This window comes from Salvia hispanica, chromosome 1 (genome assembly GCF_029641045.1).
Source record: "Salvia hispanica isolate PSC_SH4W2 chromosome 1, Shi_PSC_v1, whole genome shotgun sequence".
Lineage (NCBI taxonomy): Eukaryota > Viridiplantae > Streptophyta > Magnoliopsida > Lamiales > Lamiaceae > Salvia > Salvia hispanica.
The window spans coordinates 29,268,999-29,339,303 of record NC_142692.1 but is presented as its reverse complement, the minus strand read 5'-3'; the positions used below and the strand labels follow the sequence as shown (position 1 = coordinate 29,339,303).

The 70,305-nt window shown below is 35.0% G+C and overlaps 8 protein-coding genes, 1 non-coding gene and 1 pseudogene across 13 annotated transcripts; 4 read left to right on the top strand and 6 right to left on the bottom strand.

Annotated features, from left to right (window-relative positions):
- Positions 1-3,445: 3,445 nt before the first annotated feature.
- Positions 3,446-9,000, bottom strand: LOC125220925 (conserved oligomeric Golgi complex subunit 7-like; annotated as a pseudogene).
- A 1,548-nt stretch (positions 9,001-10,548) lies between these two features.
- LOC148933565 (SKP1-like protein 21) lies at positions 10,549-15,444 on the bottom strand. Of its 2 annotated transcripts, XM_089062843.1 has the most exons (10): positions 15,285-15,444; positions 13,987-14,078; positions 13,260-13,481; positions 12,926-13,117; positions 12,727-12,837; positions 12,427-12,505; positions 11,990-12,111; positions 11,645-11,829; positions 11,292-11,419; positions 10,549-11,035 (listed from the first exon to the last, which is right to left on the bottom strand). In XM_089062843.1, the coding sequence occupies exons 2-10, from the start codon at positions 14,020-14,022 to the stop codon at positions 10,995-10,997; spliced, it is 1,116 nt and encodes a 371-aa protein (XP_088918969.1). In that variant the 5' UTR covers positions 14,023-14,078; positions 15,285-15,444; the 3' UTR covers positions 10,549-10,994. The 2 variants fall into 2 exon arrangements, with proteins under 2 accessions (XP_088918969.1, XP_088918970.1); XM_089062844.1 differs by lacking the exon at positions 13,987-14,078 and having other exon boundaries at positions 15,285-15,435.
- A 9,779-nt stretch (positions 15,445-25,223) lies between these two features.
- On the top strand, positions 25,224-28,160 carry LOC125222465 (putative glycerol-3-phosphate acyltransferase 8). Its single transcript, XM_048125101.1, has 2 exons — positions 25,224-25,984; positions 27,153-28,160. The coding sequence occupies exons 1-2, from the start codon at positions 25,352-25,354 to the stop codon at positions 28,017-28,019; spliced, it is 1,500 nt and encodes a 499-aa protein (XP_047981058.1). The 5' UTR covers positions 25,224-25,351; the 3' UTR covers positions 28,020-28,160.
- A 4,188-nt stretch (positions 28,161-32,348) lies between these two features.
- Positions 32,349-33,379, top strand: LOC125223756 (SKP1-like protein 7). The gene is made up of 2 exons (XM_048127043.2): positions 32,349-32,751; positions 33,091-33,379. Exons 1-2 carry the CDS (start codon positions 32,464-32,466, stop codon positions 33,223-33,225), a joined length of 423 nt encoding a protein of 140 aa, XP_047983000.1. The 5' UTR covers positions 32,349-32,463; the 3' UTR covers positions 33,226-33,379.
- Positions 33,380-33,692: 313 nt separating this feature from the next.
- On the top strand, positions 33,693-38,770 carry LOC125223459 (ascorbate transporter, chloroplastic-like). The gene is made up of 11 exons (XM_048126621.2): positions 33,693-33,959; positions 34,552-35,150; positions 35,345-35,452; positions 35,833-35,988; positions 36,628-36,843; positions 37,223-37,432; positions 37,612-37,749; positions 37,850-37,951; positions 38,033-38,098; positions 38,192-38,276; positions 38,356-38,770. The coding sequence occupies exons 1-11, from the start codon at positions 33,905-33,907 to the stop codon at positions 38,451-38,453; spliced, it is 1,833 nt and encodes a 610-aa protein (XP_047982578.1). The 5' UTR covers positions 33,693-33,904; the 3' UTR covers positions 38,454-38,770.
- A 1,004-nt stretch (positions 38,771-39,774) lies between these two features.
- On the top strand, positions 39,775-39,860 carry TRNAY-GUA (transfer RNA tyrosine (anticodon GUA)). The gene is given in 2 exon segments: positions 39,775-39,811; positions 39,825-39,860. It is a non-coding gene; the product is annotated as a tRNA-Tyr (tRNA).
- A 394-nt stretch (positions 39,861-40,254) lies between these two features.
- LOC125222305 (ubiquitin-conjugating enzyme E2 4-like) lies at positions 40,255-42,842 on the bottom strand. Its single transcript, XM_048124833.2, has 6 exons — positions 42,665-42,842; positions 42,465-42,544; positions 41,889-42,003; positions 41,748-41,800; positions 41,533-41,661; positions 40,255-40,621 (listed from the first exon to the last, which is right to left on the bottom strand). The coding sequence occupies exons 1-6, from the start codon at positions 42,706-42,708 to the stop codon at positions 40,491-40,493; spliced, it is 552 nt and encodes a 183-aa protein (XP_047980790.1). The 5' UTR covers positions 42,709-42,842; the 3' UTR covers positions 40,255-40,490.
- Positions 42,843-45,953: 3,111 nt separating this feature from the next.
- LOC125222306 (putative E3 ubiquitin-protein ligase RHB1A) lies at positions 45,954-48,750 on the bottom strand. Of its 2 annotated transcripts, none has more exons than XM_048124836.2 (5): positions 48,567-48,750; positions 47,916-48,036; positions 46,924-47,248; positions 46,727-46,836; positions 45,954-46,547 (listed from the first exon to the last, which is right to left on the bottom strand). In XM_048124836.2, exons 2-5 carry the CDS (start codon positions 47,976-47,978, stop codon positions 46,503-46,505), a joined length of 543 nt encoding a protein of 180 aa, XP_047980793.1. In that variant the 5' UTR covers positions 47,979-48,036; positions 48,567-48,750; the 3' UTR covers positions 45,954-46,502. The 2 variants fall into 2 exon arrangements, with proteins under 2 accessions (XP_047980793.1, XP_047980792.1); XM_048124835.2 differs by having other exon boundaries at positions 47,916-48,069; positions 48,567-48,748.
- A 3,667-nt stretch (positions 48,751-52,417) lies between these two features.
- LOC125223807 (ferric reduction oxidase 2-like) lies at positions 52,418-55,949 on the bottom strand. The gene is made up of 8 exons (XM_048127100.2): positions 55,679-55,949; positions 55,362-55,464; positions 55,095-55,286; positions 54,788-55,022; positions 54,378-54,705; positions 53,906-54,149; positions 53,141-53,835; positions 52,418-52,808 (listed from the first exon to the last, which is right to left on the bottom strand). Exons 1-8 carry the CDS (start codon positions 55,836-55,838, stop codon positions 52,669-52,671), a joined length of 2,097 nt encoding a protein of 698 aa, XP_047983057.1. The 5' UTR covers positions 55,839-55,949; the 3' UTR covers positions 52,418-52,668.
- A 9,782-nt stretch (positions 55,950-65,731) lies between these two features.
- On the bottom strand, positions 65,732-69,816 carry LOC125223681 (DNA double-strand break repair protein). Of its 3 annotated transcripts, none has more exons than XM_089063282.1 (7): positions 69,691-69,816; positions 69,363-69,481; positions 69,007-69,078; positions 68,502-68,535; positions 66,591-68,331; positions 66,136-66,339; positions 65,732-66,026 (listed from the first exon to the last, which is right to left on the bottom strand). In XM_089063282.1, the coding sequence occupies exons 2-6, from the start codon at positions 69,470-69,472 to the stop codon at positions 66,278-66,280; spliced, it is 2,019 nt and encodes a 672-aa protein (XP_088919408.1). In that variant the 5' UTR covers positions 69,473-69,481; positions 69,691-69,816; the 3' UTR covers positions 65,732-66,026; positions 66,136-66,277. The 3 variants fall into 3 exon arrangements, with proteins under 3 accessions (XP_088919408.1, XP_088919409.1, XP_088919410.1); XM_089063283.1 differs by lacking the exon at positions 69,691-69,816 and having other exon boundaries at positions 66,591-68,155; positions 68,245-68,331; positions 69,363-69,393; XM_089063284.1 differs by lacking the exons at positions 69,363-69,481; positions 69,691-69,816 and having other exon boundaries at positions 66,591-68,155.
- Positions 69,817-70,305: the final 489 nt, after the last annotated feature.

Genomic DNA, 70,305 nt, shown 5'->3' with positions numbered 1-70,305 from the left:
TATTTTATCTTATGAATTTGAATAGATTTAATTCTATTAAGACAAATCCTAGATGGATTAAAATAAGAATTAATACAAGTTATCCTTATCTTTTGGATTTATATCCTAGATAGATTAGGATGTTAATGATATATAAGAAAATCCTTATTTAATTGGATTTAGATAAATTTGTTTATCTAAGAAATCCAAAGTTATGTTTAATATATTCATGATGTCTATTCTAAATAGAATTAAGATTTGTATAAATTTTGGTTGATTGGATTTTATTTATCTTGAGGATTATGATGGAAATGTTTCTATCTAGTAATATCCTAATACGATTTAAATAATGATGATCCTAGATCAACGTTATCTTGAATTGTAGGATTTGATTTTATCGAAATAAAATCTTGAATAATCCTAAATGAATTTAGATAGTTAACTCTATCTTGATAAATCCTAAATAAATTTGGATAATTATTATCAAATATAAAACTTAATTATTTAATTGATTCTCCCTTGACTAGATTAAATAATTGTTGATAATTATCCGGTGTGTTTAAATGCCATGCATTAAATGGATTTATCTGTTTATTTTTGGTGTTTATCTATTTTAAGTGGATTATCTGTTTTATCTGCTTATGTGATAATTATGCAAAAACCATACAAAATATCTAAGTGATGATTACAACAAGTGCGTTGTATACGGTCTCCATCGGTTGGTCTGCCAAATTTTGTGAAGCTGATTTTCTAATATTATCGCCACCTACAGAGTAGGGACGATAATCCTACGAAAACAGCAAGTTCATAAGGCCGGACTTCTCACATAATAAATAGAATGAACTAGAAAGTGGTTCCCAATATTATTGCCACCTGCAGAGTGGGGACAATAATCCTAAGGAACTGCGAGTTTCAGGGTTCAATCAGAATTTATGAGATAGCTTGGTTTTGTTGACAACACATGAACATTGTTATGGGAGTGTGTAGTAGAAATAAAATTCTGTAATGCTAAATCGGATGGTCGTGCTTAGGCAGCATTAGACGTATCAACCTCCAGATGAGGAAGCAATTGATGCGTCGGTGTTGTGACCAGTAAAATTTTAATGCGTATTAACCTCCAGAGGAGGATACAATTTATTAATTTTGCAGTTATAAGATACATAATTGTTTTGTGGTTATTTGTGATTATGTATTGAGCATGAGTATGTGATAATAAGTTTATTTGCCAAATCTTCAGTATGTCATTTAATATTTGTCTGCGATCCTTAAAGAAAGAAAACTCGAATGCCTAAATTATGTAGACCGGAAACGAAAATGGATAAGATTCACATCGCTGAAAGCTTGGAGTTTATACTCAATGATTCATGTCCTCCATTTCCTCGACATAATTCCACGAAGAATGTTCGAGAATGCATTATGCATGTACTTGACAAGCTCTTTGAGGAATAAGGTCAAGCTATTTTCCTTTAAGTAGCTCGACAAGTCTTGGTTAATGACGATGAAAGATGGATATCAATAGAATCTGTCAAGATGATTCGATTGGAATATCCTAGAGTGACAGAATGTTTTGAGGATCTTTTGATCACTCAAATAGTTTCTAACACAAGTCATCGCCTAAAGTAACAAGAAATGACTATAAGAAGGTTTAACTGAAAAGTAGAAAATCTTCAGAATAATAGTCGTTGTGTTACTATTAGAGGAAAGTAACATTCATAAAGGCTGCATTTTTCTTAAGTCCTAGTTCATTTGAACAAAAGACTAGATATGGAAATGGGAGAGCCTGGATTGTCATCGAAGTTTGTTTAAAGCGAGAAAAGATGCTTTGTGAGTTGGATTGACCTATTTTATAGAAGGACAATGACTTACATGACAATGCAACTTTTAAGCAAGAGATCTTGATCCAGTTAGGTTTTTGTTGCAGTGGGAGCTATTAATACTCAATTATTGTTTTATGGTTGATGCTTAAGGCATCATAGTATTAAAATAATATAAGTGCGACAAGGTTGAGTATTCAAAAACACATCAACTTCTTAATCATTGAATGATAAAGTATTTATGGCTCTTAGCCTTAAGGCCAAGAAAATACTTAGAAATTGTTCGAACTGATCTAGACTATCAAGATTTTAACATTTCGTTAAATAGCTTGAGAGTTGAGAAAGTCTATTTGATGCACTATGAGATAGAATCATTTGATTTTTCAAGAGATTCAGAATACTTATAGAAGTGCAACATAGAAAGACTAGCAAGTCTCAATGGTTTACATCATAAGGAGACGAGCAAAGGGTTATGATCAGTAGTGGGAGTCTAATCTCCATTAACGAATCCAAGCATTCATCTAATGAATGTGATAGTTATGTAAGAAGGAATCAAAGTCTTTCTAAGACAAGTTTGATTAAGAGATGAGTTGTACTCATTAAAATCTTATCATTGATGGGATAAACATTAAAGAAACTACCAACATCAGTACCTTCTACAAAACACGAGTTGTGGACTAGAGCGTCTCTAGTCTAGCACATCTCAAGGTGTAATGTTGTTCCAACACATGTTGGAAAAGTGTCCAAGAAATTGGAGTTGGGTACTGAGGCATGTTTTAAGGTTTTTCCCAAATGATGTAAGGTTATAAGTTCTGTAATCTTCAAAGATATAATTCTTGTATGAAGATCAAGAGATGAACTACAAGCCTAACAGCGTGATAACTCTCAAAATAAAGAGAGAGATATCGGATTTTCCACATTACCAAAAAGTCATACCATTAGAAACTTTTGCACTAATAAAATCAACTTCAGTACCTAAGATTGTAAGAACCATATCGTAGTGGGAGCGTTCCACTGGAACACAACAAGTTCATGGGTCTAAGAGTGTCGTAAGACTCAGTCTTAGATTAACTTGAACATAATCCCTTTAACTACAATGTAGTATTGGTTAATTTGGATAATCATCTTTGAAAAGGTGATAGATTCCATATTACAATCTAAGATAGACAACATGTTTTACAAGACTTGCAATACTACCTACAGGCTGTGTCAGTCAGTGGGAGCAAGTATCTTTGCAAGTGTAAATGTGGATCTCAAATGGCTAGACAATGACAATGGGTTATGCCCAAAGAGAATAGTCTTCTCGCTATCGTTGTGCCAGGATTTATTCGATCATATTGTCTATTAGAACTAACATAAATTAGAATGTATGTATTATGATTGTCAAAACAGCCTTCTATAAATAGAAGTCTTGAGGAAATCATCTACTAGAACATTCTAATGGATATATAATTAAGGGCAAGAAACGCATGATTGGAAGCTTATAAAGACCTTCGTGGTCTTAGGAATATTGGCATTTTTACAAAACAAAAACAAATATTGGCATTTTTACAATCTCATTTTCCATTTTTCCAGTACACTACAATACGAATATTTGTATAGGATTTGGGAGGGAGATGAGTTCATCGCTGAAGCGAGCTGGGAGATAGGCCCTAATCAAGCCTGACTCCTCGCATCTTACGCACAAGGTTAGCTGTGGGAAGATCTAGCTGATTTCCTGAATCCGATTTGACAACATCCTTGAGCTGATCCCTTGGTGCTGAGAAGCATGTGTGAAACGGGGCAAGAACTTGTGGTGTTGGCATCGATAGAGCTGACAGCACGTTGCTCAAGTACTCGATATCCACTGCTAGCTGCTGAGCTCCTCGATCTGTTATCTTCTGGATCTCGCGCAGCTGCTCTATATAAAGAGCACTAGCTCCCTCACCAACCTACATGTTCACATGATCGGGTTCAACATTGGAGTATAAAGTAAATTAGTGAGCTTAGTTACCTTGAACATCCATTCAGTTGCGAAAAACTGTGCCTCCTCAGCATTGGAGTCACTGTTGGAAATTCCCTCGGCAAGGGGCTCTAGCTGTTGGGGCAGAGTAAGAAGGTATTCACCCACGTTGTTCACGTATGACTGAGGATAGGCGCTAAAGCTTGGAACAGGGTAAGCGCTTGCCTCTTCAACAGAAGACCATATCGGTAGATTAGACAAACCATTGAAGTGTTGTCTCACTTTTAGTATGAGTACATCGTATACTAGCTCATTAACTGCCTCTGAAAAGGCTGCTACTCTTTGAGAAGCCAGTGGAAGAGCGTGGAATCGGGGATCTTTTGACTGCAAGAACCAAGAGAAACTCGTTAAGACTCGTGAGCCCAGGATGTATCAGTCATTAAGTAATTAGATCAAATGATTTATGATCAGTTTCTGTTGGAAAATATAATATAGGGTGGCACCAAAAAGTTGTTTCCCTTGAATCTTACGAATAAGGGAATAATGTATGTACCTGCTCTAAGAGGCTAAATAGTTTTCGAGCTTTTTCAATAACATCAACAAGCCATAGAGCTGCAACATCCAAGGAAGCTTTTCCTGTTGTTGAAGAGCCCCCAATTCCATCATTGTCATCCAAATGTGATTGGTTATGGTCAAGATTTGAACCATACACGGAGAAAGACAGATTAGTGCTCAGTCGAGTAAGTGTGGACTTCAATGAAGCTTCAAAAACTGAAATTCGGCTTGTGACGCAATCTGCAACGGTGAGAATCTGCAAAGCACCCTGAACAAAAGACCATTCCTCCTCATTGGAACTAAAATCAATTTTACGTGCATGCAAAGCTGCATATTTCCTATCAGATCCAGTTTCTTTCTTTCCTACAATGTTATCCGCGGCTACATCCACCCCACACACTGCTCTTAGTGCTTTCAGGTTACCCTGAAGGATGGTGATATACTGTAATGTTACATCGTCTAGGGCTAGGATTAGTCATCTAACTCAGAACCACCAGTAAAATTAATGCATCTTTCGGTGGAAGCTTCAAGAAGTAGAATGACTTGTGGGATGGACTCTTCCATTCTTCTCACTGTTTCACTGAGTTCGACTCCCTGGACACCAATAATGCGAGTACTAACTCCCCTAAGATCAAGTTCAACAATGCCCCAAGACAGCACACCTCGCTCCATTTGCCCATACCTACATGAGAAATTATAGGAGTTAATTATAATAAAGAAATCGATTGTTTAGTGTCCATCACACATAACAAGAAGCATCCTCCACACACAACAATACCCAGAATAAAAAATAAATAAAATCAAGAACCTCTACCGAAAAAGAGTTTCCACTATATGAAATTGTCTTCTTAACTCAAAACAAATACCAAATCACACCAAGGAACAGAGGTGTGGAAAAACAGTTCTAATACTATCCCATCATAAATGTGTGAAGAATGCGGAGTAATTACAATAAGAAAAAATAAGACTACCTTTGTTTGAAGGCTTCATATTGCAAGTAGACCGCCTTCAGTGTCTCCAACAACACATGCTGATTTGAATCTGAAAATACAAGTAGAATATTCCTGGCAAAACTCCTAGTTAAATTGTGTAGTTGATGTGGATCCATGTATTTTATGATCCATTTCCCAAGGATTACCCATTTAATGATGCTTGATCTAACTATTTTTGTGAGATTGATTTTCAATTTATCAACACAAGACAAAAGATAATAAAGATCCAACCAACAAAAATTGAATCTATCAATATCTACAAGATATGGATAAACATAATTAAAATTTATCTTAGTCTATCTAAGATTTATTCACATAGAATTAAATCTATATAAATCCATAAGACAATAAAATTAATTATTATCCAAATTTATCTAGGATTTATCTAGATATAATTAAATATATCTAAATCCATAAAATAAGGCTAAAATCCAAATATAATTAATTAATTTATCTAGTCTATGTAGGATTTATTCAGAATCAAATCTATATAAATCCATAAGACAAATAAAATTAATTATTACTATCCCAATTTATCTAGGATTTATCTAGATAGAATTTAAACTATCTAAATCCATAAAATAAGGATAAAAATACCTTTAATCCATAATTTAATTAAAAAATTAAATTTTAAATAATCCACTTTGATATATTCAAATATTATTCTAAACAATATCTTGAATTAATTTTAAAATAAGACCCTAACTAATTTCAAAATTTTCTCCAAATTAGTTCCTAGGATTAGGAATATCCTAACTAATTTGAAAATTTTGACACAGTCAAACGAGTGCGGAAGCGCCGCTGACGGGCTCCCACTCAGTCTGCCACCTGGGCTGCTTGGCAAACTGCCCAGCCTGACGTTGCTGCATTTGCTGTTCCGTAGTCTCCGACGCTGCTGCTGCGTCGTCGGCGATCGCCGGCACTGCACTGCGGGATACCGACGCTGTTGTCTTTGCATCGTCGCACCCGCTGCTGCCCGATCGCCACTATTGCGCATCCAACAACGCCACCGCGCTGCTGCCCCGTGACTTCATATTCACGCCGCCAAAGATTGTTGTAACAAAGTAGCGTGAAAAACGGACACTCACCGCGAGCTCGAATTGATTCAGCACAATCAAGATTTTGCATTCATGTAATCAATGATTACATATAAAATTGATTCACGTACACGGAACAATTGGAATCAACAAACAAAGTAATCATTACACATGACTGCACACATATATGATTAATAAATCATACACGTAATCAATTCATATATGATTATACAGATTCCGCGAATACTAACAAGAATCAATTGATTCTTGAACAGGTAAAAGTTACTCGATAGAGAAATCAACACTTAATTCACGTAATTTGATAAAACCAACGCTTATGAAAATGACTGATGATCCGTGACATAAACTTCTCTCGACGAGGAGCCTAGCCGTTCTTCATTTTAGGGTTTCATTCCAAAAACAAATAAAACCCAAACCAAACAAAGAAACTCATGCATTCAAGCAATTCACATAACATCAAATTAATCCACATAATCAGAGCCAATAATTGGCTCTGATACCAATTGCTGAGGATTGGTGCCCCTTGCACAGCAGAAGACATGCATACACAAATAAATCAGATCTACAGATCTATTTGACCGATTATGGGATTAATTATCTACATGTTAAACAAATCAAATTGCATTCAAGAACACAAATAAATCATGTTTAAGGAATTAAAACTCTAATTCATGATTTCCTACGGTTTAGAATTACCGATCTGATTCTCCAAAGAATCGTCGCGCCTTCTCCACGAGATGATCTTCGTACTCAACCATAAATCTTCTAATCTGTATCCCGAACTCAGATTATGACCTTTGGGTGGGCAAAGCTTGTCAGAATCGAAAAGGGCAAGATTAGAAAGAAGACAGAATATCAGTTTTGTCAAAAACCGATTGTTCGTCCACTCCCAGAGGGGAGCACGAAAATTAATGATTAAAATTCAATTAAGTCTCCTTTCTAATCTCCTTTTATATTGAGTTATGGTGGGCCAGATTAGGGATCCATGGAGGTTGGACTTGGGCCAAACCTGTTGGACTTTTACTAATTAAATTGAGCCCCAATTTAATATAAGTCCAAAGGAATATTATTATCAGCCACTACAGTAAAATAATATTGATTGCCCGTCCAATCCCAAATTACGAGTAATTCGGGCTTTGCCTCTTTAATTTATTATTTCCCGTGTTTAAGATATAAGTATCCATTAATTAATTTAAGTTTGCTATTTGACTTTAATTAATTAATATCTTTTTCCAAGAGTTGTCTAGTTCAAAATCTTTATTTATTATTCTGGAATAAATTCCAACAGGCCGGGTTTCTGAATAATAAAACATTTTTCGAACACCTCTTGAAAATATTATCAAACTGGACTCACCCAGCACACGATTCATTGCAATAACAATACTAGCACCTCTAGACATTGATCACCACTACCCAAGATATCAGGATTCTTGGATTGCGAAAAATCCGCACCATTTGATAAATCAAAGTAGTGCATAATCAATATCGTATGCTCAATGTTATGTCAACAATGATTAAGAAATAACAATCACCGAGACTTCGTCTTTCGGTAAATAGCAAGAAAGACTTATCTCAACTGTTAGATCCTTCAATGTTATACCACACCAGTGTCGTTTATTTCCTAAGATAAGGAAATATGCGGACTGACACTGCAACCTTTCACGATAGGTGTCAAAGCCTATCTAGGTTGTGAAATTCTATTTCTCTTCTACAAAGAACCGACTGCGTCGCCTTCTGTGAACGCCGTTCACGACCAGTCTACTATGTAGAAGAATTAGACTTATTTGCTTCTTATACATTTAAATGTTTGAGAAACATCTTATAAATGCACAAGCAAACATCAATGCGATAAAATTACTTCTTCTCGCTTTGGGTTAAAAGTGGATTGTAAAATTTATTGTATACAAGCAATTCTATCCGTGCAACATGCTCGAAATATGCTTTTCAGTATACCAATCCTAACACAGCCTACCTAGCAAACAATTTAAGGCATAACATTAACTACTCCGATTGACACAAAACGTCACACTAAGTAACTAGTACTTGAGAACATATTAGCAAACAATTCCAGGCATAAAATTAACTATTCCTATTACTCCTTATGCACTGGACTCATGTGTAATCATTCTAAATCAGTAAACAAAATACTCTGATTTTACGAATTCATACTTAAATGGCACCTTCAACTAACTCCGTATCTCTGATTATCAGTATGTTACTAGTTCCAAACTAATTATTATAAGCCTGCATTAACTCCGTAACCTTTTTCATTTGAGTGAAACAAATTTCGCATTCATCCGAATACATTTCATGTCTAATTCTGAATTTCAGGATGAGAAACATTATTTCCAGCGACATTGTTGTGATGCGAGACAGAAAGCAGAGCACCTTCTTGAGCGAGATGAGAATGGTGGCGACGGATGAGCGGAGGGAGAGCGCGTCGTCACGGAGGCGGATGACGTCGCGGGAGGCACGGGGGACGCGGAGGAGCGCGGCGGAGCTCTGTTCTTCGAGAGAGGCGGCGATCTCCTCTGACACCATCTCTCGAGATCGACGAGATGCTTCTCGACGGGATCCTGCGGGTGGCGCTGCTGTACGGCGCCGTTTATCCATTTCTTAGGATCGAATTTCTCCTCTGAGAAGGAGCTCAGATCCACCATCATCTTGCCGGTTTGCTGTTTTTCTCATACAGATTAAATCATCAAATCGTGGCTTCCAATCCGATTTCCCAAACCATTTCGTTGCTAAATCGCGTTTCCGACGTCTAAACCGCGATTCTATTTCAAAGAAATTTGCAGTATCGTATAGGGATAAAATGCAAACTTATATATTGTACAAACTCAAAACTACTCAACACAATTTCAACACAATATCAACACAGTGTAAAATTTTAAGATTTTAATGTCAACACAGTATCAACACAACATCAATCATTAACTACCGTTGAAATTCTGTTGACATTTTTTCGTTGATGTTTTTTTGCGATCGGTTGACATTTTTCAATAGTCCAGATCATAGTTTTGAGTTTGTACAATATTTAGAGTTTTCATTTAATCGCATCCCCGCCCATATAATTATTAGTACTACTTCCATGTTCCATCCCACCCCCCCTATCCGTATAATTATTCGGAAAAGTTGTAGGTGATCTAAGTTGCTTCCAAAACACTAATAACTTTTGAAATGGTAAGGAGTTAATATACAATCAGTAACTAAGAGAGAAATTAAAAACTTCAAATATTATTAATAAAAAATAAATCACATCTAAAAAAATAGCATAATTTTAAGAGATACTAGTATATCAAAATAAAAGTAATTGCCTAATTGTTATTTGTGGATTCGTGGCGGTCGCTATAGGGTAATATACTATTTATTTTTTAGATTGTTCCATTAAAAATGAAATATTTCCTAAAATAGAAATAATATATTTACTCTTCTATTTTACTTTAATTTTTCTGGATTAACTCACAAAACAACACTACATAAAATCACATGCCGAAAATCAAATATTTCATATTTAATGGAACGAGTCATGTTCCAAAAATACAGTTACTTTGATTTATTTTTTTCAACTTATAGCAAAAAAAAGTGAAACATACACTTATTTGACCTGATCTCCGTCGTTCCTTGGATTATTTGAATGTCAGAAGTGAAGCAGCATATAAAGTTTTATAGGCAGTAGAATCCTTGATGCCTTACAACTTTGTTATTGGTTCTTTCTTGTAGGTAGCTCGTGGTGTTTGAAGTGTAGAAGATGTTATCCGATGCTACTCAAAATTCCCTTAATCAGGCGGATTTGGTGATATTTTCATACCGGTACTACTAGTGACTCTTTCACTAAGGGTTGATTCGTTTTAACAAACATCTTTAAAGCTCATTCGTATCTCTAATCTTGTAATACCTCGAGCCTATAGGGGCGAGGGCCCGTGATGCACAACAGGACCTGCAAGTAACTACCCGGCATCTCTCCTTTCCAGTCTCGTGTTATAATTCATCTGACATGCACAAAACAATTTCGTATTGGCAAACAAGAGAGTTAATCTTCTGTTACCAGTTACAGGCACTGTCCACGCATTCAGCTCAACAGGACAAGCAATTACAATCTCAACATTATTAATACAATTCCTCTAGGCATCCGGAATGTGTACATGTTCTCCCAGATGAGGACATCACTGTTCAATCATATCTTAAAGCTTATAATGCAAACTATATAAGCAGGAAAAGACAGAGAGGCCTCGACCATTAACCTCGAAAATCTTCAAGATTACATAAATCTCGTGATATTTACAACTAACTCCCAAACCCCAACTGCCGGCTATAAATTCCCCAGCTGTATCCAGAAGACAAAACAAGAAAGAAAGAAAGAAAGAAAAAAAAGAGAAGGGATTGTTCTAGTCTCATGATCTACTAGTATTCCTATTTTCCTAGGCACCCCTCCAAACTGAATTAAAGAGAAAGGGAGATTACAAGATGGTTTGGCTTGTGTTTCTCATCTATACTCATATAACTTCCCTTATTGTGTTGCTCAACTTGGATCATCAAAATTGAATATCTAATGTCAAAAATAATACCAATGACCATGGAATTTTGAGTGTTAATCCAAACCAGCTCATGCCCACGAACAAAAGGGCCATTTCCTCCGCAGCAATAAACTTATTCAAGTTGATGGGTTTCCATGATTGAGGCGCTGATCTACACCTGTGGAGCAAAGTAATTATTTCATGCAGTCACAAGACATCGCACCAAAATCAATTTTGACTCTTGAACAACATGCTTCAGTAATGAATGAAAGCAAATGGAAAATTAAGGGCCATACTAAATTGTCAAATTCAGAGAAGTGAATCAGCAGGAACGGTACATGTCATCAAAGGGTTGAAATGTTGCATGGAAAATGCCAAGAATCTATTTACAAATATAAAAATAAAAAAGAACTAGAACAAAGAAGAAGACTCACTCGTGAACACCCTCATTGAACAATTTCCATTAGGCAACTGCAGCGGTTTTCCCTGACTCAGAAACAGAATATCTTGGATTCTATCAGGCCAATCTGGGTTTAATCGTCTGGCAAAGTCTTCCACTTCCCTATCAATCAGACAAGTACAGTGACAGAACATTATAATCCTTTGAACAGGTCTACCAAAGAGAAAATTACACACCCAGTTAATGTAAAAATAGTTTTACATATATCCAATAATGAACGAACAGAACAAGGCAAGTTGATGAACATTGCAGCCAACATGATTCTAATTTAAAGGGATAAAACTGTATACTATTATAATGAGGCTAGTCAAATAGCATCACGCTCACCTATCAATTTCTTCTTTCAAAGCAGGATCAATGTCATCATCTAAATCGCAACAATCAAACTCATCTTCTACAGGTGCAATTCTGTCATCACCAATATCAAGCAGCTCTGTGGCATTACAAAGATTGTGCAGAAGACTGTCATGTAATGCTGGATTGCTACAGTACGAATCAACACCATCGGTTTCCTGCAGTAATAGATGATGTTAATTCAAACACCAAAGGCATTCAAGCATGCTCCGTAGCACAGGTGAATGAGAACATAGAATATTTATAATCATTAAATTCCCATATGAGATCAGTATTTTCATAAAGCCGAATAGTATATTACAGAAAACAGTTCTTTACCTTATTATTGTGGATACCGTTTCTTCCAGAAGTACCGGTACAGTTTGAAGGAGCAGTTTTGTGATTTTCTTTTCTTTTCCGATTCTTCTTTTTGTGTTTAGAAGATGTGCTCACCTTGGAATCTGCAAACTAACCATGTATCAAATGTTCCTCAAATGATAAAAGGAGGGGAGGTAGACAGAGGTCTAAAAAATAAATAAAAAAAAAAGTAAACTCCTTTGCTAAGTGTATTGAATTTGAGCCAAATAAGTTGGGTCATTATTATTTCTGTATCAATAACATTGATAGAATATATCACAGATAACTCATCATCAAGAGAGTTAGCATCAAGGAAAAACTTTTCAAAGCTTTTCTACACCTATAAACTTCTAAGCATCTATTTCAACATTCACTGAGACGAGCGGATGAGGAATAATGAAATATAACAAACAAAATACCTTCATTGGCTCCATTGATAAATGACATGAGATCATCCACCGAACGGTCATCCACTTGATCCTCTTCGACTTCAATATTCTATACAATCCATTGAAAGGTAAAGTCTGAGTCTTAACTGGGTCGTACCATGTAATATAGTGGACATTTCCAAGAAGTTCACTCAATATAGTACAGATAGCTATAATCCCAACTAGCACACACCGCAAACTTTTACAGTGAGTCATAACCATTTTCAAGCAGCTATTGTATTTAAACATTGGACACCACAAATCAGTACAGGAAACAATTTCCCGGATCACCTTTAGTCTCTCCCTTTCTTTTAATTCTTTCCTCTTTCTAGCATACAGTCGATTCAAAAGCCGAATCCTTGGATCATCCATGGTATTTTTAATGGGCTCCAACTTTTCTTCCTGTTTCAGCAACAAAAACACAGTTATATTAGGAATAAAAGAAGTAGGTTATGTAAAAGTTTCAAGAACTTTTGCAACAAAAGAAAACCTCTGTGAGATCATCAGGCAGATGAAATATCTCTCGTATTTCTTCCGGAGACTTTCCTTCAATCACCCGTGCAAGTGCACGACTAGTAAGATCAACAAGGGGCTTAAGTTGCAGGCTATCAGCAGCAGATGTCAATTCACAAAGTCTTTTGGTACCCAAGCGTACAAACTTTTCATCAAAGGACTTCCTCTCCTGCATAAATGTAGAAAGATTATATTATATATCATCCATCAAATTCCTCAGAGACTTGAATGCCTAAGCCTAACAGACTTTTTCCCCCAATATATAAGTCAATAGCATTAACAGAATTCAAACACCAGCAATCTTTAATAACCTTGTTAGAGCGCCCCAGTACTTGATGGAACCGGCAATAGTCAAGAATTAGGCTTAACATAGGAGGATTCACTCGTGGAGGAAGGGAGATTGGATGATTCTTGGAAGATCCCATGCCTGAATGTATTTCACGACATATGAATGGACAAAACATGGCAATTTCTTGCTCAACTTGCTGTATTGAATCATCAGCAGTTTGAAGCCATACATAAGCCTTCAGAATCTAACAATAAAAGCAGTACATCAATATAAAAACAAGCACTATTTGAAAAAAAATATAGAACATCAAATCCGTAAAATAGAGCATATAGATGCAAGGATCTCAGTTGTTAAGAAAAATAAAATACAAGACCAGCGCACACTGTTGAATAATAGTAGTAAATCACAAGTGTTATAATTTTGAACTTTCATGGTCTCATCTGAAAACAGACAGTGGATGATAAGAGTCGGGTATTCTGACTAAGTTTTTACTTTCCTATTAAAAAGCATGTTTGGGCAAATTAATTTTCTTAATTTTAGCCCAGAGGGATCCTTCACAAGCTCCAATGGTGGATCAGGTTATATTCCTCTTTCTATTAAGGTATAAAATGGAATGGGTGGAAACAGTTGGCTTCTAAAAGTCAAGGGGATACTTGCACATATAAACAGGCAAGACAGTGGGAACCATACATCACAATACAAGATAACGTCATGACGTCGAGGTCCAGAAGCAGTAACGCAGAGCATACCTCAGGCTTAATAATTTCACTATCAGCTTCTATCATTATATTGGAGTTTGAGACAAGCAGGGAGTCAGAGAAAGCAGTTTCGCAAGTATTATCTGCAACCAAGAATATAGTACAGAAATTGTGAAAATGTCCCAACAATCAACATAAAACAGACGGAACGACACAGTAACCCAGAACTCATATGACCACAATATCATGGAAAATATTTATAGATTGTAAGAAAACGAAAATAACATGCCTAACTTGAGCTTAGGTCTTTGGCTATTTATTAATATAACATTTTTTCCAATGAAGGTAAAAAAAGCCTGTCTAAGATAATGGATAAACACCCAAAATATATAAATCAAAACAAAATAAGAAGAAGTTCAGTGGTAACAATTTGTCTTATACTACAAGCATTATATAATCCTCTTTCTCAAAAATTAAAATTAAAAAAAAAAAAAAAAAAAAAAAACCCTCTGCCGGAACTCATGTATTGATTGAACATATGCTCAAGCTCTCTGGTCTCTTCCCAACAATCAGGACTTATAATCGACAGCACAAGCCACAAAGGACTTCTGCTATCAGCACATTGTCCAGAAGAAGTCAACTATTAACATTTTCTTCATTGTCTGGAATAATTAATTCACTCCTGTGCAATTATTTAAGGAAGGCTGAGTTGAAGAAAAGGTCAAATAATAGGAGTACTACGTATTTATTTATCATACGCCCTAAATAAACACCAAAAAGGGACAAGTCTATAAGTCCTCACTATCAGAATCATTCTAGCCCTTGGGAATTCGTATTCCAGCTTACAATCCTAAAAATGACGCCCCATGGTCCACAACAGGCCAAGCTTAGTGGAAATTATGTTCATATTCCCTAAATGCACTCTAAAAAACAAACAGTTTCCCAAAATTTCCCTGCAATATTTCTTAAGCTGACTAGAGTACATACTAAAGCATGAATTCTCAATAACCAGCAAGCTTCGGATTCGGACACACAGCAGTCACATACTATAAGAGTGTCAATTCAAATACTAATCATTCAACAGAAATGAAAAACAACCAAAACCGACCTAAAATCATGAAATAAAGATCCGGAAAGCCCTAATCCCCAATCACACTCAAAACCCGTCCACTCAACTCATGAATCAAAACAATTTCGTAGCAAAATCAACGCAGCGAGAAATTGAATGAACAAAAGAACTTGAAATCACATCACTAAACAGCAAATCAATTCAACACGACAAACGAACCCACTTAGGCCGTCAAGTATAATCGAGCTTAACAACAAATTAGAATAAGCAAGACACGAACTTTATCTTGCTGCACGAAGGGAGGAAGATTTTCGCACTTGCAATGAAGTATTCAGGCTGAATGGGGCTTTGAATATGGAAATGGCGGTTGCCGGAAAAGGGCTGTAAATTAGATGTGATGCAAGAGAGAAGGAGAATAGATATGGACGAAATAATGAATTAGAAAAAGATTAGGTTTTAAAATATGAACTGTCCCACATAGAAATGGACACGGGTCATGGATTCGCTTCATCTTGTGTGGTAACTGGTAACATAATTTAATTTAGAGTAAAGTCAATTTTGGTTCTAAACCTATGGCCGAAATACCAATTTGGTCTAAACTATTCACTTTTTGAAAAACAGGTCCTAAAAAATTAAATTCTTGTCATAGTGGTCCTTTGATTCCGTCAAAAACTGACGGTCAACTCTTGATTAGTGATATTTTGATTGTATTAGTGGATTTTAATTAGTACAAACCATCTCTTTTTCTCCTTCTCGTTCATCTCAAGAACCCTAATCTTCTCTGCAAGAACACGCTACCTCAACTCCCATAATTCTCTTCCAATTCACTATTGAAAATCCTATGAAGAAATCGCCCAGCAAAACCACCCTTCAAACCATTTTCTGACTCCCACGAGTCTCGATTGCTGAGTTAACAATCATTTTCTGACGATGGTAGAAGAAGCCCGGTCTGGAGGAGCCGCTCGACGGTGAGCTGCGAATCTTCATGGAAGCAGCAGCTCCACACCGGCTAATCGTCACGAAGAGAGAGAGAGCTTGGAAGTGGTATGCTGATTGCACAGGGGCATGACCGAGAGGGTGTAGTGGTGAGCAGGGAAACGAACGAGAAAGACAAGGGAAAGCCGTAACGGAAAGAGAGAAAGTAAGGGAGGCAGATCTGGAACAGTGTGAGGGCGACGGAAAGGCGTCATCACACGTTGGCTATGACGGAGGAAAAGAGCAGGCAGGGACTGACAGAGGCGGCCGCTGGAATTGAGACAGAAAATAGAGTGAATTGGTTGGGATTGAGGAGATAGAGAGGATAAGCGTGAGAAAGGGAACCGGCGGCGCCGCAACGGTAGCGGCGGAGGGGTTGAATTTCACCGGGGAGAGAATTTTATCGAAGGAGAAGGAGAAAGAGATAGGAGTCGTGAATTTAGAGTTTGTCTCTGACTTTTAGAGACGGAGTCGAAAAGAGAGAGGCTTAAGCACCATGCCCGCGAAGACAGCGGCGAGCGCTGGAAATCCGTTTCCGAAAGGGGCGTACCCTGGTTATGCCGGCGATTTGCTGGTGGAGACAGATTTTTTGACAAAGAAGGTGAATAGTTTTTTAACTTTTTAAATTTTTAATTTTATTTTTTTACTTAATTATAGATTAATATTCTAATTAGGTCTAAATGTGGTTAATTAGTATTGATCGTTAATTTTTTAACGGAATCGTTAAAAATGACTACTTTGACAATATTTTTATTTGTTATGGACCTGTTTTTCAAAAAGTGAACGTTTTGGATTAAATTGATATTTTGGTCATATGTTTAGGACCATAATTGACCTCTACTCTTTAATTTAATGAAATGTTTGATTTGCACTCTTCAACTAGTACTACAATTGGGTATTCTTAAGTGTTGGTACGACAATAAAAATAGAAACTGCAAGAGAGATTGTGATATGCAAGAAAGTATGAGTACTATAAGCTAGAGATGCAAACAATGATTATTTTTAAAATTTATATACAAATATTATAACATATTTACTTCTTTAGCATTATCAAATTTCACAAAATAACTACTCTATCTGTGCCATTAAATGTGAAACGTTTGTTTTTCCACACATCTTTTAGAAAAAAAAAATAAATAGCTAGAATGGAAAAAAAATAAAGTAAAAAAGCGAATAATGTAAAGGAGACTCTCCTCTATATTATTGTGTCTCTTACTTAATTTTTTAAACACTTTAGTTATTTAGTATTATAATTTTTCCAAAACATATACGCAAAAGCAAACGTTGCATATTTAATAGGACAGAGGGATTATTCCATAATTGTTCAAATATTTCGAAAGAATAAAAAATTACAAAGTAAAATGGTTCAATTTAATAGGGCAATTAGTAGTGTCAAATGATGATATGATGTCAAATGATGATATGAGAGTAATACATAAAAAGACTGACTATATAAGAAATATATCAAGGGAAGTCGAACATGCACAACAAATAGAGTGATTGAGGACAACACCAACTCAGCTAGATACTAGTAAGACATTAATATTTTATGATTGTTTTCTTCGATTGTTGGGGACTATGACCCTCCTTGGCCTCTACGTGGATTCGCCACTAAATAAATTATTATTTATTGTTCAATCTTGTGTTATCGCTATTTTTGTGTATTATTTATACTAGTATCATCCCCGTGCATTGCACGACTCATTGAAATTTCTTCACATAAAATAGGAAATGTCAATTTACTTAAATAAATGACATGATAAAGATAAAATTATACACAATTTATAAATCACAATTAAAATTTTATAGATTTTATAGATCACATTAATTAAAAAAAAAACAAAAGAGCTTCCCATATTGTCTGGTTGATTATTTTACAAAATGTTGAAAATAAAATATTGTATTTATATTTGAATTTTATAGAGTTTATAGATCACATTAATTAAAAACAAAAGAGCTTCCCATAATGTCTTGTTGATTATTTTAAAAAATGTTGAAAATAAAATATTGTATTTATATTTGAATTGGTCATCAATCTCATTAATTACTAATCAATTAACATTCAATAATTCTATTAATTGAGTATCGATTAACAATATTGTTAATCATCTATTACTAAAAAATAATGGATTAGGATGCAACCAAAAAAATGAAATTTTCAATAAAAAAATGGATTTCCAAAATCGCATATGTTCATGCATCTCTACCCACCGGATCTTCTTCGTTCATCATCTCCAACACTTTCATCGTTATGTGTCGACCCCATCTTTTCAATTAATAAAAACACAAACAAAAAATATTAGTAACAAAATATAATCGCACAAAAAGAGTGTGCAAAGTAAACAAATTGTTTTTTTTTCAGAAAATCCAATAATGCAATAGAAGGAAGTAAACAAATTGATTTTTCCAGAAAATCCAATGAAGCAATAAAATGTAGCAAGTACAAGCAAACAAAGACAAGAATATATTTATAGCCATGGATTTAAATTGTATCCATTTATTCTTTATTTGTAACGGCTTTAATGTTAAATAGTGCAACGAATAATAATTGTTAAGGAAAATAAAAAATAATTAGTAATTAAATAGAATTAATATCATTAAATCTTAAAATTTTATAACATTGATTCATGATTCATGATTCACTATTTAAGCATGCATGATGATCTATAATAAAATTTATTACTACATGTTTATTAGCAGTTTGGTAATTTGATTGGTCCAAAATGGAAGATAATCTAATTATTTTGCTACACTAATATGCGGTTACTATATTTTGTGGCCATGAAATCTATTCATACAATAAAAGAGAGAGATGCAAAATTAAGATGATTTAATAATTTCTTTACATAAAAAATTATGGTAATTTATAGGGGAACCATTTCTCCACATAATTTTTTGGCAAAAAAATCGATTGAAAATAATAATAAGTAAAAAAAAAAGAATTATTATAGCTAAGACATAATAAAACAAAACTAACAAAAAATAAACTAAAATTAAATAAAGTTTAAATATGAACTAACATAACGGAAAACACAGATCAATCTTCAAATAGGATTTCAAAGTGCTATACTTTCTTTCCACAACCTCCGATTCGTTTCTTTCACATCGTTGCCTTTCACTCTCTCTCACATGAGTAATCTCCACCGCCTCCTTGACTCTGTCTTTATTGACTGAGTTATGCTAGATTGTAGGTTTCCGAAGAAGGTGAATTCCTTGGTTTCAATTTTCTTCTTCTAATAATATCACAATATGAATAAAAGTAAATAAACGTCTCGTACCAAATTCCTTACAAAATGTTATTTCAAAAGATTATTAATAAAACACAATTCTTCATAAACATGGCAGTTACAAATTAATGTATAATTCAATTCTTAATAAGGCAACGGTATAAAGCTTATAATTAAATATTCCATGGCTTAATTATAGAGGCCCTATATCATTCATATTTAAATTTTGGTTGTCCCTTTCTTAAAGTATATATATTCGAATTTAACCCTAGAATTTATAAATATTCAAATTAAGGCCAAAACTCACATTTTATATATGTATAGATAGATAGATTGGATATTGAGCTTAGATGGATTTATTTGACGTAATATGAGTGACATTGTTTTTTTATCTGTATAATAATCTTGGTATTATAGTATGGAGTATATATATAAAGGGGATGGATCCTCTGCTGTGTTAAAAAACACAGCAGAGGGTGTTGTGCTTAAAACGCACAACAATGACTATGAAACGCAGCAAGTCTAATAAACTCAATTAATTATTTAATTTACTGTGGGCCGGCCCATATACTGATATACAGCCTTATGTAAATTAGATATACAACATGTACACGTACTCCATGCCTACTATATACATTCTCCTTTTTTTGTTAATATATTTCTTTTATTTTGCATATTAAAATACTTATAAATCGTAACTATCATGTAGTAAATATTTGTTTTTATATATGAAGTACAAAAAATATTATGAAATTAAATATTTTATTTGTACATAGTATATTACTTCTTTCGTCCCGCCAAAATATACATTCTTTCTTTTTTAGTCCTATCCACAAGAATATGTATTTTTTAATTTTAGATTTTTTTTTCTTTAATAAAGTGAGACTCATTATTCACTGATAATTCTATATTTATTTTTTTTCTCTACCACTTTCTTACCTTTTCAATTTTGTTTTAAAATTTGTGCCGAACTAAATCGTATATTCTTTGGGGACGGGGGAGTATTATATTTGTAAATTGTAACTATGATGATAAATATTTGTATAACTCAATTTATATATATATTATTCATTTATATTGATTCACAAATTTTAAATTTTATTTGGAGATGTTCATATTTGATACTTCCTCCATCCATGATTAATTGACACTAATTTATTTTGTCATCCAACCACAATTAATTGATATCCCTACTTTTTACTATTTTTGGTAATGGACTTCACATTCCACTAACTTATCACATTCACATTTTATCGTAAAATTAATAATATAAAAGTAAGACTCACATTTTACTAATCTTTCCAATCCATTTTTCATTATATTTTTAAAAATTCGTGTCAAATCAAACAAGCTCAATTAATCATAGACACAGTAAGATATTTCATACTCCTATTAAAAAAAATGAAATACGCAAAAATTTATATGATAGTTACAATTTATAAGTATTTTAATATACATATAATATTTGATTTTATAATATTTTAGTATTAAAATAAACGAAAATATGCACCATAAAATAATATTTTACGTTACTATAATATAGCATGGATTGCGTGTACATGTGTATCTACTTTACATATATATATATCAGTATATGGGCCAGCCCACAGTAAATTAAATAATTAATTGAGTTTATTAGACTTGCTGCGTTTCATAATCATTGTTGTGCGTTTTAAGCACAACACCCTCTGCTGTGTTTCTTAACACAGCAGAGAGGAAATTGGAAAGTGAAACTATAAGTAATCGAGGGAATAAGATTACCATCTAGTTGTCACAAATATTCAATTAACGTGGATGATAAGATGAAAACAGGAAGGTCGAGGGAATAAGATTACCATCTAGTCATTTTTTTTGTCTCGCTCAAAGTTATTTAACTTATTTTCAAGGATATTAGTAGTTATCACTTTTTAGACATCATAAAGACATCATTAAATATCTTATTTATTCTTTTTCCTCTGTCGGTTAATAAATGTATCATTTCACTTTTACTTTTTTAGTAAGTGGCCGCACATTCCATTTACTCATCATCCACCTACATTTTATTATAAACCAATATATAAATGTAGGATTCACATTCCATTAATTTTTTTTCTTATTTTCTTTCATAAGGTAAAACAATTTTTTAAAATCTATCGATCAAAATTGGGACATTTATTGGCGTACGGAGAAAGTAATATAGGAGTACGATTCTTTGCTTTCTCGCTTTTAACTTGGTGTTTTATCGAATGCAATTTGTTTTGGTTGGATTAACTTAGTGCACTATATTAGGCCTCAATTTAATTTAATAATCATTATTCATATCATTGTTGGGCTTACACGAGTGACGATGACGATGCTCACATACAAATATATATGTAATGCATCATGTCCCAATAGCCCATTTCATTTTATCTATTAAGTCAGCCATATGACCAAGTAATTAATAATAATGTATATTATGTTGCCAATAGCCTACAATTTCGTTATGTCCATCTCAATTAATTTATACTAATAAACTTTTTACTAGACACACATACAAAATATATTTCGATTTCAACATATTAAATTCGTAGCTTGCGACTTGTGATGTGGAACCGAATTTTTCTGTATATCCACATTATCTATGATAGTCACCTTACCAACTGAAATTAGATTAAAGTAGGTGCAATATTAATGTTTATGAAACTACAATAAGCCTCTATTCAATTAATGCTATCTCAAACTTGGTTGGAGAATGGTTGGATATTAGTCATAACTCAACCTCATCTTTCACATGTAAAAAAACATCCAAACTTCAAATACATATTTTGGGTACTTAATTAAACAGATAAACTGTCAACTTCATGTAGAAATACATTAGCAATTTATTTTTCTCTAGTAGATATTGTTAATTTGTCGTTAGTATAGAGTAACAGAACATTAACAACACAACGCTATTTATTTTTGAGAAAATATTTATAAATGCATCACTAAAAAAAATACTCTATTACCATGGTACACAAAAATTGTGCAAAAAAAGAAATTCTTTGTGTGGTACATATGCATCTATATATCCATTCATGCATTAAATTAGTAGGGTAGGTTCAATGGAGATGGATCAATCCATTTTATTCAATTTTATTTAGGTGACAATTGACACTGTCTAGTTATTGGAGATTTCACAAAAGGACTACTGTTTTAGGCCAATAATGTGACACCATAATTTAATTTTACTATTACGAGTGATTTATGTAACTAAATATCATAGCAATTGTATACTAGCCTACTAGTCATACCTAGAGCAAGGGATATAATTATATTCTCAAAATTTTTAATAGCATTGTAAAATTGTTGATCATTTACTATTATCAATCAAATCCATCTTTGACTTTAATTCAAAAGTATAATATCTACAATCCATATATCATCAAATATTCATACTTCATAGTCTATTAATCCACTAATTCCTACAATAAAAAGTGGTTTGAAAGAGACGAGAGGGAATTAGACAAAGGGTGAGAGAGGAAAAGAAGGAAACCGTGGTAAAGAAAGTCATTGTTGGGCTATGTTGTTTGACGGTGGACAATCGACGACAATGTCACAACAAATGCTTTGACGCGATGTGTTATATAATTATTTGTTGCCCTTTCAAATAAAAATTCTGGATAATCACTATTGCATAATCATAAAATTTATTTAACTTAAATTTTAATTAAATTACAGACCGGTACCATTTTCACAATTGATTGTTTAAAAAAAAAGTTTTGATACGTATTGAATGGATAAAGAGGGGTTGATGAAGTTAGGCTTTACTCTTTGGTGGGGCACCTAAATGCGCGAATTAGCGCATGATTAATTGGCAAAACACGTTAATAACCCCAAAATAGTTGAGCTGATCATGTAGGTTGAGTGCGGCAAGAGAAAGAAAATTTGTGACTTTTACCATTAAAATATATTTGAAAAATGTTTTTTCTATATTAAAAAATAGGTTTCTTGTAGACCATGGATTTCTTGTATGACCCTCCCATATTTTTTTGGTATCTTTAATTTTATGGGTTATGCAAAGGATATTATAAAATATGCTCTAAAAGGGTCCTAATATACTGGACTAGGGATCACATACTGACATAATTGAAAGATGTGTGCTTGGTATGCAGCGGCACAACTCCCCCAAGTGCTAGGTACCATTAACTTTTAATGTATGTACTAGAAATGAAATTTTTTTCATGTAACACAGAGAAAAAAAATAATTGTTGACTTGCATTTTCATGAAATTTATTGCATTTTGTAGTTTCATCAATCACTACAAAATAAACCGTGTTTACCAATCTTCAACGAATTAGTAGTATGTGCTAGTAGGTGCCAACTATCAAATTTAAGGTGAATTGTTGAATCCAAAGAAAGGGCTAGTATCTCGTTGATGACATCTATCTAACGTGGTGGTGTTTGTGAATTCGATCATATGTCATAATTTTTATTTATACTATTATTTTCAAAATTTAATTATTTATAATTGAGGGAACATCTTTTTAGGTTCACGAACTTTGCCAAAGTATCATTTTAGGTCCGTGAACTTTGAAAATATCATTTTAGGTCCGTGAACTACAAGTTAATATCATTTGAGGTGTTTTGAACTTTTTCCGGACGAAAATGCCCTTAAGGCCTTCAAATGACAATTTGGACAATTCTTTCGCTACTCATCTTGCGTCAAAGACCTAGAGTTCAACAATTTTTTTTCTAATTTAATTCAGTTACCGTCCAAATTGAATTTAAATATAATTAAAATATGCCATAAAAAATATGTGTTAGTTTTTCAACTATTAGATGACTAATTATTTAATGATAGTGAATAGGGACTTGATATTTTATTTTATTTTTTCAATCTAAACTGCATTTTAATAACTTGCTATAGGTGATGAGTGAATTCTATTTAGTTTATTTGTTTTGAAATTAGATAGCTATTAATTTGGATTGTCATTCGGAGATGAATTTTAAAATGGAGATCAATTAAAATTTAAATTGAATTTAAATATAAAAATTTGCCGTTAAAAATTGTTGGATTCTATGTCTCTGACGCAAGATGATTGGCGAAAGAATTGTCCGAATTGACCTTTGAAGGTCTTAAGGGCATTTTCGTCCCAAAAAAATTCAAAAGACCTCAAATGATATTAACCCATAGTTGATGGACCTAAAATGATATTTTCAAAATTTACGGACCTAAAATGATACTTTGACAAAGTTCGTGGACTTATAAAGATGTTCCCTCTTTATAATTTTATAAATTTCACAATTTAAATAAATATACTGGATTGAAAGATTTATAGAAAAAAATTTAAAATTATGGGATTAGGTATAGTATGATTGTTATGATAATTGTTGTTATGCTAAATTTTTGTCTTTGTTTATGATTGGTCTAAATAACTAATTATGTTTTAATTAAAAATGATCTTAGAGGAGGTGGAGGGGTACAGACATAAAATGTGGTTGTAAATATATAAATTTTGGCCACCAAACATTGCAGCGCTTTCTAAAAGTAATGAATTAAGAGAGCTTTAGTCCAATCAACTGAATTGTACTTAATGTAGGACTATTTCAAGCATATAATAACAACTTTTAAAAACTTTGTTGATCTAAATTTCAATATACTATTGCATCAAAAAATATCAATAAACAAACTCAAAACATCTTCTATAGGGGGGTGAAATTAATATCCCTCCGTCCCATTTTATGAGTCTCGGTTTATTATTTTTGGGCGTCCCACTTTAGGAGTCTGGGTTGGAATATTTCATAATTGTTAATAGGCCCCACATTCCACTCAACTTTTTTTCACTCACATTTTATTATAAAATTAATATATAAAAGTAGGACCCACATTTCATTATTTTTTTTCACAACTTTTCTTTGTATTTCTTAAAACTCGTGCTGAACTCAACCAGGACTTCTAAAGTGGGACGGATAGAATATCAGTAATCACAATCTAACGTACATCGACCGATAGGAGGGCACATATGTGATTTCAGAGCGCCAGCCTCATTTAAAACGCAACTTCCCTCCCCAGAAATTCACATCAACACACACACTCACTCATTAATATACATGCATTTGCATACATAGCAATAGCACATTCTCAATTTCTCAACACACAAACACACAGTCACACACACAGAGATTTTGATAGAGAGAGAGAATGGCAGAAACCGCCGCCGCCGCGGCGCGCTTCCCGTCGATCGAGAAATGCGACCTCTCCGGCGCCAATCGCCAATCGATCGCGGCGGATCTCGACGGAACCCTCCTGATCTCCCGCTCCTCCTTCCCTTACTTCATGCTGGTGGCGATCGAGGCCGGCAGCCTCCTCCGCGGCCTGATCCTCCTCCTCGCCTTCCCGATCATCGCCGTCGCCTACGTCTTCGTTTCGGAAGCCCTCGCCATCCAGATGCTGATCTACATCTCCTTCTCCGGGCTCAAGGTGCGCGACATCGAGCTGGCCGCGCGGGCCGTGCTGCCGAGGTTCTACGCCACAGACGTGAGGCCGGAGAGCTACGCCGTGTTCGAGAAGTGCCAGAGGAAAGTGATAATCACGGCGAATCCGACGATCATGGTGGAGCCGTTCGTGAAGGACTTTTTGGGCGGAGATAAGGTGATCGGGACGGAGATTGAGGTGGATCCGAAGACGCGGAAGGCGACTGGATTCGTGAAGAAACCGGGGGTTTTGGTCGGGAAATTGAAGAAATTGGGGGTGCTGAGGGAGTTCGGAGAGGAGAAGCCGGATATCGGAATCGGAGATCGGGAGTCTGACCACGATTTCATGTCCATTTGCAAGGTTTGTATCGTATCTATCCTTTTCCTCTGCTTTTTTTGCTCTAATTTTGAGTGAATACTTGAGAGTGCGTTCTTAATGTTTTTTGGTTATTGCGGTTGATTTTCTGTGTAATTATCTTATTAGTTAAACAATATTTTGGATTGATCTAAAAAAAACTGCATAGCTAAGATCTTAGTTGATACAGGCAACAAAGGACCGAAAATCACCAACGATTTTGATAGAATTCAATAACTATAGTACACAGCCCTAAGAATAAATTTCATAGGTCAAATATCATACTACTATATTCTGAAATAATGTTGGTGAACGACCTCATCCGTATGTGGCTATTGATTTTGGTGGGGCCAAAAAGTATGCCTCGTCAAATATTATATGAGGATCGAAGATATAAAATTTGGTAAATTAGGAGAAAATTAGTGTTTATTAAATTAGATATCAATGGTTCGCTAGATAGTGCTTAAGATAAATATTTCTTGATTGGGCCATACATGATTTTTTGATCCGTGGCAATCTCTTTTCTACACCGTCATCTACTTATCCAATTCTTCAATATGATTCTTTGGTTTCAGCGAGCATTAAATTTTACATAAGTTCTCATATAATAATCCAATAATGACAAATAAGTAGGTGGGAGTTTGTGGCTTTAGAAAAAATATTAATTTTTTCGTCAATAATCATTAATTTTTTATTTTATTTTATCTAATTTATTCACATTCAACTAATAATATTTCTTTCTTTTATTTATTAATTTTACGTTAAGATTTATTGCCACACTATCAACAGTCCAATACTATTAGTAGCTGAGGGAGGGAATACTTTTTACTCGTAAATACAGAATAATTTCACACAACTAATTAGATTTGAGTAGTCTAATAAATGTAGTGGTTGAGAATGTAGCAATGTGAGTTGGACTTTGAGACCTAAAAGAGGGGGCCACAGCATTAAAACTCTACAGACTGTCAATAACCCAAAGTTTTAACAAGGCATGTGTGTAACTTTATTACTTGGAGCTGCCTAATTTAATGCGAGTAATATTTTGTCAACTGCAAGCAAATGGACAGTTGGAGTCAGTTGTGACAAATATACTCTTCTGCACCTCCAATTAAATTTGTGTAAAGTCAAATTTAAGAAAATGTACAAGTTATGATAATATGGTTATGGTGAACAGGAAGGGTACATGGTGCACCCGAGCAAAACAGCGAAGCCGTTGCCGGTGGAACAGCTGAAAAGCCGGCTGATCTTCCACGACGGCCGTCTCGTGGAGCGACCGACGCCCCTGAACGCGCTGGTGACCTACATTTGGCTGCCATTCGGGTTCGCCCTCTCCCTCGTTCGTGTCTACTTCAACCTACCACTCCCGGAGCGCATCGTGCGCTACACCTACCCAATGCTGGGGATCAACCTAGTGATCAAGGGCAACCCGCCGCCCGCGAGCTCCCCGGGGAACCTGTACGTGTGCAACCACCGCACGGCCCTGGACCCCATCGTGATCGCGATCGCGCTGGGGCGCAAGGTGTCGTGCGTGACCTACAGCGTGAGCAAGCTGTCGAGGCTGCTGTCCCCTATCCCGGCAGTGGCCCTGACGCGGGACCGGGAGGCGGACGCGGCGATGATCAAGGCGCTGCTGGAGAAGGGGGACTTGGTGGTGTGCCCCGAGGGGACGACGTGCAGGGAGCCGTACCTGCTGCGGTTCAGCGCGCTGTTCGCGGAGCTGAGCGACCGGGTGGTGCCGGTGGCGGTGAACCTGAAGCAGAACATGTTCCACGGGACGACGGTGAGGGGGGTCAAGTTCTGGGACGCGTACTTCTACTTCATGAACCCGAGGCCGACGTACGAGGTGACGTTCCTGGAGAGGCTGCCGGAGGAGATGACGTGCAAGGCCGGGGGGAAGTCGTCGATTGAGGTGGCGAACCATGTGCAGAGGATATTGGCGGATGCACTGGGGTTTGAGTGTACCCAGCTGACTAGGAAGGATAAGTATTTGCTGCTTGGTGGGAATGATGGCAAGGTGGAGTCTATGTATGCCAAGAAATGATCATATGGATGCTTCAGCTCGATGATGTTGTTGCATGCCTTGCTATTTTAGATATCCATCTTTTACTTTACTATTCTCTGTAAACTGCTGCAACTTCATATTATTCACATTATCTAATAATATTACCTCGCCATAACTATATATAGGTTTGATGTGTTGTGTTTGGGATAAATTTGTTTTTTAACCTATATTGTTTCTGTCTACCATCCAAAGTTCATAACTAGGAGTCTAGGAGTATTATATCGATCCTGTTGGTTGAACTTCATACATGAAATGTTGTTTCTCCATAAATAATTGCACTGGAATTTGAGTTTCTACTCAATTTCAAAAACAGAAGACTACTAGTACTGTACACAACACAAACTCAAATTAATTGTACTCCCTCCGTGACATCTTTGTTGAGACATTTCTTTTCAACACGAAGAATAAGAAATGAGTGTTAAAGGTAAGTGAAGAGATAATAAAATATCGTAGAAAAGAGAATAAAGTAAAATGAAGAAAAAAAAGAGTAAAATAGAAAAGAGAATAATTTTTGAAAAAACAGAACGACTCAACTATCCTATATAGTTGAAAACGGAAAATTTTACAGAGAGAGACCAACATTTTTAAAAATACTACCACTATTGGACTTTCGAAAATTCTATGAAGTGCTAAAGTCATGTGATCTGATTCTCATTTTGCTATTTATCGAATCAAAGTGTTATACCACACCTAATATAAATAACTATCCAAGACATAAATAGCTTGGATTTACATTGGCAATCGATTTGATAGATAGTATTAGAGCATTTCCAAGGGGAGAAGGTATATAGAAAATGTATATTATGTATTTACCTTCTTAAAAAGTGAAATATATTCTTCTAAAAAGTAAATTATTTTTTAAAAATAAAATAATAGTACAAAATGCATTAAAAAATATAAAGTGTTGATACCTTCTCAAATACTTTTCCCCTTGGAGAAGGGTTTTCATGAAAAGAAGACAAATATGGTAATGGAGAGGTAAAGATACCTCTAGGGCTGTCAAATCGGGTACCCGTGGATACCCGATCCGAAAATTTCGGGTACCCGATCCCAATTTTCCCAAAAAACGATATCCGATACCCGATCCGAAACTGAAATCGGATACCCGGATACCCGACTCGGGTATCCAGTCCCGAAAAATCGGGTATCCAGTCCCAATTTCTGAATTTTTTTAATAATTGAAAAGTACAATGTACTGCTCTATTTTATACAAAGCTGAACTATTAGAGCATCCGCAATGGTGCTTAGGCCAGCCATAGGCCAGTCATAGGCCAGCCATTCTCTCATCTGCCACGTCAGCAACACTAAAAAAACCACCTGCCACGTCAGATTTAGGCCAGCCATAGGCCAGCCGCAATAAAAATAATTCAAAATATACTACATTTACGGAATTAAAATTGCGATATACGGAATTAAATTTACGACACATATACGGGAAAAATAATCCATTCCATTAAAAAAAAGTACAAAGATTTAAAAAAAAAAGTACATGATTTTTTTTAAAAAAAAAGGGCTTCAACACCCGAGCCCCGCCACTCTCTACTCCTCATCGCCGTCGCCGTCGTCCTCCTCGTCGCCGCCGCCGTCTCCGCCACCGCTGCCGCCACCCGTGGTATCTGAGCCCACGTCGGAACCCCCCAGCCGTGACCTCGCGATCTCTAAATCAGCACGCATGCTCTCGAGCATCTCGTAAAGAAACCTCTTCTCCGTGGGGTCAGTGGCGTTCTTCCACTCTCGGAAGACCTGTAACATCTGAGCCCGCGTTTGGTTACGCGAATGGAGAGTGTACTCGAGTGGGGCGGCTGGGAGGGCGGAGGACTGGACCTCGCGGGGCGATAGGGGGGATCCGCCCCTCGCAGCCCGCTGCGCCCGCTTCTGTCCAACCGGGCGGGGGCGACCAGTAAATGAAGGAGGGGATGGAAACTCCTCAGCATCCGGGGGGAGGTCGTGGGATCCGCCGCTGTAGTCGCCGCTATATTTAAGTCGCTGCTTCTTCGGCCACCCAACGTCGCACCCCGCCCGGAACTTCTCCGAGTCCTTCAGCAACAAGAAGCACTCCCAGAAGGTGAACTCCTTATACTTCCTCTCCAAGGGGAACTGACTCGCGGCTATCCTCTGGGCGTCGTCCTCAGTCTGCCCACTTCTGAGCTGACGGAGGGCGTTGGCGTACAAATTCGCAAAACGGCCCACCGCGGCCCTGGTGCGCTCCCACCCCTTCCGGACCTCCTCGTTGCTGAAGTCCTTTGCGGGCAGTGTTATAGGCAGCCCTGATCTTCGCCCACATGTTGACAACCCGCTGGTTGTTCGCATCCAGTGGATCGTCGCACACCTCCAACCACCCCTTGGCCACCGCAGCGTACTCATCCTCCGTCCACTTCCTCCGGCCAGTGGCAGTGGGCTGCGATGACTCGCCGACCGCCTTGCCCTTCCCCTTCCCCCTCGTCTTCTTCCTCGGCGCGGCCGGCGTCGCTCGAACGGGAGTATCATCGTCCCCGAGATCGATCCTCATATCATGCAATGACAGAAGGTCATCGCCAGAGAACTGCGTCTCCACCGGGGTCGACGTGTGAGACGAAGCCGTCAAAAAATCAAGCGAGGGCCGATATACCGCGTCCCCTCCCGGTGACCCCTGCACCCCCCCCCCCCCCCCCCGGGCATCCCAGGATGCATACCGTGCGGCATCCCCCCCTGCCACATCATCCCCATCATCTGCTGCAGCATCATCTGCTGCTGCATCTGGGGCATACCCCCCCACCCGGGCGCTGACTACCCGCCGCTCCCCTGCCCGCCGCCCGGCATCCCCCACGACATACCCCCCGGCATACCCCCTGGTTCCCCCCCGGCGCACCAGCCATCATCCCCATCATCTGATTCCAAGAGATGTTAAATCCCGGGCCCATCTGCCCCCATCCAGATCCCACGGGTACTGTGGGAGTCTGAGAGCCGCTCGTCGCCGGACTGGACTCGTTGTTGTGATCCATCACTCGATGATGCTCTTGAACAGAAAGTTAGAGAGAGAGAAAACTCGTTAAAACAAGTGGTGCAAATGAAAATGAAACGAAAATCGCGTTTATATATGATTTAAAAAAAAAAAAAAATCGAAAATCGGCGCTGGCCGATCGCTGGCCGATCGGGCCTCCACAATGGCGGCTAGCCGATCGGCTAGCGTTTCGGCCAGCGACGAGCGATCGGCGAGCCCATGCCGATCCGCTCGCCGATTTTGCGCTGACCGACTGCAATGGTTCGGCTAGCCGATCGGCCAGCGCGACGAATCGGCTAGCCGGTCGCTAGCCGACCATTGCGGATGCTCTTATATGGAGTAGTATTTTACGTGCTAATGATCCTATTTGGAAATGCATAAAATGCATAAAAAACAATGTACTGTACCTAATCTATGAATACTGTATACACAATCCTAAATAAGCAAATAACACTGACACAGTAGCACATGCACCATGGAGGCACGGAGTACTGTATATACCTAAACATACACACCCTAATATATACACCATGTAGTATATACTACTGCATATACATAAACATAAAACACATTAACATAGTAAAAATTACGTTTGATTTTGGGGGTATCCTAACCCTGATTGAGATCCAGTCATGAGTTAACCATTTAATTTTCTAAAATTTTAAAAATCAGAATAACTAAATAATTTATAAAAACAAAAAAGAATTAAATAAATCGGGTAATTCGGGTATACCCGATCGGGTATCGGGTAACCCGATATCCGATATTCCAAAAATCTCAATACCCGATCCCGATTCGAAACGCGAAAAATCGGGTATCGGGTATCCAATTACCCGATTTTTTCGGGTTCGGATATTGAGTATCCAATACCAGATATCCATTTTGACAGCCTTAGATACCTCTTCAAAATGGGAAAATGTATAATACCTTCTCATATACCTCTCTCCTTGGAGAATGATTTTTTACGGAAAAAAGATAAATATGATAGTTATATTAGTTTATCTTTATATTTACCTCTGCCCTTGGAGATACTCTTTGTAACATTTATTAGCGTTCTTTCGTGGCCACCGAAATTGCTTAGACGTTCATATTATCTTGGATCCAGAGCGTAGCATTTTATGAGCCGAAACAGATAATGAAATCATTAAGGTCAAACACTACAAACTGCCAAAACAGAGTAGATATTTGTTATCTAAGGACTAATGAGAAGATAAAAATATTATTCCAGCTGCCAAAACAGAGAATCTTGAAGTAAATATGGAAATATTAATACCTAAATATCGTCCAACATAGAGAATCTTAGTGAATATAATATCATACATATCTATAACTACATGACAATACAAGGAAGGAATTAAACTTCAAATAGATATATTTCCATCTCTATAAATTTGCTTCATTGAATTTCTGCATCTTCTTTATTTGAGAGAGAGAGGAGAAAAGATGGAGAACAGAGAGAAAGTGACTTCACTGAGGAGTTCGGACGGTCATATTTTCCCGGTGGAGGATACGGTAATCGCGGAGTTCCGATCGATCCACTCCTTTCTTCCGGCTGCCGGTGACGCCGTTTTTCCTATTTCTCAGATTACCGGCGACATTCTCGCCAAAGTAATCGATTACTGCAGAAAACACATCGATCACAAGCTTAATCGCTTGCGTGATGAGGAAATCACTGCCTGGGACAGACACTTCGTCAACGTCGACGAGAAAACCCTACTCGATCTCCTCGTGGTTCGTTTTCTCTCCCGTCTTCGTAAATTCCATTGCTTATTTATTCAAACAATCAGTTGCGATTTGCAGAGTTTGTGACCTAACTTATATGCGATGGGTTTGAGTATTATTTCTTAAGTAAGTGCGTGGATAGTTGAAATTTTTGAAAAAAAGTCCACAATCGATAAAACAGTGGTGCCAGAGCAGAATTTAGGGGAATAGAATCCATTCATAACTGGTTTCTCATTATGATTATTTCTTACCCCTTTTCAACTGATTGGTGCATCTAATTTTTGTGTTTAGGGTGTTTCATTTTAATCGATTTGATTTTGGCTTGATCGATTTATAAATTTGGTTTAGGCTTCACACTTTCTGGGAGTGAAGGATCTCTTCAGCCTAATAATGGTGAGTGTAGCAGACATGACGAAGAAGAAGGGTGTTGGCAGCATGGATCAACTTCACAATCTCTTCATCTCCAACTTTAGGCTCGACTAACATGTTCATCTCCTCCACCTTGATTTGGAATTAATTATGTTTACTTTTAGCTTTAGATTTTTCTTTTATCTTTATCTTTGCTTATAGAATCAGATTTTACCTTGTATGAATGAAATTGGAGTTAATTTTCAATAAAAATGTGAGTTTTAATTTCCTTCCGATTTATCAAACGGCTCTTCACCTTGTTTTTTGGGCTGCCACGACTTATCAATCACATTACAATGAAATTGGAGTTGAATTATCAATAAAAATGTGAGTTTTAGATCAAAGTTGAAAAGATACAATCAACAATAGGAGTTATAGAATAGAGATTGTGATATTATAATATGAATAAAGTTTAAGGATAAAATATTTCTGAGTATGACATGGATTTGTTTGGGTTAGCCACGTCGGACGTTGGCATTAATTTCCCAATTCAATAAGTAAAAGGGTTTATTCATTATTGCAAAATGAATACGTGTAACCCTCCGGCCCTCTTGTAGCTAACGAAAAATAAAAATTTGGTGAATGAAGAACAAATGCTCCATGTGTTATCCACTTTTAGACTGAGAGAGAGAGATTCACAATCTAGTCAGAGAAAATCTCGAGTTTGATATTTTTATAGGAATTGGTATCTATAGCTGCGGCATGACAGCATAAGTCGACAACGCTTAGTGCCCGAGAGAATTTTCCGTTGGCAATGGCAATCAGCACCGTTGTTTCGCACCGGAATTTCGGCTATTTCGTCGGTTCTGGTAATTATCTACGTATTTTCTAAATTGACATTACTGTTTTCAATAATTTGTTGTTCTGTATTATGGACACTGTAGTTGAGAGCTTATCTTCTCGGAAATAGTATTGCGAAATGTGTGACTGTAATTCATCATCGTGATTTCCAACTCGAGGCTTGAGGTTATAGTCTCTATTGTTCTTTTGTGAACTCATGTGTGGAAATGGCGACAGGATTTAACTGGCATTCACTTAGTTTCTTGTGTGAGCATTAGTGTATTAAATTGCAAAGTTGATATAGTGTTTCAGCTGTATGAAATGACCTAGGTATATTGATACAATGTTTTCACGATGAGCTTAAGTTTGCCCCAGTCGAGAAATCTGCACAAGTTCTCTGACTGTGAAAGGAATCAAAAAAGCTCAATTCGCATACATGAGGCTTGCTTTGATTTTATGTATGGCAGTGTAAAGGCACTCTCAATTGTCTTGAGGCGTATCGCCATCCGTTAGGGATAAATTTCCATTCCATACAAACTATATGGACCAGTTTCAACTGTATGGTTGTAATTAGTCCTCATTAATTGTAATGGTTGCATGCCTGCCTTTGGTTTTCAACAGGACGAGTTTATCATCGAGAAACACTACCAGATCGTCAAAGATGTCAGGACTCAAGTCTCAGTGCGGTGCAGTATGTGCATAAGAAAATGTCCTGCAGCAAGCACTATCATCCGTCGGCAAGCTTTTCATTTGGTTACGTGTATCACTCATCCATTCCTGCTAGAGATAAACCAAACAGAGAAATCCCAAGATCAAAGGCGATGTCTCATCTTAACTTGGATCCTGTTCTCATAATGTCCCATCAGACAAGCAATAAGCTTATGTCCATGAACAAAAGGGTAAAAATCCGGGGAGCATATGAATCATGTCTTTCAACAGCTTACTCTGATGCTGGTTCGATTCAAACAAGGAAGTTGGATAAGCTCGGCTTTAGCTATGGCCAGAAGCCTCCATCAAAACATACAACAGTGATGAGGACCCGGGCCGAATTCAAATCCGAAGAGCATGACTTTGAGACCCCAGTATCACCTGAGGGGGCAAGTGAAGCTTCTTTACCGGAAGGAGCGGAGCCAGCAAAAACATGGGGGAGCCAGTTCCCTAAGCGTTGGGTGATGGTGCTCCTCTGCTTTGCTGCATTTCTGTTGTGCAATATGGACCGTGTAAGGCTCATCATTATCTCTTCTATTTGTTTTTCTCAATATTACACCGATTATCTCCACTATGTGTGCATTTTTCTCTCGTCCAAATTTACATTAGTAGTAGGTGGTTATTGATTAAGTTTGTAAGTTTTCATACTAGCCAGATAAGAAAGATTTTAGTGATTACTCTGACATTTTTGTTTGTTTGTTTTTAGGTGAATATGAGCATAGCAATACTCCCTATGTCAAAAGAATTCAATTGGAACAGTGCTACAGTTGGCCTAATTCAGTCTTCTTTTTTCTGGGGTTATCTGCTCACTCAGGTATTTTGTTAATTATTTGTTTCGCCTGTTTAAAAGGCGTATTCTTCACTATATATACAAAGCAACGCTATTGTGAAGCTAAATTTATCTAATGGTCAGATGCATACTTGCATTCCTGCAAACTTAAATTTACTGTCTAGATATCTTAAGGTGTTATATTAAATAGAGAATATGCCATTTTACTGTCTAGATTTACTGTTTCATATTCTGACCATTTTTGGTTTCTTCCAAAAATAATGATAAGAATAAACTGAAACCGTGGTTTCTCAGCATATTTTATCCTCAGCATAAATAAGACTTGAGCTAATCTCTGACATCATTTGAGACAATCCTGCAGCAGCTATATTCTCTTCTTTTTTCTTCACATGTTCTTTGACTAGATCATTGGCGGCATATGGGCTGATAAAATTGGTGGGAAGCTAGTACTCGGTTTTGGAGTTGTTTGGTGGTCTATTGCAACAATGTTCACCCCAATTGCTGCAAGAATTGGACTGCCTTGCTTACTTGTAACGCGTGCTTTTATGGGAGTTGGTGAGGTTAGCTTGTGCGTTATGCGTTGACTCAATAAAAAATTTAAGGACACACAGACATACCTATATTTAAAGTATTCCTGCATACGAAAGATCATATCTATTATTTTACTTTCAGATATTGTTCTTCTGCATATTTTTTGGTTTTAGCATAACTTTAAAATTGGGAATGTATGTACTGATGTGAAGTCATAGCAATTACAACTTATCACCTGTTGACTGCGACTAGTGTATTTATGTTAAATTTGTCATAATTTTGGTTGTAGTTCCTGCTCTTTCTTTACTCACAGATTGCACTTTAATTACTTAAGTTGATGCACTGTAAACACATAAAAGATGTTGCACAATGGTCAAAATGATTTGCTGTTTAGAAAGAACTTTATCGTAATGGTATTACAATTCTCATAGTTCCTAAAATTGCTGGATTCACATTGGCTACTGATTTAGTTCTAGTTGTACATAGGATGGATAAGGTCATAAGGATGACATCAACCATTGTATGACATGCTTCGGGCGGCAGATATTATCTTAAGTTTTTCCAAATCGTTGCCTGCTTACTATAATCACATCACTACTGTGCAAAGTGATGAATTTGATGGGTGGAGCATGATATGATGTCCAAAATATGTTTTTTTTGTTAATCAGGGTGTCGCTATGCCTGCCATGAATAATTTGCTATCAAGATGGATTCCTGTTTCCGAAAGAAGCAGATCCCTTGCACTAGTGTACAGTGGCATGTATCTTGGTTCAGTTGCTGGCTTGGCAGCGTCTCCTGCATTGATACACAAGTTCGGTTGGCCATCTGTTTTCTACTCTTTTGGTTCCCTTGGAAGTATCTGGTTTGCAATTTGGTTGAGCAAAGTAAGGCTTTAGTTTTTGCTGCAATGATTTCTGTGAGGGTGGTTGTTGTTTCCTTAACCTGAAAAAAAAGAGTGGAAAGAAATAACAAAAAAAAAAATGTCAATTGCAATGGGAAAAAAACTAAATCTCCCTTTGCAGCTCCCACTCTTAATAATATTCTACAATATTCTTTTATACAAGCTTATTTCTGTTGAAATTCTTGTAAATAAAAAGTCGTGCTTCTTATAGTTGCATTGGGGCAGTCGAAAGAAGCACTGATACTCTTCCTCCTTAGTTTTAATTCTTTTTATTGTTTTACTATGTTTGGTGCTGTACTTAACTGACATATTTCGTTTTCTACTGCTGTTCCTAATAATTATCAGCTCTCCTTATTTTCTAGGCCTACAGTTCACCTCAAGAAGATCCAAGTCTAAGTTTGGAGGAGAAGAAGTTGATCGTGGGAGGCAACATTTCCAAAGAACCAGTCTCTAGTATTCCATGGATGAAGATTTTGTCTAAGGCTCCTGTGTGGGCTCTCATTATATCCCATTTCTGTCATAACTGGGGAACGTTTATTCTGTTGACCTGGATGCCGACTTACTATAACCAGGTATTCCTAGCTATTGAATGCTATTTTAGTAAATAAAGAAATTCAGCTCATGCAGTTTGTCTCCAGTGTAACATATGACTTCATTGCTAGATACTTTTTAATTGTATAAATGTGATATTCATTACATATACACTTCAATAGGCAGTTGTACTTGATAATTCCATGTTTACCATATGCAGGTTTTGAATTTCAACCTCACGGAATCCGGATTGCTTTGTGTGCTTCCATGGCTCACTATGGCTGTGTTCGCTAATATAGGTGGTTGGGTTGCAGATACCCTTATCAGCAGAGGCTTCTCAATTACAACAGTTCGAAAGGTAAGAAGCATGCCATCTGTGTACTATAGGGCAGACGCATGCTTTCGAAATCAAACAGGTGTGTAAGAGTATGACTCTTCTTCACTTCTTCACATTGCAGATAATGCAATCAATTGGGTTCCTGGGCCCTGCTTTTTTTCTGACCCAACTTGGAAACGTAAAAACACCTGCCTTAGCAGTGCTGTGCATGGCTTGCAGTCAGGTTACGGTTACTTTCTCTACACATTCATGGATCTTAAAAGAACAAATGAAGCAATAATATATGCACGTTCTTCTTTCTCAGGGATCAGATGCATTCTCACAATCTGGTCTGTACTCCAATCACCAAGATATCGGGCCGCGTTATGCTGTGAGTACTCCTCATCTTACTCTGTAAAGTTTTACAATCATTAAACCGGTCGTCTCTCCGGTGCTCAAACAGTGTCATGTTGTTCCATTGCAGGGAGTACTGCTTGGATTATCTAACACTGCAGGCGTACTTGCTGGTGTCTTTGGGACTGCTGCAACCGGATACATTCTTCAACATGGTACTATAAATTCCATACACACCAGTTTATTTTCTCACCTTTATAGTAGTAGTAATTTTACGACTGATACTTCTCACAGGTTCTTGGAATGACGTGTTCAAAGTGGCCGTCGTGCTGTACATTGTGGGCACAATAGTGTGGAACTTGTTCTCCACTGGAGAGAAAATCCTGGACTAATATTTATGTTACTACACCAGTACAACAAGACATGGAAGGATCATATGAGGTCGCATAACTCGCAAAGAAATGAGATGGATCGAATCTTCAGACTTCTTTAGACATCGAGCCCTATCGACAGTTTAGCTGTTGGGGATGATCATGCATGTTGGTATCAGGTAAGTGAAATATCTTTCATGTTTACTAATATATGCTAAAATTAGTAAGGCCTATACCAGACCCTAGAGAGTGGTTGTTTTTCCTTTGACTTGTAAGATGTCTTGGAAAACCTCATATTATCGAATTTATTTTCTTAGTAGATCAAAACTATTCCTTTATTTTTTGTGAAATACTGTCTCTTAATTATGTATTGATATTTTTTTGGTTCAAATTTCTGTTTCTGTCATGAAATATTCCATTGCATTTTACAAGCTATATGTGAGATTCGATTTGTTGATGGTTGCACTCTTTTTTCAAAGATGGATATTGTGAGCTTTGTAAAAATGGCCTAAACGTTAGAACATAGAAAGGAGGCCATAATTTTCACGAAAGTAATAAAATTGACTGAAGTTAAAAGAAAAAAAAATGGTTTAAACCTTTTATGAAAAATTGTAAAAGTGGTCTTGAACATATTTTAAATTGTAAGCTTTTATAAAACACTTGAGTACAAGATAAAATTGCCTTTTGTAGAACAAATGGAGATGATGCAACTATGAAAGAGGTCTACAATATTGTGACATTTGGTGGAATGGATAATAACCTCTTAAGCATGCTCCAACCAAACCTTTCCATCTTTGCTGCTAACAAATGGATTTTATTTTTATTTTCAAATATTTGTGTCAACTTTGTAAAAAAAATTAGGCCATTTCTTTTGTATTGTTAAAATTTGAGCTATTTTTTTAACTTTTTTGGAAGTTAAAAGGTTATTTTCATATAGTATTTGTTAAGGTTCAAGTTAGTTTCACAAATCATCTAAAAGTTGAGCCATGAAATACAATAAAATTAACACTAGCTATTGATAGACGTCACAAACCATCTCACGCTGAATTAATTTATAAAACCTTTATTAATTATGTATACCTAGTAAAATTAGACTTCGGTGGGTAGGCTTTATATTTTTCTGTATGTTTGACTTTAGAGTTTATGAATTACTCCAATTGTTTGGTAATGGAATTGGAAGTCCACATACATAAGCTGCCACATTTTTCAAGGTCATCTGTCATCACCAAGGTAGTAATCAATTAATCAGACAAGAGCTACTAGAAAGGCCCAGTTGACAATGATGATCAACAATTAAAATTTGAATATTTTTAATAAAATTTGAGAGATGCTTTAACAGCATCCGACCTTAGCTCAGTTGGTAGAGCGGAGGACTGTAGAATGTTTACTGAAATCCTTAGGTCGCTGGTTCGAATCCGGCAGGTCGGATTTTTGTTTTTATTTAGCTTCAACTTGATCAAATTTAGTTACATTTTATGATCACTTTAACCTGATATTGTTATAGGTGGGTCCCCTAAAATCAATATTTCAATTCAAATTTAATTACATTCTATAATCAATCTCAATCATAATAGGGAATAATTTTGAATCTTTGATGATGCGAGTGAGAGTGACTTTTCGAAATTCAATTTTGCAGTGACATACCAGTACTGTAGTTCAATCATTTAACCAAGACTGAACAACAATTGCTACTCTATTCAGAATTCAACCCCAACAATGCTACCTAAATATGGCTCACACTTTCGAAATGCATTAGATAAGTGTATGTTTATTGAAAGTACTTTATATCAATGTAAAATTAATTATTAAAACTATGAAACAATTATTCAACAAATTAAAACTTGCCCTTAGAGCAAGATTTTTGCTTGGTATTTGTAATGAGGAATAAAGTTACAAACAATGTACGCATATATTTACAACAACAGACTTTACAACAGGATATAAATACTCATGTTTTTTTGCAGTAGGAAAGGAATAGCTTCTTCTTCTATATGCATTTGATAGAAGCATACAGAGAGAATAGTTGGACATAGTACTGAAACTGGTAGTGAGGGAAGGCTATGGATCCACCGGCCCCACAACTTCCTCGTCGCTAGACACACTCTCGTCTTCACTAAGCTCTTCATCACTTGATTTCTCTTCTGGGACATCCCCAACATCTTCTGGTTTTGCATATTTCTGACAGTATTCTGGATAATGCAAGTATAACGCGCATTAGATATGTACAAGCAGATAGCTAGAAAAGGTTGAGGCCATGTTGTCACGGAATTTTAAAAGTCTGAGCATTATTATGTTGAGTTTTAGGACATAAACCAGCTCATCTAAGTTGCTGGAAACAACTACGGACTTTAAGAAAATGATTTCTTGTACATATAAGTTTTTCCTTTGATTTTTTGGGTGGTTTTGGTGGAGGTGGGAATCTGATTTATGACCGATCGTGTTAACTCCACTCAATATACATAAACCAATCTACATGTGGAAAGTCTCTAGTATATGATCTATAGGGTTAATGCACCATATACACTTAATAGAGCTACAGAAGTTCAACATGATATACTTGAAGTAAATCAATCAAAGAAATGCCCAAACGGCCAAAAGTGCTTTTGAGTAGGAAACGTCCTCACTCGAGATGGCCGGTGCTTATAAAAGCACATCAAACGTTAGCACACGAGGTTATACTCTCTGGGGTTCCAGCACCTGGATCAAGTTTTTATATAGCTTCCATAATAGGTATATAGAACATTCTATTCCTCAAGTTCGCATTCCCCTAAAATATGATTGAGAGAGCCTTAGGTTTATGGTTCCACTGAGTGTAAGCTCATGTTATATATTATTAGGCGTACTACTTTCCTACAGAATGCAGCCAATGTGGGAAAACTGGGAGGCCTCGAATATTGCACAGAATTCAACCTAGAACTAACACAACTCATAGACATCGATTCCTCTTTCATTGCACTCTAGGGTCAAGATCAACGCCACACTACTTTTCTAGTTTTAAAACCCTTCTTTTGTTTTAAGTATAAAGATCAGAGTTTCAGAACTGTCATAAAACTAATCCACAATCTTCTAAGCAATTCCTGAGTTTCAGAGCTTTCATTACCTTTGACTCTTTGTTCATAAGCAGCTCGATCACGCAGCATCAAAGCTGCAGCTTCTCCATTCAACGGGTCAGATGGATTAGGATACAGCAAGAGTTGAGGTAGAAACACCTCAAACACATTCACCAGGTCTGGATGAGTAAAATGAACACACTACATATTCAAGAATGCGATAAGAATAGAAACAAAAACATAAGAGAGTACACAACCCCATTACCAAACATAGGGCTCCATGTCTGGTTGATAACGTCCAAACACACCGAACCTGACCTGGATTATCATCATCCCGAAAGAAACATTTCAATATTGATCGAGATAACACACTATCTAGCATTCTTCCATGTCATAGAATACTCACATTTCATCCACATTGGGATGGTACATCTTGTTTATAAATCCTATCGAAGGAGACTTGTATGGGTATGCATCAGGAAGCCCAACCCTTACCTTCCATACCCCGCCGTGGTAAGGACCTAAACATGCCATTGGTAACATTCAACAAAACTCCAAGACACATCATCCATTAAACATTAAAGAGTCTACGCAACTCAACCTCATACAATCAAAACCATAAAATACAATGTAACCAATAATAAGATTGTAGCTTTACTATTAGGTGAATCCATTCTATCTTAATGTGACTAATATTATACCCAAATTAATAAATCAGATGGATATAGTCAACCCCGGCCGCAAATAAAGAAGATCCAAACTCAATCAGGATGTAGCAACCTTCAATTATTATTATCAAGTTTGACAAATTTTCTATTCCTCTTCAACATCTCTTGCATAATGTGGAAAAAATCAAACTCCTAAATAAAGGTGCAAACAAAATGGATCAAAAGATGCCAGAAAAAAAAAATACTGAATCAAAAGCAAAAAACAATTTCATCTGGAAAAAGGTTCAGGTTTGAGATAATATTAGGAAAATTACTCTCACTAGGGCCATGAAAATGCACATAAAACTCCTGCATCCCATCATTGATCATCTCCACCTTGTAATCACTCATCATCCTATTTCAAAACACCAAAATTTTCAGTTAAAATTGACATATCAGCAGCTAATTTAGGCAGAGAAAATGAATTGGAAAACAAACACAAATTTCTCTTCCACCACAAAAAAAAAGAGCTTACAATTTCATCAAGTCCATCTCGCGCCTCTTGCTTGGGGAAGACATGTTGAATTTAGCTGTGATTCTGAGCTTGCTTGAGTTTGATTTGGGGAAGGAAATGAGGGATGAGAGAGAAAAAGGGGAAGAATGAAGTTACTTGTTGGAGTTAAAGAAGTAAGGTTGAGAAGATGAATGAAAGAATTAATTGTGTGCGAGAAAATGGATATATACATTATATGTATGTATATGCACACATGGGCAATTCCACAGTCACCCTCTATTACCAAGATGTACACGTGTACTTTTCTTCAATCAATTACTATTACCTAAATTATACTCCCTCCGTCCCACTTAAAATGCAACATTTGGGAATTGACACGAGATTTTATGCAGTATTGTTTTGTGAGTAAATGAAGAGAGAGTAAAGTAAGAAAGATGAAAAAGTAGAGATAGAGTTGTTTCCATTTTAGGAAACGTTTCATTTTTAATGGGACAACCAAAAAAGGAAAACGTTTCATTTTTAATGGGACAGGGAGAGTATTTTTTTTATGTATTGAAATAAAAAATAAAGTAGTAACAAAAAATTATGAGAATGATTAAAAATTACCTCTTTATTTGTGAGAGAATATGATATGCTTTAAATGAAATCACCTCTTTATTAGGCCACTTGTTTGCAAAATGATTTATTTGTTGGGCCTGATTTCACTCTTTGATTGTAATAAAATTCAGGTTGGGACTTGTGGTTTATATAACTAACTTAGGTTGGGACTGATTAGCCCTGATTTAAGGTCTATAGCATTTAAATTCAATTGCATTCCAACGCGGAAAGCAAACATTGACAATGAAAAAAGAAATAGAAAAACAAACATGAACATGTAAAACAGATTCAATTCCCCCCAAAAAATGAAAATATATATAAGAGTTGCGTGAAAAAACATTATATTTGTAAAATTGGTCAATTTTCTTATATACTTGCATATAGAGATAATGAAAATCAATAATTGACCACTAGCTTAATTTCAGTATATATATATAACTATTTCCTTTTATTTGACGTACAAATTTATCTTTAAAATGTGCAGTCAAATTTTACCTTCATCGCATTTACCAAAAAAATAATTTCATTTTTTTACAAGAAGAAAGACATCCATGAGTAGATCACACACATAACATAATCTATCTGAAATAGGAGTATGTATATAAGCTACACACGGCACAAATAAAATGTGCAAACAATTAACAAGAAATGTAAACCGTTGCTAAATACATTTAGAGCAATAGAATAAAAATGAAGAAATCATTCGGTTCCAAAAACAATATTTTGGTTATTCGAGTGCGTCACTATTAAATATTAATGCATCTGTCGACTTAAAAACAAGACACAAACAATAAATAAATCGACAAGCAAAGTAGACACGTTGTCTACGTATTAATAAATTTAATTTTGAAAGTGGTGAAAATGAGCGAAAGAGATTATAATAGGATTAAAAATAACATTATCTCCATGCCTCCCAAAAAATGACATTAGGTCGACTTCTACATCTATATATATATATATATATGGGCATGTTAGGGTGGCACCACCCCTTAAAATAACACCATACCACAATTTCTAGCCAATCATTTGTACACGTGGACGAATAATAAGCTGCCACGTGGCAAAAAAAAAATCTGGAAAAAGACGGGCAGCAATCTGCTGGCCTTTAAACAGCAATTTTTCTTGAACAGCAATATCCGACACACTATACAGCAATCTATAGATTGCTGTCTACCGTATTGAATATTGCTGTGTAGCGTTTATAATATTGTTGTATAAGCGTTGTCACGTTGTCATTTTAACACAAACCTATATATATATGACCAAAGATACACATTGGTGAGCTATTTGAGAGTCACTTAAAAATAATCTCGCACGGAGTACGATTCGAAGATAGCAAGTCAAGCTTGAGTCAGATTTTGAGCCCTCTCTATTCTACCACTATATAAGCCTCACATCCGCACTCACTATCAATATAAGACATATTCACTTTTTATTTCTTTAAGAATTATCGACTAATGCAACATAAGACACATTTAAATTCTAAAAGTATGTCAGGCTTGTTTTAGTTGTTCTTTTAAGAATTATCGACTAATGCAACATAAGACACATTTAAATTCTAAAAGTATGTCAGGCTTGTTTTAGTTGTTCTTTATCCCCATAAGTGTTTTTTCTTTTGATTTTGTACTTATTTTTATGTATTGTTGATAGAGACAGTCTTTTATTATTAGGTAGGTGGTGCCTAATACACATGTGGTCCGCCTTATATGTTTGGATGGACGACACCCAATAATTATTTTGAGTTTATTTCTAAGCTTTTGTTTCTGTTAAAAGTTGTGGTGGATATTGGACCAATACTTTGGATGAGCATTTAAGAATAATACCATAATATGTGCTACTCAAACACCATTTATACAAATATTAGAAGAGGGGCTCAAGTTTGAATTCGATATCATTATCAAGTACTTAACACACGAGCCTAGCTCAAGCTAAGCTCGAATATAATATTATCAAGCATTACATGAGCTTGAGCTTGGTAATTGGGTGGTGAAACGAGCTCGAACAATAAGATATGAACTCGAGTCAGGCTTTCATTGAGTAGTATTCGGCTTGACTTAGCTTAGCTTGTTTTGCAACCCTAGTTATTACGAGACTAGTTGATATTTTTAGTGTAGAATTAATTTAAAATGGAGTACAGAGTACTCTAGAAAACAACATTACAAAAACCTTATATAGATATTATCCTACTTTTGGCCTAAAAAATTTATCCCAAATTAATTATCATGTTATATCCAATCCACGCTGCAAAACAAGTCTTAATGTTTTAATAACACATGATAAAGTGTTTAAATAATTAAGTAAACTGAAAATACATGAAAAGGGATAAGATTGACAACGAAAATGAATCTGAATCTCACAAACATATTCTTAACTAAATATAATCCAGACAATCTCATTTAAATCATGCCCCATACCTATTATTACGAACTTTACCTCTCACCTCAATAAATGCCATTTCTTTAGGTCCAATAATTTATGATTACGGATGAACAATATGTAATAGTGACACTTACCAAGATTTAATTTTATCTAAATATTTAATTAATTAATTAATCAATCAATCAATAGTATAACGCCAATTCTAACCACCACCTCAAAATAAAATAAACACACCAATCATTCTAGATGGCAAAGGAACAGAATTCACTATGACATTCCAAAACATGCTCACTAAATTTACTCAATGTTTCTAAGAAATCTATCACGTGTATGATTATATAAATCGGCACATGTATATCACTAAATTTTTGTAATAGTTCATAAATATGTACATAAATCTATGACTAAATTTCAAAGCCAAGAACGATTCTATCACGTGTATGAGTTCATAGATCAGCACATTAAAGAAATTTACAACCAAGCCTGCAAATACTATTAAACACGAGAAGCTATATAAATTGTTTCGTACCTTAAATCTTGACAGAACATACAGAGAAATCTTGAATTGTGGTAACTATATACCTCTATATCCCCTGTCTATATGCATGCCTCTCACACTTGCAAAGCAGACAACAACCAGAAATGTTGATTCTTAGGCTTGTGGCGACAGCCCTTCTGATGAAAGAATGATGATGCCCTTCTTTATCAACGTTTCTGAAACTAATCTGTTTCAATAGGGCTGAACTGGGTCGAGACGTTTGAAATATTTACAAAGTGAAATGATCTTTGTACAAATGAATGTTGATCCATAAAGGATTGAGAATGATGAATTGCATGGATTCCTATCTATATACAAAGAAGAGCTATACACACAATAGCCAAGCTAATCACATCTTGCCACACCCACAGGAGTTTCGTATATCATTTCCTGCAATTTGGAGAAATTACGTAAGTATCAAAATTTGTTTGCATAAAATCAGCACGAAAAGTGAAAAGTGGATACGAATGTTATTTCATGATTTTGTGAGAGAAGCTACAACATTAAAGGAAGAAAAAATGAAATAGAAAAGAAATTAAGGTGTTGAGTATATTCAGGCACAGACTAACCTGATCACAGATAGGGCAGGTGTCGCTTCTTTCCATCCACTCGAGTATGCATGAAAGGTGAAAGTGATGGTTACACTTGGTCATTATTTTAGGATTCTCTGAATCATACTCTGTGATATATTGTAAAAGAAAATAGATGATAAAGCAGATATGGAAAGAATGGGAGAAAATTGAAAATATACAGCAAACTATTTTACCTTCCAGACAAGTGGGGCAGACATCTTCTTCATCCATTGCTGCTACTGTAAGTGGATTAGATTTCAAAAGCTCAGGGTCTGTCTTCCTAGGAGATAGGGGAAGAATGCCCAATTGGATATCCTTGCAAATATGTTTTCCTAAAAGCTGGCCACTTAAAGCCGCGTCTCTCGACCCAACAAGTGGATGCCCCAGAACCACATCGTATGGTATAGGTGCAGGAGGAGATCGATAAGTGTCAGGAGCTGACATGTTCAGATTTAAATCAAGCAACGGTCCACCACTGCGCGAACTGAGGAATGCATTCTCTTCTGGAGATGGATGGTACTGAATAATGATGTGACATTAAAACTAAGTGATCATAAGGAAAGAGTGCTTATTACACAATGGTAATAACTAAAAGATAGTCTACTCAAATGCAAGGAAAAATAAACTCCTTATACCCGTGAAGGATTTCAAAATGCTCAATAGTCAAGACTGTAGGGGAGAGAGCGAGATGAAGTACCATATATACATTAAAATTTAGTACTTAAGTATATAAGACTATTTATCATGTTAACAGAAATTCCCCTTTTCACATCATTTATCTCAACCAAGTTCCATGTATTGACCAAAAGACTCTCCATTACACCTTTACATCTCCGCGGGCTATATAGTTTTCAAGGTTTGTAACCATTTTTAATGTGACAACAGCAGTGCCGAAGACATATTTATGGCACTGTATCTGTTAGTCTATTACTGTTCTATCCAATCGTCCAGTATAAGTGTAATATCTACCACAGCCACAGTTTGAGTAAACTAGAGACTTGAAAATTACATCTGTATCAGACTTGGATAAAATAATATTGGACAACAGATATAACTCAGATTTCAAATTTAAAGAACTTTGTAGTGCAGAACTTATAAAATGTATAAGCAGAAAGACTATTTGCTGACTGAGATTGGCCACGGATAAAGCGCTAAAATTTAAAGAAGAACAAGTGTGGTCACTAACATAATAATACACTGGCGCTCCACGAAGCTCCAGCTTTCTGGATGATGAGCAACAACCTCCCATTTCACCAAGTCCTTTACCTAACAACTTAAACTTAATAATTTTCCAGCCTCTTTGTGCACTGTGGAATCAGAGGACTGTCACAATCAGAACTCTGCATAATTACAGAAGGAGCAGCATAGAATTAGCAAACAAGATCAAAATCATAGTATTAAGTCGATTATGAAGGTCAATTACCAAAAATTACATTCAACAAAAGTAACTATCATACTAATTTGAATACATTATGCTGCTCCAGTTACATTCACCAGTTATGTTAGAATCAAATGTTCTAACTTGTCTCTGTTACAACTCTAGTTATTCCAAAATCAGGAAATAATGTTTTCACAGTGACCTCTTTACAAACTCAAGACAAACAAAAGCTTCAAATATACCGCCACGGCTATTTTTACGCAATCTCTCAGTAAAAAATCTAGTGCCATAACCATAAATTGAAATAAATCAGTAATCAGCCACATCAATCCTTATCCAGACTTTCACAGAAACTCCATGTGCAGTAAATTCCGTTCACCAACAACATAATAAAACACTAAATCAACAAGCTTCGATAACAAAACAAAAGAAGCGGAAGAAGATAAAAAGAAATTTCACCTAAAAATAACATGCGGTTTGAAGTTTGAAGGAAGAGGCGATGAATCAGCAGTAACATGTTGCAGAAATAACTTCCAATTTCGAAATTTTCATTGGGTGATCATGGAAGTACTTACGCAAAAGGGAAATATTTGGGGAAAAGTCAAAAAATGAAATAAAAATGGAGAGAAATATAAGAGATGCACGTAATCAATTCTTGAGTGGTGCTTATCTCTTTGTTTTATTAGGCTCAACATATCATACCACTATACAATTTTATTAATAATTTATAGAAAATGTTACGAATTATATTTAAATAATAAAAATATTACCCTAGTTTCAGGTTTGTCAACTTTACTAGGAGTACTTTATTATTGTGAGTACAAAAAGTGAAAATAAATGATAATTAGAATGAGTAAAATATTTGGACTAATACACTTAGTATAACCATCTAGCTCTTTTTTTCCAAAAAAATTACTTTTGAAACACATTACAGAGCCATTGTGGAAATTAGCACTACTTCCACTAAAGACGTGCGTAAGGTGAAATTAATTATATCTACTTTAGTAAGCTTTAATATAAAACTAACAATATTGAGAAAAAATTCCATAGTCTAGACATACCAAAGTGGAAAGATGATTTAGTGTATCCCAGGTATAATATATTGACAAATGGAAATGTACATTGCTCAACTTCCAGCTGGAAATTACACCTCCACGCATGCTAGTTGTCAAAAATTTTAATATGAAAAGTATAAATATTTCATATATAAATTACATAACCATATCATTCTTGCAAAATATATTTACGCCTAGGGCTGGGAAAAAATACCGAAAAAATAATATATCGCTTGTATCGTATTGAAAAATATCGAAAAATTATCGAATTTTCGATATATCGTAATTTTCGATACGATACGATATCGTATCGTAAGTTTTCGATACGATAACGGTATGAATTTCCTTATATCGCAATATATCGTTTTATATCGAAAATACGATATATATCGAAAATTTTCGATATATCGATATTTTATTTTCGATATATATATCGATATATATCAAAATTTTCGATATATATCGATATTTAACGATATATCGAATTTCGGTACGATATATCGAAATATCGATACGATATGAAAAAATTTTGTATTGAAAGTTCGATATATCGAAACTTTCGATACGATAACGATATGAAATTCTTTCATATCGATATTTTCGATACGATACACGATACAACGTTTTCGATACGATATATCGTATCGACCCACCCCTATTTACGCCACATCTTCCATCTTCTTCAAATCGATTAAAAAAAAATCTTCACTGCAATCAATGGATTTCAAAGAATTTATATATATATATATATATATATATATATGTGTGTTCGTTTATAAGTATTTTTATTAATACCGACTACATGTTTATTCATCTAAATGTTCTATAATACATCATTACATAATTATGTATGATCCAAATGAACTAAAATTTAATCTTCTTAATCAAGTAAAATTGTTTTTTTATCATTATTATTAGCTACCTTTATATTTTAACATGGCATATAAATTAAACACTTAATCTATTTAATAGTGATTAATATATACAGTAAAATAAAAATAATTAAGCTATATAATCATTTTATTGTGTTCAATGTTATCAATTAAAGAAAAATATGCACCTGAAACGTGATTACACTCTATTATGTGTGTTCACACATATATACCTATATATATTTTATATATATTTAAATATATATTATGCTCAATATATTATCATATAGAGTGAACTATCTCAAAAGTCCCTAACGTTTTCATTTGTGACACTGCAGGTCCCTAAGAAAAAAAATATCTCTGGAAGATCCTAACATTAAATATAATCACGAATCATATTTTTTTAGACCAAAATACCCTCAGGTCCTAAAAGGGCATTTTTGTCTCTCAATTATATTGTTGACATGTGATTTCTGCCACATTTTTGTCAGAAACTTCTTATGCAATTTTCTAATAAATTCTAGTTTTTCATACGTAATTAAAATTTTGTTATTATTTACACTTTCTAATTTTTCTATAATTTGCATATTTATCATTATCTGCATTAATTAATATGAAAATAATAAAATGAGACCATTTCTTCCTTATAAAGCTCATTTTCAGGTATTTTTCGATGTTTTCTATTTCCTCTAATTTTTATTTGTTTTTTAGTTTTTTACCTTTATTTATCGATCGGTTTTATTTATTATGATAGTACCCCAATTTTCCAGTATTAATTTATAAATTTACATTGTCTTAATTTCAGATACTATTATTAATAAAAAAATCTACAAGGATTAAATAACTAATGTCACATGCTTGAATATTCAATCTATAAAGATTGATATTCATATGATGTTAAAAATTTCAGTTTGAACTAAATTAAAATTTTTAATAAAATATTAATAAATATAAAATCATCTTAAAGTTAGGCTTACATTAGCAAATTAGTTTGATGATATATAATGAAAAAATATTTTAAATGTCTGTGTTTCAAGAAAATAATTTGTATCATTTCATTAAATATGAAATATTTTTTATTCTATGTATTATTGATTTAGATTTTATTTCATAAATAACTTTACTTTTCCATATTTTTGTTGTTTCTCAATGAATTTCATATATGATATAACTATGTTTCTCAATGAATTTCATATATGATATAACTAGTACTCCCTCCGTCGCCATTAGGAGTCTCATTCATGGGCAGCACGGGTTTTAAGAAATGATAAAAAAAGTGGGTGGAAAAAAGTTAGTGGAATAGGGGTCCCACTTGTATATATTAGTTTTAAATGAAATGTGAGTGAAATGAGTTAGTGGAAGGTGAGACCCTATTACCATTTATGGTAAAAGTGAACCGGGACTCCTATTCGCAGACAGACTAAAATGAAAAAACGGGACTCCTATTCGCGGACGGAGAGAGTATATTGTTACCACTAACTAGAAATAGAGGAATATAAGATTTTTTTTTTTGTACAAATGTTGACAAAACTTTAATCACTTATGAAATATCAGAACTTATTAGGATATCACATAAGAAATTGCTTACATAAATGTGACAAAATTCATATGTCAGCGAATTTAGGAATTGCCAAAAGTACCCTTCAAGGCATTTGGGTATTTTGGTCCGAAAATTGGCTACAATTACAAGATTCGTGATTATAATTAAGGTTAGAGACTTTCGGAGATATTTTTTTTTCTTAGAGACCTGCAGTATCACAACTGGAAACGTTAAGCACTTTTGAGGTAGTTCAATCTATAATATATATTATGTATCGATATCTAATGATTGTTGTAATAATTTTTTCAGTTGATTAAAAGATAATGGGAGATTTAGGTAATACTCCTAATGTTTAATGCGTGTATATAGTATATATGGCTATGCGTAGTAGTATTAAATATGGGATAATAATAATTTCCATATAAAATCTATCTTGTTAACATTTGTGGAGGTGTAATTTCCAGCTGAAAGTTGAGCCATGTATATTTCCATTTGTCAATATGTTATAGGATAATAATAATTTTCATATAAAAATCTATCTTGTTAACATTTGTGGAGGTGTAATTTCCAGCTGGAAGTTGAGCCATGTATATTTCCATTTGTCAATATGTTATAGGTAGGACATACCATATCATTTTTTTACCTTGGTATGACTAGACTAGGGAATTTTTTCTCATCTGGTGCATGCAAATGAAAATTGGCGACTACCACTTAATAGCGGTTGTTTAAAATTTTAAATTTTGTTTACAAACTCATAGTAGTACTACCATTTTAGGTCTAAAAAGAGAACCCGTGATTCTTCATTAATTAGGATTTGGATAAAATTATGGTATACTATCTAAATTTAAAACCAAATGAATTTCACTATTTATAAATGGTGTCAAGAATTTCATAAATTGATATGACAAAATCAAAACATAACAACACGAAACCTCTATGCAATGTAAGCTGACATTTTTTGCTTCATTGCAATATTTTATTACACAGAGACAAACAAGGCTTCACTCGACTCCAATACATTACATACTGACATGAAATTTGAAAACATTAAAAACAAATATAAGAAACAAAAGAAACGTTGGTTGAAGATGAGATCACCAACTAAAACTGATGGACTCAAAATGCAGATTTTCCGCCAAACCCGAAGAACATATGTTGGCAACTTGATGCCGCAGCTTCTTCGGCCCACAAACCAGCACTCCAACGCTTGATTCCTTCCGCTCAAACAAATATCCTACATTTCCATTCATCACCAACATTTTTCTCAAAATAAATTAAATCAACGAATAAACTATTAGTAAAATATTATCCATTTTTCTATCATAAAAAAAGAATGGCTATCCGTCCCACAAAAGATGTCACACTTTTGGGACACGAGATTTTAGGAGGTTTTATTTTGTGAGTTAAGTAAAAAGAGAAAATATAATATTTATATTAATGTGATAAAGAAATTTTTTTCTAAAAATGGAAATGTGACATCTTTAGTAGGATAAATTAAAAAAGAAAGTGTGACATCTTTTTTTATGAGATGGAGGGAATACGCAGTAAGAGTTAAGATTGACTCACTCTTGAGGTCGGGCCTTTCCCCATAGTACACGTTGATCGACTCCGCGAGCGACTGCTGGGGCAAGCTCTCCATCTCCCTCCCTGCCACGTAACACGGTGACGCGGTCGGCGTCGCCATGTTCTGGATCTGCGTGGTCTCCTTAGCCCCGCGCTCCTTGCTCCACACGAACCCCGCCGTCGCAGCCACCACCACCGCGCCGCAGATGAACAGCGCGTGGAGCGCGGCTCTCGCGGCGGAGGAGAATATCGCGTTCGTGTTCCGATCGATAGGGTATATGTAGTACCTCGTCAGGATCCCAATCGAGACGAGGTAGATGATGAATGATCCGGCGATGACGGCGCCGAGCCACAGCCACTTGTTGTCGTTGCCTAGGGTTGCGGCGAGGGGCGCGTCGGCCGGGCGGGGCTTGAACCACACGATGCGGGCAGATTTCTTCTCCTGTCGTGGCTGTTGCTGTGGCTTCTCTCTTGTGACGTAGGCCTCGATTTGGAGGTTTAGGTTGGGGAGGGGGGCGCTGGAGATGGGGAGGATGAGGTCGAGGATGGTGAGGTCTGTTGAGTTTTTGAAGGCGGTGATGAGGAGGATCTGTGGGGTCTGGTTTTTTAGGGTTTCGGCCGTGTGGATGAGGTCGCGGATGATGGAGATGAAGGGCGTCACGCCGCTTCCCCCGCTTACCATCACTAGAAGATCATGCCTGCGAAAAAAAACGTGTAGTGTTATGTAACAAACAGGAAAACTCATCTCAAAAGACTAGTCTGTCGTACCTTAGGAAATCGGTTGAGGCAGGTCCGTAAGGGCCTTCGATGGAGACATCGAGACGTGGGGGTGGAGAGGGTGAAGCAACCAAGTCGTTGAGTTTACTGGTCCACTTTCCGTCCCCTTTGATGATCACACTTATTGTATCACTTTCCAAACTACTACTTGAACTAATAGTAAATGGATGCCATTGCAGCTTAGAAATGCTGGGCACATTCACAAACATGATACTAGTTGGACTGTACTTCAAACCTGACATAAACCATCAATCAATCCTCAAAACCAACAACATACATAATCAATAGTTGTTAGAATATAGTACTACTAAGGGGTGTTCGGTTTGCAAGATTGTATCATGGGATTAAATATACAGTGTGTTTGGTTCATGAGATTCAATCGCACAACTCAATCCTAGATTGTATCTTGGTATTATCTTGTCTTGGAAACCGAACACCACCTAAATGTAAATATATCTAGTACCTTTGTTCTTGGAGAAGTTGAGCTCAACAGTGTGGCATGGAAGAACCCTAGCGGAGAGGAGGCGGACGTGTTGCCTGGACTGCAGGAACCTAAGATATCTGTCTACGATGAAGAGGAAGAAGCCCGGGAGCATGATGGAGGCGAAGCTGATGCCAACGTGAAGAACAAAGAAGAAGACAAATATAATGTAGAGATGGTGAGTGTAGAAGAAGAGCTCAAACACTCTTCTTCTAATCCTTGGGTATGTGGTAACCCATAGGAATAGTCCAGCTAGCAAAGATATCTCTCCTGCTAAGTTTGAGACTCCTGTATTCTTCCATTCCACCATCTAAAATTTACACCAAGATTACCAAAAATAAGTTGAATGTTTCCAATATATTATATAGGAAAATGAAATAAAGTAAAAGTACCTGAGATAGTTGATGAGTGGAAACCCAAAATATGATGTAAGAAAGGCCATGGGCAGTGAAGAAGGTCATGACAATATGGCCTAGCCATATGTGGTATTTCACACTAGCCTCCGATGTTAGCCCCATAAACTGGAGGACCGACGATCCACGTGTCACCGGGAAGAATAGGAAGGTCAGTGCTATGTTTCCAACCAGCCCCAGCCGGAGCGCCGCCATGTCCAGCTTTGCCTCCCACCTGCATCAATCAATATTATCATAAAATCATCATAGTAAATAAATTTTGTAACTAGTAAATTAAATATCTTACACTTTTTCACCATCTAGTGCGGCGGACTTGGGGGTAATTCGGGAAAAATCATTATGGAAATAGGTAGCCAAATTCCAAACGAGAAGAGCAATAAACATGAGGAAAAAAGCAAGCTCTATTCTGGAAACAATTCCTAGGCCTTTGATGATCATTGGCCTCTTCCATATCTCTAGCCGATTCTCTCCATCTCCACTGTTCATAACTAAAGTGTGAAATAAAAAAGTAGAGCCATATTATACAATAATTAAATTAATTGCGTATGCCCACCTCTTAGTATTGTTAATTTCCGATTTTTTGCCTAAATGGAGATATATACATCCCAATAGTGCAATTAACAAAAGTGGAGATGTGAAGACCAACAAAGTTGCACCTGCAAATTAAACAACATTAATATAGGAGTAAGTGATGATTCATAAGAGTATAATAAATATGCTTCTTAATGCATGTACGTATCGTGCTAACTATCACGAGACAAAAAAATATAGAAAAAGATGAGAAAAGTTTAAGTGACCAAATTAAACACAACATAAAAAAAATTGTGTATATGATGCATATTTTTAATTTTCATGAGAGTTTTATGAAACCTTGGTTAGTTCCGAAGTAAGTGGTGGTGGTTTTAGCTCGGAGCACCGGCAGCCACGTCACTTTATAGGCGTTTGTGGGCATCCCCACCAGCAAAACCAGGTAACCGCCAAACACCGCCACCGCCACCGCCAACGCCGCTATCGCCGCCCGGAGAGCCATATATGTGTATATGTTAAATTTTGTAGTATGAATCTAAATAAAGCCACTATCTCTCTTGTTTAATTTGTTGAGATATACTTATATATGTAGTGTTTTTTTTAGGGAAGTAAGGGATTGTGTAGAATGTTATTGAAATGGATTGGAGAATGTTAAGGGAATGTGAGGTATATATAGAGGAATAGGAATATATATATATATATATATATATATATATATATATATATATATAAAGGTGTGACAACGGCTTGCAAGATTTGTTCACTACCTATATAGTTGACTTATTCATCTAGCAAGAACCTTGGTGATCTTCTTGATTTTCATATTTTTATTTCACATTAGTGATTGATGCATTCGAGAAATAAATGGAATGACGTAGTTGAAGAATGATCAAGTGTAAAAATAAAATTGGGTGTGACATGGAAGCAGTTGACATTCTCTTCTAAGGTAACAATCTTGGCGATATTAAGCTTTTGGAAGAAGATAATTGCATGTACCATGCAACATTAAGTTGTACGTCACTAGCTATAACGCAATCTAAACCAATGAAAATACTCCCACTCTAGTTTTTTAATTAGAAAAATTAAATAAATAGTTTTTCTTAAAATCTTTGATTTGAAAGAAATACGTTGTTTTATTTTGATTTGGGGTGTGTCGTAAGATAGTAGAAGTTGACTAAGGAATGGTGGGATTAGTTTGTTTGCTAATTAAAGGGGAGTGTGTTTTTGTTAATCAAGAATCGTGGTTCAGTGTGCTCTACATGTGTTTGCTACGTGTTCGACCTTCACCTCTCATTTCATTAATTAGTTATATTATTATATATAGAGTTATAATCAATGTCGAACCATTCTTAAAGACCGAACTAGAGATCAAATTTAGACCACTCATTTTTCTTTATATTATGATAATGATTAATTTAGAATTAATTTAATATTTTATTAAATAAAAACGTTTTTAATTTATTTATTTTTTTAATTTAAAAAAAATTAATTTTTTTTAAATTTTTTTAAACAAAAAATTTTAACTTTTTTTTTAAAAAACTGAAATTAAAATTTTTTAATTTTTTTTTATTCGATAAAAGCTTGCTGGAGTAAATAATGAACTATATTCACTACATAATGAACTAAATGAATGTATGTTATGAAGTAATTTTTCGCATTCATTATATACTGAATTTACTTCAACTGAAAGATAATTATGTCATAACACATTATGGAGTAATAAAATAATAAAATGAAGTAATACATTAAATGAAGTAGTAAACTAATGAAGTGAAGTAATAACATAACTGAATGAAGTAATAAACTAACGGAATGAAGTAATAACATGACTGAATGAAGTACTAAACTAATAGAATGAAGTAATAACATGATTGAATGAAGTGATAAACTAACGGAATGAAGTAATAACCCTAAACCCAACTAAAAGATAATTATGTCATAACACATTATGAAGTAATAAACTAATGAAATGAAGTAATAACATGACTGAATGAAGTAATAAACTAACAGAATGAAGTAATAGCATGAATAAATGAAGTAATAAACTAACGGAATGAAGTAATAGCAAGACTGAATGAAGTAATAAGCTCATAACAATAACATGACTGAATGAAGTAATAAGCTCATAACAATAACATGACTGGATGAAGTAATAAACTAACGGAATGAAGTAATAACATGACTGAATGAAGTAATAAACTAACGGAATGAAGTAATAACCCTAAACCCAACTGAAAGATAATTATGTCATAACACATTATGAAGTAATAAACTAATGGAATGAAGTAATATCATGATTGAATGAAGTAATAAACTAACGGAATGAAGTAATAGCACGACGGAATGAAGTAATAAGTTCATAACATACATTCATTTAGTTCATTATGTAGTGAATATAGTTCATTATTTACTCTAGCAAGTTTTTATCAAATTAAAAAAATTAAAAAAAAATTAAAAAAATTAAAAAAAAATTAAGTTTTTTTAAAAAAATTTAAAAATTAAAAAAAATAAAAAAAAATAAAAAATCTAAAATAAATGTTTTTATTCAATAAAATATTAAATTAATCATAACCATAAGATTAAGAAAAATGAGTGGCCCTAATTTAGTCTCTAGTTCGGTCTTTAAGGATGAATTTGTGGTTAATAGGACTTATTATATATAAGCTTATTTGTAATATCTCATTTTAAAGTGTGATTTGCAACCATTGCACATAATCATGGATTTAAGACATGTAGACAATTTTAATTTTAAAGATAATTAAAAGTGAATCGGGTGAACTTACTCGATATTTTAGTAACGAACACCATGATTATTTACACGTGGACAACAAGTATATGCCACAAAGTTATAAGGAAAATATTATAGTGATACCGGTTATTGGTCTATTAATACAACAATTTTGGTTTAATTTATGAATTGTACATTGGTTAAAAATTAGTGCAACCATATGCATCCACTCTTCTAGAACTTAAAATCTCAGCCATAAAAGTTGCCGTACTATAATTAATGTGTGAGTTTATGAAAGTAAGATGAGTCATTTGGGAAGGAAAAAATCATGTTCAAAACTTGATACTATTACAGATTCTAAAGTATTAATGTGAGGTTCTCAAATCATTACTGAGACTTCAATTTTTGTTATTTCTCATTTTCTTGCTTTAGCATAAGAGAAAAAAGTAGCCATAATTTAGGGAAGACAATATTCCCCAACCATAATATACATAAAAAAGGGAGATGAAAATGTAAAAAAGAAAAAGAAAAAGTGGACCATTCCAAATTCCAATAGTGAATTTAAAGAGATTGCTTTGGAAGGAGAAGTGGCAAAGTTTGATTCAAAAACATTATGATTAAATGTAGCAAATTTTCTTAGAGCACTTTTAGTGCCATAAGAAAGCCAGTCTACTATCAAAATGTTTTAGGGGACCATATGCCAAACCAATTTTAATTTCTTTTTGTACTTGCATGATTTGATTTTCTCTACAAGCGTCAATTTTTGAGCGATTTTTATCGTGAAAACAAGCAAATTGAGTGCACAAAAAGATAGTTTAAATCATAAAAAATAGAATTGTCAAATAGATTGGGTCGGATCATCCATGTCCATACATACATAAACTGACAAATTGGAATAATGAGATTCAATATTTCTAATCATATCCACCATTTAACTCATTGTGGCCATTTGTTTTATAAATTAAACTCATAATTGAAATAGGCTGCATGGTTATAGAAAATGTGAATAAAAATGCTCCATATGTTTCTTAGTTGTACAAGTTATTTGTTGTTGCTAAACTGAAAATGTGAATAAAAACACTCCATATATATGTTTCTTAGTTGTAGTAGTATAAGTTTATTTGTTGTTGCTAAACTAAAAATGTGAATTTGGCAAATAAATACTCCCTTATTCCATAATAGTGAAGTTATTTTATTATTTTGATATGAAATTGATATGTTTTACAATAGTGGAGTTATTTTATTTTTAACAAAAATCAACACATATTATCTCTTTATTCTCTCTTCATCTATCTACATTTTTCATTTCTTACTTTATTTTTTCTATACTTAATTCATTTAATACAATTCTTTTTAAATCGCGTGTTAAAAAGAAACGTCTCCACTGCTGTAAAATGGATGGTGTACAACATAGTTGGATAATTCTCGTGGGCTTGATTCTAAACTTGTCTATGAAACTATAAATAAACGGTATAATACAAGTATATGGTCAGCCCAATGAGTGACCCACGCATTACTAATCAATTCTAGCCCATTTAGACCACCTTCAACTATACACCAAATCTTATTTTTGGTGTAAAAATATGCTCCAACCATACTCCATACCCATACCCATTTTTGGATTTTTTAATCAAACAACACCAAATTTGAAGTGAACACCAAAATTGAGTATCTACTGCAAAAAAAATTTAAATATTGCATAATAGTCCTTATTATTAATTTGATAGTTGAATCAGCCAGCGGCCAATTTGTATACTGTCAATTTATGTACTAGTACTAGTACTTGATAGTTAATTCAAACCATCAACAATATAATTTAGACACAATTTGTTCACGGAATTTACATATATTTTTCTAATAAAAATAATTAAATAGAAATTATCAAGCTGACCATATTATAATAAATTATATTTTTTTACAAATAATAACTAATAAATTTACTAAATAGGAACGAATATTGCTAAAAAAATCTTGTTATTATTTCAAGAGTATATGACCTGATATGACGCAATAAGAAATAAAAGTGCTCATCTGGAACTTCAAAATGCGCTAGTTGATCATTTGTGGGAACAATACACAAATTTCGAGTCTTGAATTCTAGCTATTTTTTATGTTTATCGTGATATGTTTTATGTAATTGCGATATATTTAAATGAGTTTCAATTTATATTTGAATTTTATTATTGCAAGTTTAGTGTATTTAATTTTAAAAGTAGTGTAATTTTTTTTAATATAAAGTATATTTAATATATAAATATATTAATAAAAAAAATTGTATAACTATTTAAGTTACATAAATTATTGATAAAATATTGTGGGACTAATATGTAATTTAAGTAAACATGTAGGTATAATTGAAAAAGGTATAAAAAGAATATAAATATGGAATATTCTTTTGGGTTTGAGTTTAGAATAAATGATTGGAGTAAAACTACTTTTTGGTGTGATTTAAACTCAAAAATGGGTTTGAGTTTGGTGTAAATGGTTGGAGATGGCCTTAAGTAATTAAATTACATGACACAATTAAGAGTGTGGTGCGAGTGTGATCGTAACTTCAAAATGACTAGTTCGAAGTAGGGTCGTTATAAATTTGTATTTTATAAACTGTTTACGAAATTTTAATTCATAATAATATTTAGTTTGATAGGTATCTACTCCCTTCGTCCCTTAGAGCATTCATAATGGAAGGGCCCTCTCATTCCAATTTTCACATCGGCATTTGGCCAAAGGGCCTATCTCCCTGCAATTAGAGCTACCCAAGGTTTATCGAACCGGTGGTTAAAACCAAAACCGTAACCGCCGGTTACAGTTTCGAATCGAAACCGTGAGAAATATTCCGAACCGAAACCATGAATTTTAGAACCGTGGTTCGGTTCAGTTTCCAAATTTTTCGAACCGAACCGCCGGTTCCGGATGGTTCGGACACGAAATTATTCTCAAATAATTTTGAATCTTATAACTAATTAACCTAAAATTTTAAAATTCTCATCTAAAAAATCTTAGGATTAGCATTTTAACAAATTCGCACAAAATTTGTCAATATACGTGGGGCCTGAGAGTACAGACAAGTTTTCAGTTCCTAACGAAGTTCTTGGCTCGTCTGGGCTCTTGACCCTCTGCGTTGTGGGATGCACAATGGATTTTCGTGTTGAGGTAAAATGTGTTAATAAATTAAGCACCTATGGAGATATACTTGATGATTTCGCTCGCTGCAATAGTCACTTTTAATTGCTCTATATTGTTTTGTCTGCACACATGAATAATTATAAAAAAAAGAGTGAACATGAATAATTGTGAAAAAAGAGTGAGTTGGAATCAAAATTCATACAACAAGAATTGTTGAACTGCCTACCCGATGCAACACACAACTAGTCTCTTTAGGTGGATGAGTATTTAAATTTTAAGTGAGATAATTATCTTAAACTTTTCAGTCTAGTTAGGAGAACTTTTGGTTTTCCAGCGTGATGGATTCTGATTAGGGGCTTCTGACATAAGATCAAACACTTAACAACATGTAGTTCCAGAATGTCTACCCTGTTGAACCTCTGCGTGGTGGATTTTAGAATTGACGTAAAATGCAAACTACTAGAAAAGCTTCATATTGCTAATCTATCTATTTACGAGAGATATAATGACTTGATTTTAAAATGTACCAAATTGGAGAGAGCGGAAATAGGGTACATAGAGAATGATTGCAAAATGTAGTCTGTGTTAGAATATTAATAAATAAACTTAATTTTATAATGGAAATATCTAGATATTATAAAAATATCTAGATATTATGTAGAATTTTCTAAATATCAGTAGGTACTAAAATATCAAGATATTTTAGGAGAATTTTCTACATTGTAGATATTTCTTCTTTCGTCCACTATTAGGAATCTTATTTTTTGGCGGCAGGATTTTAAGAAATATTAAGAAAAGTGGGTGGAAAAAAGTTAGTGGAATAGGGGTCTCACTTGTGTATATTAGTTTTAAATGAAATGTGAGTGGAATGAGTTAGTGGAAGATGAGACCCTATTACCATTTATGGTAAAAGTGAACTGAGACTCCTATTCACGGACGGACTAAAATGGAAAAATGAGACTCCTAATCACATAGGAGAGAGTATTTAAGAAAATATTTAGATTTTTATAGAAACAGTGAAACTCTTCTTTTTAGAAAACATAAACAAGTGAACAATTGCCAGTAGTTCCCCATGGTAATGATGGTAGGTTGTGCTGGGATTTGGTGCCCCTTGCACATTGGAAGACATGTACAAAACAAATAAATCAGACACAGATCTATTTGACCTATTATGTGATTAATCAATTCACATGTTAAACAGATAATTGCATGCTAGAAGGCAAATAATTCATGCTCAAAGAAAGTAAATCCTAAAACATGAATTCTACGGTTTAGAGTTACCGATTTGATTCTCCAAAGAATCGTCGATTGCTCGCGCCTTCTCCACGTGATGATCTTCAATACTAGACCACGGATCTTCTGACTGGTTCCCGAACTGTATCTCGATATCAGGGTGGGCTGATCTTATCAAAATACTAGCACTCGAATAAAGAAGACAGAAAAATCTCACGAAGGAGAGCTGAGAGAATTTTTTAGCTTCTCTATAAACAGAGGGGGACGAAAATTTCTACTACTTATTATTATTGTGTTTCTGTCTCTCCTTTATTCTCCTATTTATATTAAGTTCATATTGGGCCCAGTCAGGGATCTATGGAAGGTTTTGGATATGGGCTCCCCAATTAGCTTTTTACTAATAAAATTGAACCCACAATTTAATACAAGCTTATATTGGAATATTACGAGCAGCCACTACAGAAGTAATATTGCACTCCCCATCCAAATCTGAAATTATAAGTAATCCGGGTTTCCGTTATTTATATTATTTATTTCCCACGCTTAAGATATAAATGTCCATTAATTAGTTAATGTCTGTTATGGACTTGATTAATTAACATATTATTAATTCCAAGAGTGGACTTAGCAAGAAACACTTATTTATTATTCATAGAGTAATAAAACTCCAACTGGCCAGTTTCCCGAATAATAAAACCTTGTTCGAGCTCCTCTTGAGAACATTATCAAACGAGACTCGCCTCGTGCACGATTCAACATAATAGAAATCCTAGCACCGATGGATATTAATCACCACTACCCAATATATCAGGATTATTGGGTTGCGAAAAACCCGCACCATTTGATAAGTCAAAGTAGTGCATAATCAATACCGTATGCTCAATGCTAACGTGTGTAGATTAAGAAATAGTTATTTATCAAGACCTAGTCTTTCAGTAGATAGCATAAAGACACGTCTTGCCGTTAGATCCATTCAGTACTATACCACACCAACGTCATCTTATTTCAGAAAGGCTTAGAAATAATCGGACTGACATTGCAACATTTCATGATAGGTAGTCTAAGCCTATCTGGGTTGTGAAATTCTTCTTTTTCTTTTGCAAAGCATTGCATAGAACCGACTGTGTTACCTTAAAGTGGACGACGCCCACAACCAGTCTACTAAGCAAAAGACTTAGACTTTGTTTGCTTCTTATACATTTAAATGTTTATAAAACATCTTATAAATGCACAAGCAAACAATGTAATAATATACTGATTCTATTCGTGCGTAACTGCTCGAATAATACTGAATCGGGTTAAAAGTGGATTATAGAGTTTTACGTATACAAGCAAGATTCTATTCGAGCGAAACTTGCTCGAAACATACTTTACAGTATACCAAACCTAACAGGCTGCAATGGAAGGGCCCTCCCATTCCATTTCATTTCCACATCATCACTATTTTGTTTTAATATTTTAGCACTTTTATATTTAATATGTTATCAAATTAAATAGATTTAAATGCACAAAATATTAATACGCAAATCTTCGTTGTATTACAATATTAGAAAATAGGATACAACGAGATGCAAAAATATTATAGTACATGAAATAAATTTTAGTTTATCTCAAATATGTGATAACTTATTAATTAATTAAATGAAAACCTAAACTAGGCCATCTCTAATTTATTGTCCATTTATTTAATAAAATTATTGGCCCACTAATTTATTGTCCATTTATTTAATAAAATCATTGGCCTATTAATTTAAAGTTTAAATATAAATTAGGGTTTCATTTTCTTATTCCTCAACCAGTGCATTTTCTTCTTCTTCCTCCTCATCCTCCTCCTCCTCCAGGTTTTCTTCTTCTTCCTCTCTCTCTCTCTCTCTCTTTTCTATTTCAGCAAAAAAAAGATCATAGGGTCGGTCGTCGGCCCTCTCACCACAATGGAAGGCCGAATCGACGACCCTATAGGATCGGCCAAGGCTGATACATCGGCCTGTTGGGGGAGAGGGGAGGGGGCCGATCGACGGCCGTTCCGCCGCAGTGGTGGGGCGATGGAGGCAAATGGGGAAGGCCCTTCCATCGGCCCTCAATTGCTAATTCTCTTAGAATTAGACCACATTTGTCATTTTGGGATGTCCCTTAAAAATAGACCAATTATATTTTCAGAAAACTTTTTTCTCTCTAATGAGGTAGGTCTCATTCTCTACTAACAATACTTCAATCACTTTTTTATTTATATTTCTCTTACTTTACCAATTGGATATTAAAACTCGTGTCATATTAACGTTGTTTATTTTTTAGAGACGGATGGATAATAATTTACCATGTGTGTCACTTTTTGATATCAATAATATTATTACTACTACATATAGGAACGTTACAAAATTTCTAGTAAAATGTTACTGGGATAAAGCATAAAGCTCACATTGTTTAGTTAAATTTGATGTTATTTATTTTTAGGGATTCATTCTTTCGAGTAGTTTAATTATAAGATACTTTCAGAATTCAGCAACTCTATACCAGTATTTGTTATATTAGATACTCGATTATTGTAAATGATTAGATTGTATAACATATTAATGATGACTTTACTAACAATGCAATAATTTTCTATCATAGGACAAGCAAATGAAGTACTATATGTAGACGCAAAAGAATATTCAATAAAACCATGAAACAGAGAAAGAACAAAGTGGCACTAGATAAATAGTTATCCTAAACTAATCCCTTTAATTATGACACGAATAATTAAAGATAGGTGATTTTCTACATTACTAACAATGCATTGATTTAATTTGATAAAACAAACAATTGAAATATTGTGTATATGATGCATAACATTCAAATTTACCACGACGGACAGAAAAAACAAAAGTGGCATTAGTTAATTTGTTATCGTAATTCGTAAACCAACACTCTTCCACTTAATTATCACAGTAATATAAAGATAGGTGATTTTCTGCCGATCGGATTAATCCAGATATTGGCATTTAATATCATGGAGCCTTAAAAAAGCGTTGAAATTTTTTCTACAAACTTCGAAATTGACAAATAATATAGATAGTTTTTCTTAAAGTACAATCTCCAAAATTGTTCTTCAATCTATTAATATAGCCAAAAAAATTTCATTAGTTGACAAATAACAAATTTAGGGTAAAGTTCGTAATATTATTTGCTAATTTCAAAGATCGTGAGAAAACCCAACTTTTTGAAAGTTCTATCATATAAAGTGCCAATATCTCTTAAAAATATTGTCAATAATAAACAGTATTTTGCATATCACAATTAATAAATCCAAAAAAAATATACTCCAATGATGATGCAAGTTCAATGATGAATCAAAATGGCTAAAACCATTTCCTGTTACGAGTTACATCAAAGCTCCATCAAATTTACACGGTACAACTGAATCAAGTTACAAGGTACAACCTAATCGATTTCCTGTTAGATCAGACAACCTAATCAAGTTCAGGCAAATCTAAATGTAAAAATCTACAAATAACTACTACTGTAATACACAAATGTCTGAATTCTGATCGTTCTACCATGGTTCTTGCATCCTAACAAACTCCCAGGATTGTAACTTCACAGCTTCCATATTAGACCCTGGTCCTGCAAATGATCACAAACTTTACTTTCCACTTGACATTTTATGTAAGATTCTGGCACTATCTTCAATACACAAGCCCTTAAAAATGAAGAAGGCGGCCTGTTATAATACCATGATTTGACAAGGAAATGAAAATGAAAGCAGCGACTTGGGGATTGGCTAGTCATTTGATTACTTTGATATCATGATATGTATGCCCTGGTATCCTCATGGGTAGACAAGACAATTTTGTGACTGACAGACTTGTGAAGGCCTACAACTCAAGCGCCTTCTTCCACATTTCAGTGAACTTGGACACCACAGAGTCCGAAAATTCTGCAGCAAAAATCATAAGAGTACAGGATCAAGAACCACTAAGGCCAATTGAACAAGTAGATTTTCTTACTCGGGATAAAAGCAAGAAAAACAAGACAAATAATAATAGCATAGTTGATGAGGAAAAGGGCTGTCAAATGTACATAGAAATCCAACGACACCCTTCTTTGCAGAGAGTTAAATCCATATAATATAAAGATGACACCAAACATTATTTTTTAATGAAGCAGAAATGACTGAAAGAAAATTACCTTCAGTATCTTTAAGGACTGGAGTACGGCTACGTAGATAAAATCTATCATCTTTGTTCAGCTCTATACCTTCGGTCTTGGCTAGTGTGTCCAGCATGTAACCCACAAAATGATAGGCCGCAATACTAGTAGCATCACATGCTTCTTGGAGCTCAAGGTATCTATTAACTGACTTGCTCTGCTGATCAACAATATCTGTTTCTTCTACTTTGATGTCAGAAAATCCATTTTTAGTTGTTCCTGGAGAGAAACTTGTAGCTTCTTCATATTTATATTCAATGTGGCTTGATTTTCTGGCAGGAGAGGGAGACAGAAAAGACATACGAGCTTTAGTTGTCACTTTTGCGGAATCAGAGCAAGCAGGTTTTGATTCCTCAGCTTTACATTCCGATGGAAACTCTTTCCCCAAGCATTGACTATTGGGAGACGGAGGTAAGCGTTTATTTCTTTTACTTCTGTGAACAGGTAAACTGAACTCTTCCGGGTTTGTCTCCCCAATACTTTCTGTTTGGACATATGAACTACAAGAATGAAATTCAAAATGCTGCAAATCATCCTCCATTTGCAGATGATCACAAAAAACACGATGAGAATCGCTTCCATGGAAATCCTCCATGTTTGAATGAACAAATTCTTCATCAAATTTATGTTCTGGAAGCAAGTTCGCTACAACTTCTTTGGCTTGAGCACTGATATTTAGGAGAAGTTGCACCTCCTTTTCTATTTCCTCTTTCATCAACTCTTTGGAAGATGATAAAACTTTAGAGGAACTCTTTTTGGCAGACCCAAGTTGAGGTCTATTATTGATTATGTCAAGAGATTCTATCAAACACCCAGGGATATTCTCCATATCACTGCACTCATAAAGGTAATCAAACAATATATTCCGTATTGACATAGGCACTCTATACGAATTCAACTGAGGAGCCAACAAAGGCTGCACTTTACTCATCAGCACTTTTCTCGATTCAAGTATGCTCTGACCTTCCTTGGATGATTTTAATACGTCCTTTAGTTCGTTTAATACGTGAATAGCTTTAGCTATATCTTTATGCAACGCTACCATCTGTGGTGAAAATCTCCCGAAGTCTCTTATAACTGGACGGTTCAATATTAGGTTCAAAGTTAAGCTTGCAACTCCTAGTGCCCCAACCAATTCCTCTCGAGGTTCATCTCCTCCTCCAATGTTTGATACCATCTTTGTGAACTCTATACTCACCATTTTGGCCAATTTATCCCTAGTGCGTGTAGGTCGTATGACAGGACAAGGGATGTGTCCTTTAATACCTTTCAGCTTCCTAACCATTGCATGTAGTGCTCTAGAAGGGAAATGCTCTAGCTCCTCAAGTACCTTGAATGCAGCTACACAACAGGATTCAGGAGTGAAGTGCATGGTCATATTACACCCAAAATTAGTCGGGTCTCTTAATAGTAGTGAGCATCTTTTCAGCTTTGATCTGGAAATGTCATTTTTGTCAGCAATAAACTTCGGAAGCAATTCTTTGATTGTATTCATCACACCCCCATTTGTCTGATCAAATATATCCAGTCCCTCAGTGAGTATACTGGCAAAGGAACATAAGCCTTTATCAGTCATAGCCTCCAAGAGGAAAGATACCTCTTGAAAACCATCACTTGAATTAAGTAGTATTACACCATCTCGATCAAAAATATGATCCTCTTGGCTGTTAGGAATTTCAAAAGCCTTCTCGATACAAGTCCTGATGTCTTCATAACCCCCCTAAAATTAAGGTGAAAAACTACTTGTGATATCAGCTAAAAACAACCTCAATATGCAACAAGGCAACCATCCTACCACCAGCATTTAAAAAGTCAACCAATTTATTTTAATTTTTCTCCCATATACTATAAAAGCTTACTAGTCGCTTTATAGAGCAGCAGGATACTTACATCATCTTTTCTAAGGAAAGATTCAGGCAATATCCTGCAAGTGCAAAGACAACACAAGAAGTAAGTAATCACTGCATTTATTGTCACGGAGTCAAACAAAAAGTTTTGAGGATGCAACCAGCTCAGTCCTAAATGAATAAGAGCTTAGTTCGCCACAGATTCAATATCAACACTAAATCCAAAGTTCCTACATCTACAATGAGCTCCTGGCCTTGCCAGAATCAAATTGAACTAAAAACAGAAGATGTTTTCATCCTTTTAGTCAGCTGAATCTACCACACTTACAGGAAAAAGGAAAAAACAGAGACTTGGTCAGATGACCATAACTGTTTTAACCACAATAATACCAACAACACAATTTAGAATTTTCCTTTCAATAATTATGTATGTTATTGATCTTAATAGGATAAACACAGGATATCACGAACCAATCATATCCTGATTGAAAAAATGATGTATGCTTTAGTAAGAGCATAAGAACACAAATAAGCGCACTTTTACATACATATCATTGGGAGGCAGTAATTTGTCAATCCTCTTTTGCTCCGATTTGGACAAAGGTAGATCCATCAACCACCTGCCAAAAATAGAGTTAGGGGATGTTGGTTTGCAAGATTGTATCCTGGATTAATATATAGTGTGTTTGGTTCATGGGATTAAATCCCACAATTCAATCCTAGATGGATAGGATAATTAGTCATAGCTAACCTCCTAGTCCTATGACTAAAATAATCTCACAACTTAATCCAAGATTATATCTTGGTAGGAGTATTATTTTATCTAGGAAACCGAACACCACCTTAAGAAATTAATTTAGTAATCAAAAGAAAATAGAAAGTTACTCCTAGAAGATTGAGGTACCTGCGCTTGAGCCTCATTGCAGCCTCATGCCACCCAACTTGATCTGCTTGTACTCTCACATCATCATTATAGCATTCCTGTTCCAGTGGTCCCACAAAATCCTCAGCCATTGTATCCAACTGTTGAGCAATTTCGACAAAATCACAAGAATAATGAAATCAGATCGAAGCGTCAGGTAATTGTTTTCTCTCGTGGGGATACCAACAAAAAACAGATGCAGTTGCAGATTATAACAATCAACAATTTCAATTTCTCTTTAAATTAGTAATTTAGAGAAGCAGAAATCAATTAGCAGACTATGATATCTTTTGGGTTTACTATTCAATACCGAGAGAGAGAGTGAGAGGGGGATTAGGTGCTGAAAAGCAGTGGCGCGGCAGGAGGAATCACGCCGCGAGGATCGATTGGCAGCGGGATAGCGATCGGCAACCGCGGGTGGTGGCAGTCCTTGAGCCGAGAGAAAGATGGAGAAAGAGATGCTGATATATATAAAGGGAATCGGAAACTGTGTGAGTTTGAGATATCGCCGGAGAGAAGAAGGGAAGGAAATTGACAGAGACGCGATAGGGTTTAAGCAGTCCAAGATTTTTACGAGTGAACATATAAATGAGATTAATGATCTCTTTTTTTTTTTTCCTAATTTTGAAATAGACGGAGTATTTCGTATTTTAGGTAATGTGGTTGGGTCATTTTTTAATATTTTGGGGAATAATATTATTTTGTTTATACTTCATATATCCAAAAATTAGAAAATACACTATCTAATCAAGCCTCCTAATAATGATCATGTATCTAAATATTTATTTATCTTTTGTGCCAAAAATTTAAAACATACCAAGAAGTACATAATGACAATATTTATTTTCAAGATATAATTTTCGGTCCATCGATAAAATTGAAGTTTTTAATTTTTCGTACTAGTGAAAAAGTATATCGATTTTAA

Excerpts from the sequence above, each read along its gene's own strand:
- LOC148933565 (XM_089062843.1), bottom strand. The coding sequence starts at position 14,022 with ATGATAGAAGCTGATAGTGAAATTATTAAGCCTGAG. Across the intron at positions 12,506-12,726 it reads AAGAAAGGGAGAGACTAAAG|AATATTGAAGTCGAAGAGGA; the intron begins GTGATCCGGGAA and ends TGGATTGTATAG. Across the intron at positions 12,112-12,426 it reads TATCAATGGAGCCAATGAAG|ATTCCAAGGTGAGCACATCT; the intron begins GTATTTTGTTTG and ends GTTAGTTTGCAG.
- LOC125222465 (XM_048125101.1), top strand. The coding sequence starts at position 25,352 with ATGGCAGAAACCGCCGCCGCCGCGGCGCGCTTCCCGTCGATCGAGAAA. Across the intron at positions 25,985-27,152 it reads ATTTCATGTCCATTTGCAAG|GAAGGGTACATGGTGCACCC; the intron begins GTTTGTATCGTA and ends TATGGTGAACAG.
- LOC125223756 (XM_048127043.2), top strand. The coding sequence starts at position 32,464 with ATGGAGAACAGAGAGAAAGTGACTTCACTGAGGAGTTCGGACGGTCAT. Across the intron at positions 32,752-33,090 it reads CCCTACTCGATCTCCTCGTG|GCTTCACACTTTCTGGGAGT; the intron begins GTTCGTTTTCTC and ends AATTTGGTTTAG.
- LOC125223459 (XM_048126621.2), top strand. The coding sequence starts at position 33,905 with ATGGCAATCAGCACCGTTGTTTCGCACCGGAATTTCGGCTATTTCGTC. Across the intron at positions 35,151-35,344 it reads TGTTGTGCAATATGGACCGT|GTGAATATGAGCATAGCAAT; the intron begins GTAAGGCTCATC and ends GTTTGTTTTTAG. Across the intron at positions 36,844-37,222 it reads TTGCAATTTGGTTGAGCAAA|GCCTACAGTTCACCTCAAGA; the intron begins GTAAGGCTTTAG and ends CTTATTTTCTAG.
- LOC125222305 (XM_048124833.2), bottom strand. The coding sequence starts at position 42,708 with ATGTCTTCCCCAAGCAAGAGGCGCGAGATGGACTTGATGAAATT. Across the intron at positions 42,545-42,664 it reads GAGATGGACTTGATGAAATT|GATGATGAGTGATTACAAGG; the intron begins GTAAGCTCTTTT and ends GTTTTGAAATAG. Across the intron at positions 41,662-41,747 it reads GACATGGAGCCCTATGTTTG|ACCTGGTGAATGTGTTTGAG; the intron begins GTAATGGGGTTG and ends TTACTCATCCAG.
- LOC125222306 (XM_048124836.2), bottom strand. The coding sequence starts at position 47,978 with ATGGGAGGTTGTTGCTCATCATCCAGAAAGCTGGAGCTTCGTGGAGCG. Across the intron at positions 46,837-46,923 it reads CTGCCCCACTTGTCTGGAAG|AGTATGATTCAGAGAATCCT; the intron begins GTAAAATAGTTT and ends AATATATCACAG. Across the intron at positions 46,548-46,726 it reads CCTGCCCTATCTGTGATCAG|GAAATGATATACGAAACTCC; the intron begins GTTAGTCTGTGC and ends TCCAAATTGCAG.
- LOC125223807 (XM_048127100.2), bottom strand. The coding sequence starts at position 55,838 with ATGGCTCTCCGGGCGGCGATAGCGGCGTTGGCGGTGGCGGTGGCGGTG. Across the intron at positions 55,023-55,094 it reads GCACTAGATGGTGAAAAAGT|GTGGGAGGCAAAGCTGGACA; the intron begins GTAAGATATTTA and ends TGATTGATGCAG. Across the intron at positions 54,150-54,377 it reads CAACTTCTCCAAGAACAAAG|GTTTGAAGTACAGTCCAACT; the intron begins GTACTAGATATA and ends GGTTTATGTCAG.
- LOC125223681 (XM_089063282.1), bottom strand. The coding sequence starts at position 69,472 with ATGGCTGAGGATTTTGTGGGACCACTGGAACAGGAATGCTATAATGAT. Across the intron at positions 69,079-69,362 it reads GCAATGAGGCTCAAGCGCAG|GTGGTTGATGGATCTACCTT; the intron begins GTACCTCAATCT and ends TATTTTTGGCAG. Across the intron at positions 66,340-66,590 it reads AGTCCTTAAAGATACTGAAG|AATTTTCGGACTCTGTGGTG; the intron begins GTAATTTTCTTT and ends TTTTTGCTGCAG.